Source organism: Astatotilapia calliptera, chromosome 5 (genome assembly GCF_964374335.1).
Source record: "Astatotilapia calliptera chromosome 5, fAstCal68.1, whole genome shotgun sequence".
NCBI lineage: Eukaryota > Metazoa > Chordata > Actinopteri > Cichliformes > Cichlidae > Astatotilapia > Astatotilapia calliptera.
The window spans coordinates 25,502,043-25,574,131 of NC_137426.1; the positions used below are offsets into that span (position 1 = coordinate 25,502,043).

Sequence of the window (72,089 nt, forward strand, 5' to 3'; positions counted from 1 at the left end):
ATGGCTTTATACTGGTAACAGAACGTCAGCCCTTTGCAAGCATCTGCACAGATGCATGCTAATACAAAGCTAGCCAAGCATTCAGAATGATGTTAATGTTGAGTGCATGTTAACCTCAGCCCACCAGGCAACAAAGGCTGTCCTTAGGCTGGTTTTCATCTTTGCATTGTTGGCACTGTGGTTATATGTAAATACTTAAAAACGATTGTGCGGTTTGTGGGACTGTAGCCTGCAGGTTTATATTTTTAACTGGTTATAGCCATCTGTAATTATAAGATGGTACATTTTAGGTCATTTTATGGAGAAATGTGAAAGTAATGTAAAGAGTAGCGTAAAAAATTACTTTCTATGGTGAGTAATTATGTTACATACTGCATTACTTTTAAGAAAAGTAACAAGCAATTTGTAATTTTATAATACAATACTTTTTAAAACAATGACCACGACACTGGTTATTATTGATGAAACCCTGCAGCAAAAGTGGATGGACTATGACAAGACAGTAAAGTAAATACTTTGATGAAACTTCTTACACGATATGACAGAGCTCCTTATGACATTTTCTCTCTCGTTGCTGAGACAGTGGGGTACTGATTACGGTTTAGTCCGTGAAATCATTCCCAGCTGGTTTCTCTCGTTAAGAGCCGAACTCTGACATTAGCAGCGATTACAATGTCTGTGGGTCAGTCTGTGACTGAAGTCTTTATGTGAGAGAATTCACTGGAGCACAGGCCACAAAATTAGCTGTTTGGTATGCAGACAGACAGACTGTATTCCAATTGAGGCGTCACACTCTGATCCTCAGCCTCTAATCCGTGTTGTTCATGGCCACAACTGTGCAGGAATGTGCTTCCCATTGCAACCGAGTGATTAGGGTTTTTGAAACATCTCAGAATTGTATTCTGTGTCACGCTCTCCATTTTAATCACACTCTCACACTACTTATACTTGAGAAAGTCTGGTATTTTACCCATACTTTGACACTTATACCACAGATGTGACTGTTTGCCTTTAGGCAATAGGTCACTTAAGCAAATGTTCCACATACTGGGATTGATAAACATACTTTTAGTGGTGCTACCTCTGCTTTATGTGATTCTGGGCTCATTTACTCTGTGCCAACCCACCGTTTTGCACCAAAACTGAAAGTTAAAAAAAAAAGTTGCATTTAATGTGAAAAATCTCTCAAGAACAAAAAATGTAATCACTATAAAATAGCTGGTTCCTGTGGATGTCTGTTGGCAGGCAACAAGCTTTTCAGGATCTCTTTAAGTAGCAACAAGGTTAATCTCCACAATGTGGGAAGAGAAATGTGAAACTGTGCAAATTTTGCAGTTATCCAAAGTAACTGCTTCCCCACCATTCTCTCCACATAAAACACCACTTTGCAAGTCCATTTTTTAAACCCAGTCTCACATAAAAATGGTGCATTAGCAAGCATGGCAAAAATGTCTACTTTAAGTTTCATTTAATTCAAATTGCGAGATGCCAGTAGTTTTGGCCTATTACTCTGCAATCATATCACAAGACTGTCAATTATCTTTCTTTTCTATCTAAAAATAGGTAATGAAATCATTTGGAGATTGGATTGATGGTGTAAATTCAGGTTTCACACAATCTTTGATTAGGTTCACACATTTCGCTGTTGGTTTTATGACAAAGAGGCAACAACTGTGCATTTTCAGAGTACTACAAGACTATGAGTTTCTTGCAAAGTCACTTAGTTCAACTACAAAATATTACAAATGACACTGGGCCAATGACGATTCTAGAAAATAAGTTAAATCATACACTAATTATATGCAGCTGATTTTGTTTCAAAATGAGTCACTCGCTGGATGAGGCAGATGCAGAAAGTTATCCACTCTAAATTTACAGCCTGCTCACAGAGATCTCCACCATCACTGCTTTTTTAAATGTTTTTTTATTTAAAAGCAGTAAAAATGTGCAGGCAGAAATCCTAGTGCACAGGGAGACACTTTCAAACTTTTTAAAAATCACAGTGGGTGAAGCCTAGAAATGCTCATCTCTAGAGAGTTGCTCCTTATAAGCCCCGTTGTTCATATGTCCAGGGCAGAGCTGAGCTTTGCCTTCTACACTCTGTATTGTGTTAAAGTTGCTAGTCCTCACAAAACTTTAGACTAACTATAGACATTTTTAAAAAAAACAAACAAACAACATCTACAAGATTCATATGCAATAAGACTATGATTAACATTACAGCAAATTCAAAAGTGTTAAATGTTTTGGTGTTAATAATCTTCTTGCAAAAGTAGAGTTAATTTTACTCTAAGCAGAGTCACATTCTTTTAATGTAACTCTGAGGTGTAAAATGATAGTAGTTAAAATCGAGTGTTAAAAATGAGTGTTTCTATGTCAAATCTGGAGGTGTTACAATGGAAACATTAACTCTTGACCTCTTAACTCTGAACTCCTACAGGGGCTATGACACCAATAGAGTGAATTCACAGACTCCGCCCCCAGCACGGCTCCAATCGAAGCTGAAGTGAAGCCGTTTCAGAACATTTTGCTCTACATATTTGAGTTGTTTGTGTGACGCCCACAAGTGTATGGTCACAATTGTAATTTTGTTGTGAATTGTTTTTGATGTAAAAGACCTGATTTTATGGTGGTATTGCACTTTTCATTTAGCGTTATGGACAATGTAATTGCGTGGCATTGCCACAAGGGGGAGATAGTGGTGAGTGCGATAGGCTGTTGCAACGCGTCTCGGCCTCAGACGAGGAAGAGCCTGCAGACCGAACGCAACTGATGTCTCCTGTCTCTGCTTTTCTGTTAAAAAAACAGGTCAGTAGTTCAAGTTTGCTCACCACAATGTACATATAAAGGCAAGAAACCTTTTTCTGTCTTAGTTTAAAGACCGCAAATGTTGTGAGAGAGTGTGTTTTCACTGATTGAGAGAAAGCTAACTATACCGCCATTTGTAATGGCAGCCGCCATTTCACTCGTAGTCTAAATAGGCAGCTGGTCTTATTACCTGTTTTATTTTGTGACAAATGGAGCTCTTAGACACTTCTTTTATCCTGGCATTATTGGAAGTTACAGTTGATTAGGACCTACCCAGTTCTTATGTGTCAAATGTAAATAGTCTGATGTATACTGTTTGTGGATGATTGTGAACTGTTTGTGAGCAATGGAAGAATATTTTTGTTTATTGGTTACAAATGTAATATATTGTTTGAATCTGTTAAAGTATAAGAAAAGTATAAAGGTGACATAAGCGGGTTAATTGCAGTGTTAGTGGTGCTGCACCGAAATGTTTTGATGCTGAAATGCAGTAAAATTGGTTACAGATTTATTGTAAATAAGGACGTTCATATACAATGATTATTTTGTAAGTTTATTCTTGTGAGAGTGCAAGGTAACCAAAAGGGTTTGAGCTATGGACCTAATTGAATGTTTGTGTTGTTAAAAGCGAAATGTGTGTGTCTAAATGAAAAGAAAAGGACGTTGTTAAACTCTGTTAATGACTCAGACGAGGAAGAGCCTGCAGACCGAACGCAACTGATGTCTCCTGTCTCTGCTTTTCTGTTAAAAAAACAGTTTAAAAACAGACCCCATCGAAGGCCCGTAACATAATTTTGGTGGCCCGTACGGGGATCAGCATGCTACGTGGGTGACTGCTGATCCTTTAATCAACGAACCAGAGACAGCCATCACAGGGCAGGCGTGTTGGAACAGCAGACGTGCAACTGAGGCAGCAGCGGGACCTGTGTCGAGGAGGGGAACCCCTGCTGGAGAGGTGACGGGCTGCGTGTTTGAGCTGACTGCACTGTGAGGAGTGCTAGCCAAAAGACACAGAATGGAGGACAGTGAAAGAAAAGAACTGGCTTGGCAGATCAGAAAGAGTCTTTATGCACTGACAGCAGAGGAACTCTTCCAGATTGCTACAAACATCACACCAGTACCTGATGTGGACCCCGCAAGTGTAAGACGTGGTGATGAGGAAAGTTGTTTTGATTATGTTTGTGCTTATCTACGCCGTAAGACATTGCTTGACTTAGAGGATCAGGGGTTTTCACACCTACTGCTGTTGAAAGATGCTATTATTCATCTCATTGATAGTCATGCCGCTGAAGTATCTCACCCTGTAGTCTCAGAGGAAAATGTTGTTACTCTCACAACACTTAAGCACCCGGAACAGAGTGATGTACTTACCTCAGCTATATTGCCTCTTGAGTCTGTTAATCCACAAATAACAGAGTATGAAATGCTAAAGGCTAACTACGAGGCACTTGGTAAAAAGTTAGCAGATTTACAAGTGACATCTGCAACACAAGACACACCCACCCCCACTATTACACAGTCACTCGAGCTGAGAGCGTGACAAACAGCCGCTCCACCACAGACATGCGACAATCTAAGCCTGATCACATGGTTTCCCTAAGAGACCTGCCATTTTTGCAACGCAGAGAGTTTAAAGTACATGGTGGTCAGGTTGGGGACATTGCATCTGACATTAGCTACCATGGACTGTGTAAGCAGATTGAGGAGGGGCTCAAGGTGAAGCACACAGAGGGAGAGATCATTCAAGGTGTGCTCCGTATTATCAAGCCTGGACAGTTTAAGGACATGTTGATCAGTAAAGATGACTTGACCCTCATTGAACTCAAAAGCTTACTACGTTCACACCTGAGTGAGAAGAGTGGGAGTGAGTTATTTCAGGAATTGTTGAGCACTAAGCAACATGACCATGAAACTCCACAACAGTTCCTCTACAGGATGATTGGACTGAAGCAGAAAGTCATGTTTGCATCCAGGCAGGATAACATGGACGTTGCGTATGAGACACGTACGATCCAAAATGTATTTCTACGCACCATTCATCAAGGTCTTCTACCAAAATATAGTGACATTCGTAATGAACTCAAGCCACTACTATCAGACTACAGTGTGTCAGATGAAGCCTTGATAAGGCAAGTGAACAAAGTGTCAAGCGAAGAGAGTGAGCGACAGCGAAGACTGGGATATTCCACTCGACAAAAGGTAACACATGCTCATACTGCTCAACTTGAACTTGCCAAAGACACTGAAATGACTGACTGTAAATCTAAGAGTAAGAATAAAGTCATAGAAGAGCTGGCTGCGAAGGTGGAAACCCTGACCAAAGTGGTTGAGTCTCTCACAGCCAGTCAGGCTCGTGAACCCACTTGTCAGTGTGCACACCCAAAGCAGAAGCCCAGACAAACTGCAAAACAGTATAGCTGTCCCAAGTGTATTGAAAGTGGGGCTACTTCATGCACTCATTGTTTTATCTGTGGGGAGACAGGTCACAGGGCAGTGGGATGTCTCAAACGAAGCCAACCCAGAAGCTCTAGTTGGCCTCCTGCTGATACACACACGCCCAGAACCAGTGGACAGCCAGACCCAAAATCACGAGGTATGTGCTCAGAAGAGTTTGCTCATGTCAGAAGTAGTTGGGCGACCCTTCCAACGAAAAATGCAGACACAGGGGCAAGTGAGAGAGTGGCACAGCTTGTTGGGAAAAAATTTAAAATCAAGTGTTACATTCATAGCTTTGCAGTGGACTGTTTATTGGACACAGGTGCACAAGTGAGTCTCATTGATCGCCAGTGGGCAAAAACCTACCTCTCTGACCACAAACTCCGGCCACTGACAGAACTTATTGGAGATAAGGCTCTTAGTGTGCTTGGTGTTAATGGCCAGCCATTACCCTACGACGGCTGGGTGGGCGTGATGGTGAGTCTCCCAGAGAATAGTGACCCAAACTTGACTGTACAAGTCCCCTTTTTAGTAAGCAGTGTGCCCATGGACTGCCCCCTGATTGGTTTCAATGTAATTGAACAGCTGATACTGGGGCCAAATGCTAGTACAAACCTCATACCCACCATTGTGAGCCTCCTGCGCAGCGCGATGAACCTCCAGGATGACACAGCGACGGCACTGGTCAACTTCATCCAGACCAAGCTTACCAGTGATAACGTGGTCAGCCAGAGTGTCCTAAAAGTGGGCCTGTATGATGTAGTAATCCCGGCTGGTCAAGTTAAGTATGTTAAGTGTAAAGTCTCCTCTACAGTTGACATGTCCAACCCCCTCGTGCTCTTTGAACCAACTGAGAGCAACCCACAACTGCAACAGCTTGATATTGGCAACAGCCTCCTCACAGTTTGTGATGCCAGAGTCCCATATGTCAAAGTACCTATTGGCAATCACACTAAGCATGATGTGACCCTCACCGGCAGAGCAGCCCTTGGAACTATTGAACCAATAGCAGGAGTCGTACAAACTGACTTACCAAACCTCGGTGAGCCCAAAGTGACTCAAGATGTCGACCCTGATGTATCTCAAATACCCCAGCAATGCGGTGAAGATCAAGCAACACAGGAATGGGATCCACCTGTTGATGTTAGTCACCTGACTGAAGGCCAACAGACTGTTGCCAAGAAAATGTTAAGGGAAGAGTCAGGGGCTTTTGCACGTGATGAGAATGACATGGGGTGCATTCCCAGCTTGGAAATGACAATAACACTCAAAGACACAACCCCAATTCAGAAATCGTACACCTCAATTCCAAAACCCCTCTATAAGGAGGTTAAAGAGTATATTGAGGACCTCTTGGCAAGAGGATGGATTGTAAAGTCTAGATCCCCTTACTCTGCGCCAATAGTTTGCGTGCGGAAAAAGGATGGCTCCCTAAGGCTCTGTATCGACTACCGTCTCCTGAACCAGCGCACAGTACCTGATCGCCACCCATTACCAAGAATCCAGGACCTCATTGACACCTTGGGAGGGTACAACTGGTTCTCCATTTTGGACCAGGGAAAAGCCTATCACCAGGGCTTTATAGCAGAAGGATCCCGCCATCTGACTGCATTCATCACCCCCTGGGGCCTTTATGAATGGGTGCGAATTCCCTTCGGTCTTACCAACGCACCTGCTGCATTCCAACGCAGTATGGAAGAAATGCTGGCTCCCCTTCGGGATGAGTGCTGCATTCCATACTTGGATGACATCTTGTGCTACGCCAAGACTTTTGAGGAACATGTGGAAGGGCTGAGGAAAGTCTTGAGAGCCCTGCAGAACTATGGAGTCAAACTCCGGCCGACAAAATGTGACCTATTTAAAAGAGAAGTGAGGTATGTTGGGCGCTTGGTGTCAGCTGAAGGAGTACGCATTGACCCAAAAGATCTCGAGGCAGTGTACGCCCTGAAAAAGGAGACACCTGCCACAGTGGGAGATGTGAGGAGGATTGCTGGGTTCCTGAGTTACTATCGCTCATATATCCATGATTTCTCGAGAATAGCAAAACCCATCTATGAGCTTTTGCAACCCAAGAAAACCAAAGAGGAGCATCTTCTGGGGAAGGTTACAGGACAGAAGGGGAAAGGCGCACAGTTACCATCCAAAACACCAGTTGAGTGGGCAGAGAAGCACCAGGGTGCCCTGTGTAAGTTGATTGATATGTTGGTAAACCCCCCTGTACTTGCCTACCCGGATTTTGAGCTTCCCTTCGTCCTTCATACAGACGCATCTGATAAAGGACTTGGGGCCGTTCTCTACCAACATCAGAGTGGGAAGCTAAGAGTGATTGGATACGGCTCCCGAACACTGACACCGGCTGAAAAGAATTACAGACTCCACTCGGGCAAGCTTGAGTTTCTCGCCCTCAAGTGGGCTGTCTGCGAGAAGTTCAGGGATTACTTGTTCTATGCCCCGTATTTTACCATCTACACAGACAACAATCCCTTAACTTATGTCATGAGTACCGCCAAGTTGAATGCGGTTGGGTTCAGATGGGTGGGAGAGCTATCAGATTTCAGGTTTGATATAAGGTACAGACCTGGCAAAGTAAATGTTGACGCAGACACCCTGTCGAGGAATCCCCTTGACATTGACAGATACGTCACTGAATGTACAAAAGAGCTCTCCAAAGAAGCTGTTGCCGCTACTTGGGAGGGATGTAGAGCAGGCAAGCATGGAGATGTCGCATGGATCGCTGCTCTGGTTTTAGCGCAAGGTGACCAGCTTGAACCAGTAATCCAAGAAATGGTCACGCCCATCAATTTGGATGAACTACAAAGGGCTCAAAGAGCAGATCCTGCGATAGGTGAGATCATGAAAATGAAAGACTCAGATCAAAAGCTGACAGATGACATGAGACGGAATGTGAGAGGTCCGGCAAGGAAAATGATGCATGAGTGGACAAAGCTGAGCTTAGAAGACGGAGTTCTGTATCGTAAGACTGCAGAAAAGCGCCAACTAGTCTTACCAGCTAGCTTCAAATCCCTGGTCCTGAAACATCTGCATGATGACATGGGGCATGTCGGGGTAGAAAGAGTTCTCAGCCTGGCGAGGCAACGGTTCTACTGGCCATACATGAGGCGAGACATCGAAGCCTATGTCACCCGGCAGTGTCCGTGCATCAAACAGAAGAAACCGGTGACACATGTCCGAGCTCCCATGTCCAGCATTACCACAAGCTCACCAATGGAATTGGTTTCAGTTGATTACCTCCACTTAGAGCCAAGCAGGGGCGGATATCAGTATATCCTAGTTGTGGTAGACCACTTTACTAGGTATGCCCAGGCCTATCCAACCCGCAACAAGAGTGGCAAAACTGCAGCTGAAAGGATTTTCAGTGATTATATCCCCAGGTTTGGCTACCCTTTAAGGCTGCACCATGATCAGGGGCGGGAGTTCGAGAACGAGCTTTTCCGGACTCTACAACAGTTGAGCAATGTGGGGCACTCTCGAACAACTCCGTACCACCCTCAGGGCAACCCAGCTGAACGCTTTAATCGTACCATCTTGCAGATGCTGAGGACCCTGAGTGAAGAAAAAAAAGAAAGATGGAGAGAATATCTCCCACAGATGGTTCATGCGTACAATTGCACTCGCCATGAAGCAACGGGTTACTCGCCATTCTTTCTGCTTTTTGGTCGACATCCACGAAGGCCAGTAGACCTCCTGTTCAAGTTGGTTACTGATGGAGAGCCACAAACTGCAAGAGGTTATGCTGAGAAATGGAAAGAACGAATGACTGAGGCTTACAGGATTGCATCTGGAAACAGCCAAAAGTCAAGTGATCGTGGAAAGAAACACTATGACCGGCATTTGAAAGGAGTGGTACTCCAACCTGGAGACAGAGTACTAGTGCGGAACCTGACTGAGAGGGGTGGTCCTGGCAAGTTAAGGTCCTACTGGGAGAACACCATTTATGTGGTGAAGGAACAGATCAATGACAGCCCAGTGTACAGAGTGACCTCAGAGGCAAAGGGGAAGAAAGTGCGTGTTCTGCATCGCAATCTATTGCATCTTGTCAATGAGCTTCCTGTGGACTTGCCTGCTGTAGATAAGGGGGACGGGCCATCCGCCGTCAAGAAAAAGAAACCAAAACCAGCTCAAGGAGAGACAGAGTTTCAACCCCACTCTGACGCAAGCTCCGATGAGGATGAGAGTTCCATGTATTATGAGTTGAGGTATGATTTGAGAAGTGGGAACAAAGAGGATGCACTACATACCTGTAACCATACTGTTGGACCCCCAAGAGGAACAACTGAGTTCAGCAGAGTGGTCAACTGTGGAGCACCTCAGCCAACAGAAGCAACAGATGAATTGAGGGAACAAGGAATGGAACAAGATGGTGGACACCAAAGCACTGAACTTGACAACGACATGGGAGAGGAGGAACATGAGAGGGTACAGGAATCAGGAGTCACTGAAGTGCCTTTCACAGTCGACGAAGGAGAAGTTGGACTGCCGCTTTCAGAAAGGGCACAGTATACACCTAACGTGGCCCCGCCGACTAATGAATCAGTTCTAAGAAGGTCTACTAGAGAACGACGGCCTGTTACACATTTCACATATGACACCCTTGGCCAGCCCTCTCTCCGGGTGCATCCATCAGTCAGTTGTGCTGAAGTGCACGAGTCACCAAACACAACACACTACACCATGCCACCATATCCCCTGTTACCTTACTTCCCCCTAGTGCCATATCGCATTCCAACATCTCACTGTGCACACCCAGGCACCTTCCCTGTATATTATAACTGCCCAATCTATACATGTTAGTACACAAGGAATGTGGGTATGTGGGAAGGGGATGTGATTTGAGTTGTTTGAGTAATGAGTATAATGAGTTTTAAAGGGTAAGAGGTTAAATGTCAGGAGCCATTTTCTTTTTGTTGGGGAGTGTGTGACGCCCACAAGTGTATGGTCACAATTGTAATTTTGTTGTGAATTGTTTTTGATGTAAAAGACCTGATTTTATGGTGGTATTGCACTTTTCATTTAGCGTTATGGACAATGTAATTGCGTGGCATTGCCACAAGGGGGAGATAGTGGTGAGTGTGATAGGCTGTTGCAACGCGTCTCGGCCTCAGACGAGGAAGAGCCTGCAGACCGAACGCAACTGATGTCTCCTGTCTCTGCTTTTCTGTTAAAAAAACAGGTCAGTAGTTCAAGTTTGCTCACCACAATGTACATATAAAGGCAAGAAACCTTTTTCTGTCTTAGTTTAAAGACCGCAAATGTTGTGAGAGAGTGTGTTTTCACTGATTGAGAGAAAGCTAACTATACCGCCATTTGTAATGGCAGCCGCCATTTCACTCGTAGTCTAAATAGGCAGCTGGTCTTATTACCTGTTTTATTTTGTGACAAATGGAGCTCTTAGACACTTCTTTTATCCTGGCATTATTGGAAGTTACAGTTGATTAGGACCTACCCAGTTCTTATGTGTCAAATGTAAATAGTCTGATGTATACTGTTTGTGGATGATTGTGAACTGTTTGTGAGCAATGGAAGAATATTTTTGTTTATTGGTTACAAATGTAATATATTGTTTGAATCTGTTAAAGTATAAGAAAAGTATAAAGGTGACATAAGCGGGTTAATTGCAGTGTTAGTGGTGCTGCACCGAAATGTTTTGATGCTGAAATGCAGTAAAATTGGTTACAGATTTATTGTAAATAAGGACGTTCATATACAATGATTATTTTGTAAGTTTATTCTTGTGAGAGTGCAAGGTAACCAAAAGGGTTTGAGCTATGGACCTAATTGAATGTTTGTGTTGTTAAAAGCGAAATGTGTGTGTCTAAATGAAAAGAAAAGGACGTTGTTAAACTCTGTTAATAAATCAGACGAGGAAGAGCCTGCAGACCGAACGCAACTGATGTCTCCTGTCTCTGCTTTTCTGTTAAAAAAACAGTTTTAAAAACAGACCCCATCGAAGGCCTGTAACATTTGCCATGCTTGGTAAGTCATTTTTTCAAAGATTGTTTCAATTATTATTATGAGCTTTTACTTCTGTGGCTCTTTGGAGTTGAGACAAAGCTGTGTGAAAGGCATTAGCCATGTTGCTCGCTGATAGCATAATATTCTGTTTTAGCTAGCTGAAAGGTATTGTTTGCGGGCAAATACCACAGCTTTGAAAAAAAGCTTGCATGTGAATTTTCAGTCAAACTTTTGGTCAAATACACCTAAAACAATGTGTAGAACGTGAAATGTTGGTATAATGGTGCTACTTGAAGCCTGAAAACGATCGGCTATAAAAACGAAAAAAAAAACCAAAAAAAAAACCGAGCAAACAGCAGTAGCTGACGTCCTGACTGGATTCTACGTTAGCATAGATCCCTCCAGAGTTTTGTGCACACGGTTTAGGTAAAAATGAAAAAGGTTGAAGTTTTACATTTAGTTCAGTATTACCTGTTGCCTGTGTCCTTGTCTTTTGGGAAAATACTTTACACAAGTAATGGCTCAAAGAGGATTCCTTTTTTTTTTTACTGTGCTGCAATTGTTTACTGGATTATTTGTGCCATTAATTAGTGTAAACTAATTTTTATTCAATCTCCACACAGGATATGCTTGTGAAGATGGAAAATGGGGGAGAGCAGAAGTGCGTTGAAGTTCCACAAAGGGATGAATGAAGGACATGCATATTGTATTGAAGAAATAAGTGATGAGATGCTGTTATTTGCATTTACCATGTCAGACCTTTTGATAAACAAAATTCTAATGAAAGTGAGAACATGTATACTGTTACATCTTTCAGAAAATGTTTTGAAATTGTGGTGCACAGTTCAGAATAAATGTTTTTCAAAAACCATTGCATCTTTTTAGTAAATGTTTATTTCCAGAAGAAATTTCTAGAAGTTCAGAACAGTAAAATTCCCGCTTTTTAGAATGAATTAGAAGATAACTCTTACGTAGTTAAACTAAAATACTCTTTGAGAGTTAATATATAAACTCTTAACACCAAGTGTTAAATTATCAACTCCAGACAGATTTGGTGTTTAACACTAAATCAGAGTTAACGTACCAACTCTCCAAAAAGAGTTAAATTAACACTCTCTGGTGTGGACCCATATAGACACTTTAATAGTGTTGAAATCAAATCCGACAGTGTTAATTTGGACATGCTGGATTTGCTGTGTATTTTTAAAGCCATTGACTGCTATCTAATTCAAGATAAAAAGGTCACAAAGGATTTTTATGTTTTCAAGTTTAGAAATCCCGTTAGATCAGGTAAAAAGAGGAACAAAAGGACATCCAGTGTAAAAATCTGCTGGTGACTTCCTGTTACAAGGGAGCAGTCAAAAGCAGTTAAATAGTTAAATGTTGTTGTTTTTCATTCAAGGAGTTTTATAATTATCTCATGTTAATTTTACATTAAATAGTTATGATATTAGTTATCATATTCCAAAAATCTCACAATATATTACTATATACTGTGCTATATTAACTGAAATGTCTTGATTGAAAGACAAAATCGAGGACGATGAACTGATTTTCCCTCCAAAATATTTTTCCAGGGGGCGGAGCTTCAGAAGAAAACATGACCACTTTCTTTTACTTCATCATAACTAACGTTGAAATGACTGAATTCTAATAGACTGAACATCCTTGAAGAATATGTGAAAAGTGCAAAACTAAATTATGTTTAGATGAGAAATATAAATTAGTCATGTTTGATATATGAAGTCCACATTTGCAAACAACCACCCAGTTGCAATTTTTTTCAACGTGGATCTATCCTGCTTGGTATGCATGTCATGTTACAAAGTTCAAATCATCTTAACCTGGTTTCTTGTGGGGGACATTTGTGTTCTTTGCACTCAAATGTCCCCCACAGTCAGCAGATCTTAATCCAATAGAGCACCTTAGTAAAGATGTAGTAAATTGGAAGATTTGCTCATTGATTATGGAAGTGCGTCTGACAAATCTGCAGTAATTGCGTGACAGTTTCACGTAACTATGGACCAGCACCTTGTTGAATGAAAGATTTAAGACAGTTCTGAAGGCAAAAAAGCCAACGTGTGTACTAGCAAGGTGTAACTAATTAAGTGACAGGTGAGTGTGTCTATGTTTAGTCCAAACATTCCTTCTGGGTTAATGGAGGATGCTGTGCAATGGATTACTGGCACTGGCAGGCCATTACATACCTGGAAGCGAAAGCTAATCAGAGTGCCGGCAGAGCAGCAGAACTTCTGAAATTATCACCTTTGTTTTACCTTTTAACACTCTACATCTGTGCTAATGGTGTTGTCACAGTGCTGACATTTTTATGGTTGCCTAGAGCACATTTCCAATGCAAACACTGCACGGAGGCGTCCATAACTCACAGGTTGTACGATTCACGCATAAAAAGGACATAAATTAAGCACAAGAGGACAGGAAAAGCAAGAGCAAATCTGTCAAGCAGAAAAGATTTTGCTTGAGCAAGAATCCTTCAGAGTTTTAATGCTGAGCTACACAGTCTCATTAAGGAGCACGTAAATGATTTAATGTTTTTAGTACCTTAAAGATATGTGCACAATCCACATGACATGACACGAGAGAGTTTATTATTATGATATTGACAAGTTTTTTTAAATTTTACTTTCAGTTAACTAAACTTTCATTCTCACTTGTTTTGTATTTTTTACTCAAATCTTTTCATATTTTTAAATGAATCCTATATTTATTATGAGTAATATAGTCAAAGAAAAACAAAGTACCGTAAATGTCGGGCTATAAGCCGCTACTTTTTGCACAAGCTTTGAACCCTGCGGCTTTTAGTCAGGTGCAGCTTTTCTATGGATTGTCCGTGATTTTTGTCATATCGTAAGACGATTTGTTTTGTGTGTTCCGCTGTTGTACGGCACTACGTTGCCTGGCGGAAGGATCGGGGTTCAAGAGTGGTATGTTAGTCACATGTCCGTCCGCCAGGCAACGTAGTGCCGTACGAAGTAGCGCGAAAAACAAACTTCAAAGTAGCGCTACGCGTTCAGCGGGAGTCGTGGATGATGAGCGGCGATAAACTTGCAAGTTATGCCCAAAAAGCAAGTTATGCCCAACTCCACCGGTGGATTCTGACAGCGTGGAAAAGTGTGAAAACATCCACGATCACCAACGGATTTTGAAGGGCTGGACTGCTGCATGATGGAGAGGAGGACACCGCCACGGCCCTTCTGAGGGTGTTCGACTCTGACACTGACAATGAGGATTTCTTTGGTTTTGAAAGTGACAACGAAGGAGAGAAGAAGAGTGGATGACGAAGCCATCATGAGCCTGTTTGTATCCGACACTGGAGAAGAGGACTTTGGTGGTTTTAGTGCGTAGGAAGAAGAGAAAGATGGTGGTGAATGACTGACTTTTCTTCTTGTTAAAGCTGTGTCACTGCACCTGAGCCTAAAAGGTAGGCCGAATCTATTGTTCTGGTGTGCTGTAGGTTATTGTTATGTACTACATGTGCAAATATGTACCCATAACTTGTTTTTCAAAATATTAATAAAAGTGATGTCTCCAAACAGCCATCTCTTTCCTGACAATTCCCTTTGTGCATATTCTCTTACATATGATAAGTCAACATTGAAACACCTGCGGCTTTTGGTCAGGTGCGGCTAATGTATGTACAAAACAGGATTTTCCCCTGATTTTAGCTTGTGCGGCTAATATTTAGGTGCGCTTTGTAGTCCGGGAAATACGGTACTCATAAGTAAATGTAAGTATGCACTTTTTCTGTCTTGAGGGATTTTTCCAGTCCTCTATTACAAATTACATTAATTAAATTTAAAAAAATTACATGGTACAAAGTATTACTATGGTTAAAAAAAGCAGTTTTTGAGCTGATAAACCATGTAACACAAGTGAGAAAGCTCAGTAAAAAGACCTTTATGAATTTCAGTTTATTAATGCATAACTTTGATTATTCATGATACTCATTACTTTTTATACAGCAAATAGCTGAATGTCAGAGAAATGACCAAGATTTTGGTCAGTATCCATTAGTGTGAAGAACGATGATAAAAGCAGGGTCAGAAATATTTTAGTTATATGGCTAATAAGTTCCCCTGGGCACAGTTTAGTTGACATCTAGATAGACAGAGCCTTATGAAAGTTCGCTTAAGAAATGTTAGAGTTTAGATTAAAGACCCATATGCAGGACTAGGGCAAAAAGGGAGAACTTTAATTAAAGTTAGAAAGAACAAAGACTTGTAAGGGAGAAAGCCGAACACAAGATCACTATAAAGTCTGTGCAGGTAAATCCATACCAAAGCCCAACAATGATCCAATATAAGAAGGGAACAAGCTCTGCGGGGAAAGGAAAGAAAAGTAAAACAGGCGAGTAAAATGGCATTTTTCTACTCTGAGTGCTCTTTACTGCGAGCCAGCATTCACACAGTGCTTTGTTCTACGTGGCTTTCTAAGTATCATGCCTACTCATTTCATCAACATGCAGCTTGGAGGAGCCAAGGGAATTTAACCACTAACCTGATTAAGAGACAACATGCTCTACCTCGTGAGCCACAATCACAGGGGTTGAAAAAAACTAAACAAAAAAAAGGCCAAAAAAACAAGAAGAACAAGCCAAGACAGAAAGAAAGTGATTAACATGATTAAAATTCTACTGTGGTAAATAAAATAAAAATAATTCCCCCGACATGAACCTTGGACAGGTTTACCTGCTCCAGACCTGGGGAGGGAGGTCGAGCGAGACCACCTCAAGGGCCTTAGTCCATGGAAGAGACAGCTGAAGTGTAACAGTCAAGGGTGGAGGCCCCAGATGGTCCAATTAAGAGCCTGATCTGCCTAATCTGACCCCGAGCATTGTTGTTATTTAACTTCTGTGCCAATCAAGACTTCAGAGCTCATCACAGCACAGAAACAGCTTTAGTGAAGGTTACACTAAAGCTGTAACCTGACCGTGGCTACAGCTGTAACCTGACCAACCCCCTGACCGTGGCTCAGGGGGTTGGGAATCGCATCTGTAACCGGAAGGTCGCCGGTTCGATCCCTGGGCTCTCTGTCCTAGTCGTTGTGTCCCTGAGCAAGACACTTTACCCTACTTGCCTACTGGTGTTGGCCAGAGGGGCCGATGGCGCGATATGGCAGCCTCGCTTCTGTCAGTCTGCCCCAGGGCAGCTGTGGCTACAACTGTAGCTTGCCTCCACCAGTGTATGAATGTGAGAGTGAATGAATAGTGGTATTGTAAAGCGCTTTGGGTGCCTTGAAAAGCGCTATATAAATCCAATCCATTATTATTATTACAAATGATCTTCTTATGGCCTCTGACAGTGGACTCATCTCTGTGCTTGTCCTGCTAGACCTTAGTGCAGTGTTCGATACTGTTGACCATAATATCCTATTAGAGCGATTAGAACATGCTGTAGGTATTACAGGTACTGCACTGCAGTGGTTTGTATCATATCTATCTAATAGACTCCAATTTGTACATGTAAATGGAGAGTCCTCTTCACACACTGAGGTTAATTATGGAGTTCCACAGGGTTCAGTGCTAGGACCAATTCTGTTTACATTATACATGCTTCCCTTAGGCAGTATCATTAGAAGACATAGCATAAATTTTCACTGCTATGCAGATGACACCCAGCTCTATCTGTCCATGAAGCCAGATAACATACACCAATTAGTTAAACTGCAGGAATGTCTTAAAGACATAAAGACCTGGATGGCCGCTAACTTCATGCTTCTTAATTCAGATAAAACTGAGGTTATTGTACTCGGCCCTGAAAAGCCTAGAAATATGGTATCTAACCGGATTCTTACTCTGGATGGCATTACCTTGGCCTCCAGTAACGCTGTGAGGAACCTTGGAGTCATTTTTGACCAGGACATGTCCTTCAATGCACATATTAAACAAATATGTAAGAATGCGTTCTTCCATTTGCACAACATCTCTAAAGTTAGAAATATCTTGTCTCAGAGTGACGCTGAAAAACTAGTTCATGCATTTATTACTTCCAGGCTGGACTACTGTAATTCATTATTATCAGGATGTCCAAAAAACTCGCTGAAAAGCCTTCAGCTAATCCAAAATGCTGCAGCAAGAGTCCTGACAGGGACTAGAAAGAGAGAGCATATTTCTCCTGTTTTGGCTTCCTTTCATTGGCTTCCTGTTAAATCCAGAATTGAATTCAAAATCCTGCTCCTCACATACAAGGTCTTAAATAATCAGGCCCCATCTTATCTCAATGACCTTGTAGTACCATATCACCCTATTAGAGCACTTCGCTCTCGCACTGCAGGCCTACTTGTTGTTCCTAGAGTATTTAAAAGTAGAATGGGAGGGAGAGCCTTCAGTTTTCAGGCCCCTCTTCTGTGGAACCAGCTTCCAGTTTGGATTCGGGAGACAGACACTATCTCTACTTTTAAGATTAGGCTTAAAACTTTCCTTTTTGCTAAAGCATATAGTTAGGGCTGGACCAGGTGACCCTGAATCCTTCCTTAGTTATGCTGCAATAGATGTAGGCTGCCGGGGGATTCCCATGATGCATTGAGTTTTTCCTTTCCAGTCACCTTTCTCACGCACTATGTATTAACAGACCTCTCTGCATTGAATCATATCTGTTATTAACCTCTGTCTCTCTTCCACAGCATGTCTTTTATCCTGTCTTCCTTCTCTCACCCCAACCGGTCGCAGCAGATGGCCGCCCCTCCCTGAGCCTGGTTCTGCCGGAGGTTTCTTCCTGTTAAAAGGGAGTTTTTCCTTCCCACTGTTGCCAAAGTGCTTGCTCATAGGGGGTCATATGATTGTTGGGTTTTTTTCTCTGTATCTATGAAGCGCCTTGAGGCGACTTATGTTGTGATTTGGCGCTATATAAATAAAATTGAATTGAAATTGAATTGAATTGTCCATAACAACCACAGTGTTCAAGCATAACGGTGCTCATAAGTGTACGTGGGATCACAATACGCTAAATGGCAGGTCGATGATTGATTTTGTTATTGTTTTATCAGATCTGTGGTCACATGTCTTGGATGCTCAGGTAAAGGGAGGTGCTGAGCAGTCACTACATGGTGATGACTTGCATCACCAATCACTAATTCAGGCATCATCATAAATTTCTACATAAAACCAAATCAATGGCCTCTACTTTGGTGGTATCAGGGTCTTGTCTCTGCTTTTTGCAGATGATGTAGTTCTGTTAGCCTCATTCAGTGGCGGCCTGGGTAGTGACAGGAAGAATACTATCGCGGATATGAACAGGTAAAATGAATTTCTTTGAATGGTGACTGGGCTCTCCCTCAGTGATGGGGTGAGGAGTTCAGTAATTTGGGAGGGACTCAGAGTAGAGCTGGTACTCCACACCAAAGTATGAGGGGGCTGAATTTCCCAGCTGGCTTGGGAATGCCTCAGTGCATAAAGAGATGAGTTGGATGAAGTGGCTGGGGACAGGGAGGTCTGGGCATCTCTGCTTAGGCTGCTGCCCCCATAACCTGGCCCTGGATAAGGAGCTGTTGATGGATGGGATGAAAAATAATAAATGAACTATTATACACAATAAGTAACTATGTTTTTTCACTCTAGTTTGAATTTAGAAAATCCAACTTAGATATTAACAAATCCCACTTTGTGTATATATTAAAACAAATTTGTGCTCCCCCTCTGTATAGTTCCAGTGGTTCCACTTAGCACAGTTGTACCATTTATTGTAATTGTACTCAGACACTGCGACTACCTCTTAAAACAAGCATTGCTTCTCTCTTTTCCTTTTTTCTCATTTTTATTTCAACAATCAATGCATGCTTGAAATGAGCTGAGTGTGTAACAAGTCGCACATCTTACAGTAAATAATATTTTCCCCAATGCACAATGTTGAATGTATACAGTTTCTTGCTATATATGAACAAAGCCCAAACCTTTCTGTAAATGCAATCAGTAATCTGCCGCTTTCATCCCAAAGAGCAAAGGCAAATCCAACTGAAAAGAAGCAGTAATGCCAACTGTCAGGCTCCTGTAAGGGGACGGTCACCAGATGTGGCAGAAACATGAAACAGTGAGTAGTAAAGCAGCAGGACTGGATTCACTGCTCTCGCACAAAGAGAAGAACACTAACACAACAAACATCTATATATCTATCTATCTGTTGTGAAGGTGTGATATCACTGTCTCTGAATGTACAATGAATATAAATATTAAAAAAAAACATCCACATCAATAAAACAGGACACACCTTTTTCTGGTGACTATGTGGTAAAATTGGGGGTTATTTGCATTTCAGACACTTCTAACAGAAAGTACAAAACTGTCATCTTTCATTCTTGGAAAGAACAACTGCTGCCTCTTCTGCCTTTTATCCTCACAATAAAGTTGGAGCCATACTGATGCCTTTCCAGTGCTGCTGTTAAGCTGATTTTTTACAGCCCTGGCACACTACACCAGAACCCTTGTTGTTCGTAAGACGCATGAATTCGCTAGAGGGGTGCTTTGGAGCACATGCCAGTTTATTGGGTGAGCATGGTCCCTCGGCACATGAAACTGTAATAAAAATCCATCTGTTAGAAGACTGATGGTAAGCCAGTCCACTGGAACAGAAGCTTGTCCTCTGGATGTTTGTGTCAGGCTTTTGCTTGTGATTTTTTAGACACTTGTGGAAAAATCAAAAGTATGCTCTTTGTTTTTATGCTTGATTCTCATAAAAATAAAAGGGAATGTGTTCAAGCCAAAGAAGACAACCTATTAAACACACTGTGATCTACAATGTTCTCACATGCTCTTAAGCTACATAGCTCTTGCATTTCAGAGACTGTGAATGCTTAATGATGAACCTCTCATCTCCTTTTGAAGGCGATGACAATGTATAATAATGTTGTCATGACAACAGGGCAGAGAGTAGGAATTAAGTAGGTATGCGCACACAAGAAAATGCAAAATTGATTGACTCTGCATAATGTACCCTGAATGTGCGCTCTGTCTTTGGGAATGCTGATGAACACGGGGTGAGTCTCGTCAGAAAACAACATTCTGCAACACCTCAGGAATTATTAAGCGCATCTTTCATCTCTTTCTTCATGTGCCGTACACTTGTAAGTTCACTTTTTCACGAGCAGGTAGATGTATTAACATTACTCAAACATTTACCCATCTCGATAACGTATGACAGCAAACAGAGTTATCACGGTGTCTGGTTTCATGTCTGTGAACGTCCTTACGGTCAGGTCGGCTGGGGATTAATCTAAGCGAGGGAAACAGGATCTCTGTGATCTGAGGGAGCATATGTTCACATGATTTAAACAGAATGATTGAATCTGATGTACAATGGGCTGTAAGGGACTCTATATGTGCCAAATGCTCAGGCTATTCAACATGTCAACGTGATAAAATGTTATCAAAATTCTCCCCCTTGCAGTGCTGTAGTAATGTTTGCCAGCTGAGCAGGACAAGAAGCATGACTCCCTGGGGAAATTTCCAAGTACAAGCTTTGTTTCGGAAATGTATTATTTCATTTTTTTCTTGAAATATGAAGGCGCATAATAAATACAAGCGACAACAGGGCTCCCTGTTGGTTTCAAATAGTGACACGCTCCTTAAAAGATGTACAGCGGCTGCCAAAACAAATCACTGCCTTCTAGATAACTGTCTTTATTATGTTGTCTCTTCAGAAGGGGTACCCTGCAGGAACTTGTTGAAAGTGAAAGTGAAATTGAAACTTAGAGCTAAGCTGATGAGTTAATGAATTCATAAGACGACGCTAGGGGCCTAAAATGTCTCAGATATGTGGTCACATGTCTAGTTCGTGTTGCTTTTGCTTGCCTGTCAAAACACGGGTCACTTAGCTGGCAGGTGGCAGGCTATTGTGAACTCTGGAAAACCAGACCCTGCAGTACTGATGAAAATTGGTAGAAGATTAAAAAGCAGTTGACTACAATCTCTGCCCACTGTGCTGAAATGCCAAGTGCTGCTGAGAGCAGGAGCGCAGACTATTGCATCACCTCCTGTGCAAAAACCTTGCTTTAATGAGGGTGTATTAACACTGCATGGTTTAATAGGGAGAATAGATCTTGCTTGTCCAACTCCCCATAGACTGCCAGTCATTGTGAGTCCACAGAAGTGGCATTTATATCCAGTGATTACAAAGCTGTTGGCTGAAGAGTCATTTGCTTATAAAGGGCATTTATTACGCAGGAAATAATTTTCGATTATTGATTCTTTTTATGTCATGAAACATTAATGTTTTTAGTCTAATTACAACTGATGCTCATCCTCATATACTGTAACGTATATTATGCACAACATTCATCACTACCAAACCTATAGCTTTGCCTATGCCTATTTCTGTCAAGCCACATTAGCCTCAGGAGGAAGGCGGTAAAGACAGAGGTGGTTAATGTTCTGCACCTGCACCTGCCGGGATACTAGCTGAGGCTTCTCTTCGACAGCCAGTTAAAATTGTACCAGAAATGAACAGTAAAGATTTACTGGAGCGCAAAGCCATATCCAGTGAACCAGGAAATGGTGCCGGGGTTCTTGCCATCATATAATTTTTCCTGAACATTCAGTGAGATGACAGGTAGAGACAGAGGAAAAGAGGCTGTGCAACAGTGTGCTTGACTGGTGATGAATTCTGTAGAGTGTGAAAACACTTTCCGTCTATTGAAAACTAGTGTCATGCTGTAATGTTTGTGAAGGGTCTTGTCGAGACAAATGAGAAAGGTTGGTGCTACAAAGGATGGGTTCGACAGTTTCCAGTCTGATAGCTCGGCAGCTGTGAAACGTGATTATTCAACCACAAAACAAATTCAGCGTTCCATTTAATTTTTAAATTCTTGAACAAATATTTTTCACTGAATCCACTGAACCAGGGAAGGGATTAGTAAAGGAATGTTATATTTAAGAGCGATCGAAATGAACCTGTAATGTGTACTTTGAATGTCCAGTAATTACTGAGGGTTGAGAGATTTAACTTTTTTTGCTCACATCAGTTTTCTCCTCCATTCGACCCCCAAGAGGTAGAGTTTTCTCTCTGTGTAAGCCCTGCACGTCTTCACAAGGGTACGGCAACATTTGACTCACAAAATTGTCTCGCTTTTAAAAGCAATACCTTCACCATCCACATGCTGAAAAGCTCAGACACTCAAAAACTGTGAGAGAGAGCAAGAGATGCCTCAGGATTTAAATATACATGCCGCAGCGTTAAATCCCCGGGGATAGTGTAAAGAATCCAAAAGTGCTCGGATAAACAAAAATGATTGAGCGTGTCTGCAAATGCACCCACATTTTAAATCCTCATCGTATTAAAGATGATGTTACGTAGCTCCCAAAGCTTTGTTTAATATTCATGAAGTGCTCAACACCTTGGGAGCTCCGCACAATCTAGAGTAAAAAGAAATATTGTTATGAAGCCTGGTAAACAGAGCATTGAAGAAAGAGTGGAAAACCCCCATTTATCACACACCCACTGTCATTTCCTCATCCTTTTTAAACTAGCAGCATGAGCTGCAATAGAGTTCAAGAAGCCAGGGGATAATGGACTAAGGTGGTTTCCATGGACAAGAAAGTCAAAATGGCAATGACCACCAAGGATGGTCAGACACATGGACTGTCATTCTAATATGTAAAATAAAGGCACGTTTTTCATCCAGTGAAAAACTAAACACAGTCCTTTGATTGTGATGTTATTACATTGACAAAATCAGTCAACCTAGAGATTTAAACACCTGACAAAAGCTTCAAAGCCACATTTACCAGGATTTTTTATTTTTGCCTTGATGACGCACACGCAGACACAACTTGAAAACAATAATGCTATTCTTTTATGGCTGGCAAAGATAAAGACCTAAAGACCTAAACACCACACAGCAGAAGCAAGATAAGAACTAAGAGGGCAAACAGCTGTCTTGAATCCGTTTGATCTGATTGACACGGCTGGGAGGAACCTGTGGAAAAGGCAGCGCTGAGGAGCACGCTAACAAAGCCACTTTGCTTAAATGTATCACTGGCTGATTACCTTTAGAGATTATATATACTGGTAGTGATTCAGGGGTTATCTAAAAGTGATGTAACACCATATTTGAATGTTGGTAAAGTGCTTGGCACTGATGCGTTATATTTCTGTAACAGAAAACGAGTAGGAAAGCTGGGGAACTTACATTTAGGAATTTCCTGTTCCTGTACAACAGCTGATGCACACTGCACAATATTCAGTTTTATTGATTGTTTCAGCTTTACTGGCACAGTATCAATGAGTAGGTGGAACTAGAATATGAGATGGAGTCAGGACAAATCAGTCAAAGTGAGATGGAACTACTGTCTTTTTGTGCTTATTATTTTAAAAATGAAAATGTGAAAGCAATTTACCTGGCAGTTGTGCAAATTGCTGTACTTTTTCCTTCATAAATATCTATCCACATAAGAAAGGCGTAAAGGTAATTTTCTTTTGAAGGTAACTACAAAAAAGCAAGCATTTAAATATAATTAATGGTCTGAACATAATTAAATTTATCCCATTGAGAGCAAGTATTGTGCATTACAATCTCTGTTGATTATGATAGTTTGCTCATAAGGAGAAACAGGCTCCCTTTCTAAAAGCAGCAGGTAAAAAAGAAGGAACTGAATGTGTCAAAGTGAAGTGAATAAATAATGGATGTCATGACGCTTCTGTGGAAGCTGTTGGCTTTGAAATCCACTCCCTGGTTGAGTCACACTCCCAGTTCGCTCCCTTCATTTTACATTTAACGGGCCCATCATCTCAAACGCGCGCACAGGCACAAGCACACACAGGCATTTTCTCCTCATCTCTAGCTGGGGCTGTCTGAGGCAGTTAGTGCTAGAGAGGTGGTGATCTCACAGCTACCAGGCAGGTGTTGTGTCCATCTTAGAGGCTAACGTCTGCATACATCAGCTTCAATTTCACCCTCGGTTCTCGGGGCTTGTGAGCCAAGCTTACAGCCACAGGAGGAGACCAGAAGGCACCATCAGCCAAGAGCAAGAATAAATAGCTATATGAGCCTCTTTCGACCAGCTGGTGCATTGTGAAAATGGCAGGGTTTCTCAAAGACCTCTAAGGTTAACTGGTTTTCTTTTGTAGCGGCAAAATTATATCTAAGCTCCTTAAATGGTGCTGTCTGCTCATGCTCATATTTCGAGGGAAAAGGGCTTTAAGCTGTGGATGTCCCAAATGTCTTAACAGCAAATAAATCATTTTCCAGTATTACTGACACCAGGAGATGACAGAAGGTGCCTTGGTATTAAATACCTCATTAAAGTTGAAGCAGACGAAATTGATTTTACGTCCCCACATGACTCTATTACAACTCATACAATAAGGAGTGATCAAAAATAACAGTTTAAATGTGCTCAAACTTTAATTTAAAGAAAAATATTCCACCCTCTGCAGAAAATTTAAAATGCATGCTGTGAGCTCCACGTGTCAGGCTCTCGCGCAGATGGATCAAAGTAAGAGGGATAAAGGGCTCCCTTGCCTTTGATAATAATTAATTACACACTCGAGCAAAAACAAATGCATATGCATGTGTGAAGCTAAATGTGAAGGGATTATACCTCTCAGAGTAATGCAGTGGCCTCTTAGCACCATATCGTAATTTTCTTACTTTGCATTGTGCGCTTGTTTGTTGCTGAATCAAGTAAAATAAGAGCAGAATTGACTTTTTGGAGCAGATGGAAGATGTCCTCTTAATATGAAAAGCCCTGTGAAATATTAAAAGCGTTCGTGTCTTCAGCATGAAGGGGTGCATTTCTTGCTATTTCTGTTATTGTTAAAAAAAAATATGGTAGCCTATATCATTGAAAACAGAACAGAATGTTCTTGTCTCTATGTCTCCAATATCAGAGCGTCGTCCTTCAGCTCTAATGTGACTCATCTGGCTGTCAAACTGGGAAGGAAAGAAGACTGGCTAAAGGCCACTTGTCTCTTCACTGAGCCCAGACTGCGTTTGTTCTGTCAGCCCTGGACAGCTCAACACAGGCTCACATGCCACCTCTGTGTCATGTGTAGGTCAATCTAAAAGCACAGTCAGAAACACTGACATGATCACTAATGCAGACCATACGAACACAAAAATATTACAGAAAAATATTACAAAAACGTAGTTTCTTTGCAGTTTTCTGAGACAGTTAATAGCATGCTAGCTGGCATCACCCAGCTAGTAACAAAGCCTGTATACAAGCTTGTATGCAGAGTGTTTTATCAGTGTAAACAATGATCAAACATTACTCTTAGTGCATAAAGGAAACACTTATAGCATTTTTTTAAAGCACCATTAATGTTAACGCCCTCCTAACTTGGACGTTTCTCAAAGTGGAACTACTTTTATTCCTTTAACTTCAAGGGTTAGCAAGGATACCCAGTTTAAAAACACACCAAACACCCTCAGCATACATAAAACACTTAGCATGAAACAATTAAATCCCACCTTTTCAACCGCCACGTTAAATATACATTAATATGTTTACTGAGGGCAATTATCTAACCTGTGTAGATGAAATGAGTGAGGAGGGTGTCCAAAAATGGGGGTGTGGGATAAACTTAAAACGACAGTAAGGGCTCTGTCAGATCCCTCCGCCTAATTGACTGTCCCGGTGTGAGCCGCCTCACCTGTTTACACGCTGCTTCTCCCTCCGCCCGCGCTGGCCGCATCATCTCCTCCCTCTCACAGCCGAGCGGGTCTCCGAGTCTCTGTCCTCCAGCTCCAGCTGTATGTCTGCAAGGGCTGCTCTGCGCCGGTGGGGATATATCGTTACCGATGCTTTCCATCTAACGTGAAAATTTCATACAACTGTTTTAAATACCGGCCGAAGCAATGGGAGCTTTCGGAGTGATAATGGGGCTTTTACAGTACGCGGGACTTTACATTCAACTTAACGCAGCTCTCAACGACGGACACGGAGAGGTGGATAATCACATCTCTGGGAACGGTAAGTTGTGTTAATGAGTGTGTTTGTTGGAGTGGGAGAGTGAAGCTCTCATTGCATTGACTCTTAAGTGTTTGGGTGGGGTTTAGTGAACAACAACGTTTGATGTCAGTGATTAGTTCATATACATTACGGATGGGGTGTGTGGGGCTAAATTAAACAATGAGTTGTGCACTTTCATCATGTTTTATTGTGTTTACACCAACGTGCTCGACCATGTTTGAGCATTTTAATATCCCTGTATATGAAACTTGTTTTTCATTACTCATTAAAAGCGCAAACACACACACACACACACACACACACACACACACACACACACACACACGCACACACACGCACACTTAGGTTAACAACAAGCAGGGGCAGGACAAAGGCTTTTGAAGCCAGGCAGGTGTTTCATCATAATGTCTTCTTACTAAAGTGTCTTCAAAATGTTTGTGTGTATAATTATTGTAGCACACACAAACACACACTCACAAAATAGATGCTGCAACTTTGGTAAATGTTTACATATCCTTAAATGTCAGCGGAAAATAAACATTTTTAATGTTTTTTTTTAATATCAGAGAAAATGTAAGACTAGTATAAACTGTAATAAAGTCAGTCATCTTTCATTTCTTCATTTCTTAACCATGCATTGCTCTTTGGTCTGACAAGTACATTTTTTTTGTTAAATTTTACTTTACACATAACTGACTCAGGTCTTTCCCCAAGGCACAACACCCCCAACCAAACGTCTTGTTTTTAGTAATTTCATACAGTATTCCTAATTATTTTAGGTAATGTCTTTTTTCCCAAGTCAATAGGTGATGGTAGAGACAGAGGGACAGAAAATGTGAGGAGAGATTGGATGGGATGGTGTGCAGTGTAGGGCACCCTTCGAAAATCAGTTTTGCAGTGAGATGGTAGCCTGCCCATTACTGGGACCACTACAGTGGTGTATTAATGTTTCATTTTAAGACAGTTTAGAAAATCTGTGTCTCTGAAAACTTTATTTTGAGTTGTATTTCATCAAAAAGTATAAAATAATAATGCTAATTAATATTGCTAAACAAGAACTGTAGAGTTATGAAAAAGTAGATATGAATTACAAATCCAACAGCACACTGTGTGAGCTGTTCAAATTGACAAGGCTTACCAGAGTAGTTCAACATACGGAAAATTAAACCCAGGGTGGACTGAAGATTTAGTCTGATGTACAACAAAATAAAATCTAACACTATAAAGTAAAACACAAGTGCAAAAGGATGTGCACATTATGTGTTTTAAAGGACAAAATACAGCTTTAGTATTCACCCAGAGGAGAATGAAGTTCTTGTACTGTGCTGTGTGCATTTTATGGATGTGGGTAGAGGCTTGAGATGCCCTGTTACTCAAGTAACTTGCCATATTTCATACTTAGAACTGGCTAAAAAATTGTAAGTTTGCAGTCGTCCGGTTGTCCTTCTAGGTTGGTATTTCACAGAATAACACATGACTTATTGTAGTTTCACTGGGATTGCTGTACTGTACCTGTGCTAACATAAAAATGGTATGTAAAAGCCTACATTAAAATTCCCTTCCCTTTAGATAAGTGTCTACCCTTGCACCGTCAACAGCAGGATCTGTTGGGCAACGATAAAACCTACTTCAGACTGAAACATTTAATGTTTACCTGCACGTTTGAATGCATATTTTCAGGTCATAGTCACTGAAACCACTGTTTCATTATTTGTTATATTTTATTTTACCAGCTCTAATAATTTATTTCAATGTGAAAAACAACTGATTTCGTTTTCTGTGGTTCATACATTGTGAAATTTTGAACAGAATTATCATTTATAGCTAATAGCAATCTCACCTTTCTCCTGCACCTCCTAACCTTACTGTTACATAATTAAATTGCGTGGTTTGCCTTCAGCTTGCTGTGTTTAGCATTTTAGCTTTGACTTGACAAACTATAAATTCTGCAGCGGCGTCACAAGGATGGACTGTACTGGACAGGTTAGAAAATCAGCAGCATTTTTCCCAAAGGAAGCAAATTAAAATCGACTGTAGTGTTGCCATTAATACTGTTTCCCAGGCAAAAAAAAGAAGGAACGCCTCCGTGTGTTTAACAAGAATGAAAAACTATGTTGAGAAAACAACCTAGAAGCTTTCTACTGTCATATTTGTACAACATCAGCTTCACCACCAGAAAACAGAGTTGTACTATCCTTTGTGGTTAGATAAGATTTTTTTTCTTTTCTTTGTAATCAGACTCTTTGATAAATGGCTCAAGCAGAGGGAAGCCGAGCCTTCATGCAGAGCAGAGAGGCTGGATGCACAGTTCTGGAGAGTGCTTGTTAGATTTAGCCCTGACTCATTTGTTTCAGATAAGTGCATCTGGCCCTTGCACCCCAGTTTCCACTTGAGCTGAAGTGTAGATTGAATCACCTGCAACGCAAAATTATATGTTCTGTCTGAAGACAAACACGTTCAATGGATCAGTAGCTTCACCCCATTGTATGCCACATGCATCAGAATAAGACTCTTACCTGCCATAAGTACTTGAAGGTCAAGTGTCAGCAGTAAGGAAAGCGACAGAAGCTGTAATAAGTGATGTTATGCATGGGGGAGGTCTCGGGGGTAACTTATAACAGGAAGTGATGATAATGATGATGGGAGACATGTTGGAAGCCTTTCAATTTTAGCATAAGATGTTGCAGTGTTAGTGTTCTTTGGCAATGCTCATCCTGCTCTGTGAGTGCACTACCTTCACAGTGTGGGGGCGTGTACCAATTCATTAGGCTTCCAAAGTGGCTAGGATCCTCACCCAGTCCTCTGCTTGGTGTCCTCTTAATGAGGACAGCCAGCTCAGTCAGTTTGCATTGGCTTTTAATTTGATGGAGCTCTGACAGTGCAGGAGGTGGGGGGCAACAGATTGCACAGTCATGCTGTCACAGCAGAGGGTGCTGGTGGAGGCTTGGTAGGAAACAGAAGGGCAGTGAAACAAGAGTGTGTGTAACACAACGTGACTTGAAGTGATGACTGGTGATACAGAAATCTCCTCTGATCTGTAAGAAAAAAAATATCAATCAGTTGTCTTGATATTTCTGTGAAACCTACCTGACTTTACGGACATTCAAGTCAAACAAAAATTAAGCTTTGAACAATCGACTTTCAGTACTTGTAGCTACATTAAAATATCATATTTTATTTAATAAATTAAGACTATTAATAAAAATTTAAATATAACAAAGAATTTCTCATGGGAAAAAAAAGCAGTTGGGATTGTTTTAATTATAGATTCATCTGCTGCTAATTTTCCTCCAATAACCGACTGTGATTTGCCCAATTAAATGCTAACAACAGTGAAAAGGTTCATTACGATGACAAGAGATTGATCATTTTACCTGATGCCTTTGGCATATGAAAAATTGTCTGTGAAGTAGGTGATGTTCGTAACACTGAACAACACTTGAGGAGGAATTACAAGAGTTCAGAAAAGCTCCGTTTTCAACAACATTAAGCAGTGAACAGTTGTCATTATCTTAACTGGTGTGTATATTAACATGAGCTGCTTCACTATTAGCAATTACTCGACAGCCACAAATCCAGCCACAGGGGGTCACCAGCTAGTGCATTCCCAGAGCTGGTCCCAAGCCTTGATTATTGGGAGTGTTGGAAGTGCATCCAGTGCAAATGAAACATGCATCCACAGTGGCGACACCTGTGGAAACATTTTTTTGGTACTATTTTAGGTCATCTTAAAATATTTGACGTGTATATTTTAAGAACCAAAATGAACAAAATACTTCTATTTTATATTTAAATACTTCTCTTCATTGGCTAACTATTATGTCTTGAATTGGTTTTATAATGTTATTGTTGACTGGCACCAGTGTATATTTCCGATCTCCTGAAATTGTACACTCCTGGTCTAACCTGAGGTCCTCAGCGAAGGCTAGTTACCCCACAATTTCCCTGAGAAGACCTGAATGGCTCACTTTTGTCTTTTAAATCTCTTAAAGACGCATTTTCATAAGTAGGCTTTCTCTGATCCTCCATTCTGAGTTATTTCTATGTTGTCCTTTGTAATTGCTTTATCACCTTCTGCTAGGGATTTTTAATTTATTTTATATTTGCTTTTAATTTACTTGTTTTTTAATTTTAATTGTCTTCATTCATCGCTTTTAATCTCCCTGTGCTGCCTGTATTGTTATACCTAATGTTTCATCTTTATCTCCTCTTAAATGTTTTATATGCTGTTTATTTCCTGTCTTGTCTCGTGAAGTACTTCCTAATGTTGTTTTTTAAAGGTGCTATATTAATAAAGTTTTATTATTATTATTATTACCAGCAAAAATCTGTGCTGCAGACAGTTATTCTTTGCTTTGCTCATGCATTACAACACAGACATGAATGTAAATTTGTCATGTTATTCTTTTTTATGTTCGTTATATCACTGTATCTAGTCAGATGGCCAAAACAGCTTTTCATAAACACCAAACAAAAAATACATGTATTTCTTCTTCTTTGCAAGCTATATATTAAGACAACTGAATCACATTATTAGCTTGATCATTTTAATGAACACTTATTTACAGTTGTGCATGAGAAAAGTTACCCCAATATGCACCTGCAAAATGTATTTGCATCCAGCCACGTACACGTAATGTTGGCATTGATTTTGAGAACAGCTACTACACATAATATATCATTTGTAAGGATTTGAGTGCTATAAAAATCATTTGTGTGTAGGAGCAGTTTGGGAACAGGAATGCATCGTTATAGTAAGATGATGATGATGATAATTATTTACTATTTTTATTATTAATAATACATTTAAAGCTTGCAATTATCAGTCAACTTAAACTAGTATTATCACTGATGTTATTCTTTCCATCGTTCTAATCCTTACTTTTTTTAAAAAGGGCTCTTAATTTTTTGGGATTTTTTTTTTGTCCCTGTTCTATCAAGTATTTTCCTGGGTTGCTTTAAATATTAGTATTGTGACAATCCCAGTGTACCAAAGTGCACATTCAAGTTTGTTGTTGTTTTTTTTTGATAAAGAGGGTTCAGAAAATATAGTACAATAGTGAATATTCTACTTTAACAAGCTCTGTGTGTTATGATTCAGATATTAAACAGATTATTATATGTCTACTTTCAATTCAAGAAAAGTAACGTGAAAATGTAGCAGCTTAATTCAATGTCCTGTTTAGTTCATTGAAACTGTGTAGACAGGACATGCCAAGCAAGGGCTCCTGCACTCTACTCAAGGAAAACACAGACACCGTTACTTAAAGGCTCTCAAGGGCGACATAGAAGAAAGGAACATAATGTTGTCTTTCATTACTGTGGACTCCAGATGGAGTACGGTGAGCAATCTCGAAAATGCCTCAGAGCCCTGGTATGTGTTGTCAACAATACGTGATACTTCATGTAGCCACATACTGGGAGGAAACGCAGAAATAGCCTCCGTGTCTCGCGTCCCAAGGGCTATGAAAAATTCAGTCCGTAAGCCCGGTGTATCAGTGGCAAAAGGTGGACAGCTGCTTGCTTGAATCCCGGCTCCATCCTTATTTCATTATTTTTAACTTCCACCTTGAATTCAGGCTGAAGGTCTCGCAGTAAATGATAATTTCCCAAAGGACATACCTTTCTGTTTGCCCCAGAGCTGATTCTGGACCAAATACAGCTTTATTGACTTTCTGGCAATTTTTTTGTTTATCAGTATAATTATTTCCCACACCTGGTTATTTGCTGTCACTTGTACTGTAACTGTTGTACAGAAATCTCTTGACGTAATATCCTAGGTGATCCTAATATTTATTTTATATATGTATACAGGTTTAAGAAAAGTAGCTATTGACTACTTAAAAGATGTTTTGAAAGTGCGATAATCTCTAAAGGTTGTCTTGTATTCATCGATCTAACAGAACTCTCAGTAGGCGTTTTTTGTATGCAGGATTAAAGCTTTCTAAGATCAAGATAAATATCTGTATCTGCAGCAGGTCTCTTTATTGCTGCAGCTTCTTGTTGTTTCACCCACGATTCCCTCGGGGCTTCCCTGATTATTAAACCCATTCATCAAATTAGTGAAATCCCTTCTCTCAGGGGGTTTCTGTTCACGGGCTATTTACATTCACCTTGGTCGAAGTTATGTTGTTTATCTGGGTTTTTGTGTCTTGGTATTTACAGCTTTTTCTTCTTCTTAATGATTCGTTTCTTCTCTACAGTGCCCTATAGATGTGACTCAAATGGCACCATTGAGTTAATGAACCCGATTTTACTAGCTGTCCCTGTAAGGCAGCACCTTTTCAGGTGAAAAATGTTTGCACTTAACTTAGAAAAGGATTTCTACAATTCCTCCAGCTACCAGGCATCATTTCTCATATCTCTCTGTAGGACTGGACTGACACATGAAAGCAGCCCTGGAGATGGGCTCAGACGAGCCACATAACCACTGTGGTCCTTGGCCGAGTTTTCTCAACAGTCAAGTATAGCCTGCTGTCAATCATTATACTTTATCTCTCTAAATTCAGCCACACCAGTAAGGCCTCTTTAGATTGCATCATAATCTTATTTTTGTGCTTACTTCCTGAAATACATATTTTACACTGATATTATTCTAAGATTTGCATTTAGGGTGATACAATTAGGAATTAGTACGGTATGTAAAGTCCCAGTTTAGGCACAGAGTAGGAAAGGTGAGATTGACTTGGTTTGGATATGGGAGAAATAAAGAGAGACTAAATTGATTGGGAGAAAGAAGCTGAAGAAGAAACAAGTCAAGATCAAAAGAGAAAGGCCAAAGAGGAGACTTAATCGGTGTGCTGTCAAAATGACATGCAGGTGCTTGCCGGGTTGGGAGAAATGGAAAACAGATGATCTGCTGTGGTGACCCCTAACGGGAGCAGCTGAAAAAGGACAAGACTGACATGATACACAGTGACACTGTTTTTTCAGCAGCCTGAATTGTTGATACATGGCAGGATGGATCTAAGCTTTCATATTGTTTGTGTCACTTTGTGACCCCAACATCTCAATGTTGCAGCAGAAATGCAGATTCATTGCAGCAGGCAGCATTTTTTAGTCCTCTATTGTCCAACTTTTGGCCCATCTGCTTCAAAATTCATGTCCCATGTCCAGAAATGCTCTGGTGAATACCTTGGTTGTACCAAGTGGTTATTTTAGTTATTGGCTTCCAATTACTTCGAAGCAGCTAGCCATTCTTTAATCTCAGTCATCTACAAGGCATTTTCACCCAAGAACTGTAGCTCAATGGATATTTTCTCCTTTTTGTGTGGCGAGTGTATGGGGCAATCCCACCAGATCTGCAGTTTTTAAAATACCATGCCAGAGCCTGGTACAGACAACGACACAGTCACTTAAATCACCTCTAGTTTAAACTTCATCTTGACCAGGTCTACATCCCTAAATACAAGAAAAGGAAAAAACAACTGATTGCTGGTTTTTGTCTCTTCAAGTAACTGGCAGTGAGAGGAATATAGAATAACATACACCCTATCCTTTAATGGTTTCACAAAGTAAAAACAGAAGCTTTCAGGGGTGCTGACAAGCTTACACTGCAAGCCTCCTCGCTCTCTCTCTCTCTCTTGCTCACACAAGTACACAAGCATGGACAAGGAAAGATACGGCTGTCACACTTGCTTCTCATCCATGCTAATGAGGCGCCTGTAATTTAGTCATCCTCATACGGCTCAAGCTGCTCCACAACAGGGAGGGAGAGAAAGAGAGGATCGATGCATTGACCTTACACTGCCACTCATACTGGATTTATCCCTCTTGTTTTGCCTTGGACCTGAAGATGAAAAATATTTACCATTACTGGAAAAGTATGGTCTCTGTAGGGCATGAACAAAGTATTTGCCTTTGTTTATATATTTATGTCCTCCACTGGATTGTTTTCTTTCATTATTTCCCCCCTTTTTCATTTTTAATGAGTCTTTGGTGGCTAGAGAGCAGCTGCTCCAGTGTTCTCATGGTCTCACTTCTATCATTGCTCTCTAAGCAATAAAGTAAAAAATGGCAAGGAGGGCCACTTTAAAAATGCATGTACTGTACTTTGCATCTTCAGACAAGCGTCCCCCTGCCTCTGCTTAAAAGATGGTTCTGACAGTACTGCCTTTATGAAAATCCATACTAAGACAAGGCCAGGCCAGACAAGCTCACTCCTTGCCAGCTATATAGCGTTATAAATGAGACAACCCAGTGTGCTTAAGATTTCCCTGGGAGTCAATATCCACTTCAGAAGTACACGCTCTCATTGTACTCTCAGCCAGTTCAGGGCCGTGAAAGTCCACGAACGGAGTCAGCTTTTGTGTTGATTTAGCATTCTACCAAGGTTATTCGATTGATTTCTGGTGATGTTTGTGTGATTAAAGTCAGGAAACAGTTGGACGTCTGCTGAGCAGGCTTGTTACGGCCTGACACTGGCACTGCGCACACCAGCAGACAGTTTGTTTGTCAACAAGTCATGTTTCACAGGCAGGGCTGAGAAGGGCTCCTGCATAGCTAACAGGAATGCAGTTTGACAACTGTCAGATGGACAGTCAAACCCTGACAAAGGGCCTGAGTTTATCGAATAGCAAACACTGGATATTGCTTATACTTTTGTCAACAATCATTTAAGTGAGAATGAAGGAAATGTACACGTAATACAGGTGAAATATTCTCATTTATTGTGGTCAATTCCCTCTGTCCGCAAAGTTCATGATCTCTGTGACTCGTGTCTTTCTTGATGTGAAATTTTCCCCTCATACATTTGATCATCAGGCCTGCAGTCACAACAATTAAGGTTCATCATAAATTTTGAACATAAAGCAGAATGCGCACAATTGAGTTGCTGAGTCGGTTGAACTATAGTGTGAAATCTAATTTTCACCCAGATGCTCTTTTTGTCCTTTGATTTAATTTTTTTCTTGAGATTGGTGTGTAAAGTCAAATCTGTAAAAGCTGAATTCTGTGTTTCCAGTCCTTGCATTAAAAAAAATGAAATTTCACTTACAAAAGTATAGAAAAATGTCTTTATTCTCTGTAATTTATGGACTTAAAAAAAATGGTGATGTGGAAAAAGACTGACTGCACATACTCAGAAAGTGTCAGTATGTCAAAATCAAGTAAAAAAGCTCTTTGTTAGAAAATGAAGAAACACTATCCATTAGTTCGTTGTGAAATTGGAGGAAGCATAATTATAACTCAGTAGTTAATGTAGATTTAATGTAGCAGCATAGAGGATTATATGCAAATAGACTGCACTCTCTCTTGTTTGAAACATTGTTGCTATGATACACCACCACAGCTGTACAGGTGTAATGTGTTTAAGTACACTGACAATGTGTGGACATGCATTGTTGAGTTGTGGCTCCTGTGTAAGCAGGGCACAGAGATAGTTTACATATATCATTAAACTATAGCAGACTACATGGTCAAATATTAGAATGAACAGATCATAAAATCATCAGTATAACATCTGCCATTCTGTCTTCCTCTTTAGAAAAAGGTACGACGGTCAGCCTCACTTATGCGTCTTTGTCTCTCCTTCACGTAATCTCTGGTGCGGTGTAATAAGCAGTTGTCAAGGATTAATGCCACATTCATAGATAATCTTGAATACCATATGTCTTCAATAATCCTCATTAGGAATTGACAGTTTGTCCAGTGAAAATCTAGAGGACTCTTAAATTGAAATGGATAAAGAAATGTTGAGTGTGTATAAAAATGTAATGCAGTAACAGAGTGGATGATGAGATTCATCCATCTAACCATTCTGTTTATCCAGTTTAATGTGACGTGAGGGCTGGAGTCTATCCCAGCTGTCATAGGATGAGAAGCGTGGTATGCCCTGCACAAGAATTTATAGATATTTATATACACCTTTTGTGTGAAACACATTTAGCTATGTTTGAAATTCACCTGGATTAAATGCCAGTTATGCGATTTCCTCACTTAGAGAACACAAAAGCACTATACCTGCATGGACCACATATATAAAAATGGTATACAAGTAAATGTATTTGATTTATATGTACACTGTAATATTTATACATATTGTAGCACCAAACCAAAGTGTATTGTATTTAAAATCAATACTGCATATTGAGTTTATATTGGTGATAACGCCTGAATCTATGACCAATAGTTGTAAATCTTAGGCTGTTTGCTCAACAAACCCTCGAGAAAAGCTACCTTGAAACATCTCATACATTATAGTGTAGGATCACTGATTAGAAGCCAGAATTACTCTCACCTTTCTCACGAGGTTCGAGTGGTAACTGAAGGATACTACTTAATTCAGAAATTATCTTTCTCGAAAGAGTGCCTGGGCTCATCCTTAGAGGTTATGTGAGGACCTTGATCGTTTGAGAGGGGCTTTGCGGACAGCTGCTACTCCTCTGCTCTGAAAAGAGCCAGGTGAGGTAGCTTGAGGATCTCACCCGGATGCCTGCTGGATGTCTCCTAAATGAGGTGTTCCAGGCATAGGAGGAAGTCCTGGGCTAGACAAGATATTACATCTGTTGGTTGGTTGGTTTGGCCAGGGCAGAGTGAGGTCTGGACATATATGCATATATGAGACGGCTACCCTTGCAACCTGAACCTGGATAAGTAGCAGAAAATGGATGGATGAAAGGATGATATTTTTCTGTTATTTTTCCAGGAGATAATGTGAGAAATTACTGATTTTTGTTTGTTTTTTTTATTTCCATTTGTCATTTTCCTCTCGTCTATCTAGTAAAGGATTTCTTACTTTATCCTTTCATCTTTTTTGAATTGTTGTGATTCTCTGGGCAGTGTGTGTGTGTGTGTGTGTGTGTGTGTGTGTGTGTGTGTGTGTTAAATAAAGACAACGCTTATGGATGTTAAATGCTGCAGGATGATTTAGAAGCCTTGTTATTCTCTGCCTTTACCTCAGCTGGGATTTTGTTGTATTGGGAACACGTGTGCATTAAAACATGCAGCAGAAACACATGGCTGAACGTGGTCAACTTGTGGCAAAGAAATAATGCGTTGCACCTTTTTAACATGTGTTTCAATTCTACATAGCTACATTCAGACAGAGACACACACACACACACAGTATGCTGAATTGAAGCCACACAGCGAGTTACACACAGGGTAATTCTCCCAGGATGCTGAACACCTGCCAAAGCCAGTGGGCAAGGCTCCAGGAGATGTAGTGAGCTACTCTTGAGACTGTTGGAAGAATCTCTTTATGCCAGACACCAGAACGCCAGCAGACACATATTGCCCACTCAGCGAGCGGAAAGTGCAAAGGGGAACCGAATAAAAGGAGGAATGAAAGTGAGAAAGGATACTTAATAGGTAGAAAGTAAAAATGAAAGGGTAATAGGAACAGGGAGATAGGAGAGTAAAGATGCTATTGTTTTCAACAATTGGGGGTAGACTTTTAAGAAAGATGTCGGTGGGCTAGTGAGAGAGACAAGCAGAGAGAAGGCAAAGGATTTAAAAGAAAAGAAAGAGGTTAAAAATTGAAGGAAAAAATCTTACCTTTACAGATTCAGGGTCTTATTGGCTGGCAGGGGAAGTGGAAAAGTGCAGGAATTACCTTGCAGGTATAAGCCTGTGCTGGTACTGTAGCTCTGGACGCGAGGACTACCCATGCAGCTTTCTCCTTGACTTGACTTTGACATCGGATGCTGTGGCTTCAAATGGCTGTGGACACTCAGAACTGGTCATTTTTCAAGAGTTCTCCTTTATTCTCTATTTTGATTTTAATTTTAAAGAACTGTTTCAATAAAAGGTTTTTTCCAATGTAACCAGTTAGACTGTTAAAGCCAACACCAGTTCAGCATGAGTCTGATTGAAAGCTGACCTAAATATGTGTGCTACTGTTTTGATACTCTGACTGGCTAATCATTAACTATTATTTAGATAAAAAGAAAAAAAGTATTATTTTTAGCATTTTTATGTAATCCTTTCACAACCAGTAGATGAGCAAACCAAGATACATCATTAAAAACCACGTGAGAATTTCCAGTCCACTTGTTGGCCACATGTGGCTGAAGCACGAGCAACAAAGGAAAATTCAGGAAGAAGGTGACGTGTTACAGACCTCTGGACACCATGGAGAATCCATGTCCATTTCATAGCTAATTGCTAGCCTGTACTGACCTTTGGACATCTATGGTCAGTGTTGGGGAGTAACTGAATACATGTCCCGCTGTTTCGTATTTAAATTACAAAATATGAGTAACTGTACTCTGTTACAGTTACCGTTTAAAAAGGTGGTATTCAGAAAACAGTTACTTTGTTGAAATAAATGGATTACATGGCGGTCTTTTCCTGTTTCATATCTTAGGCTATGCTCTCTCTATTTTTGGTAATTCAACGCCTGTGGAAACCCAAACAAAACACGCATTAAGAGGCTCAAATGCCTGTGTCTCAATCTCGTGTCTCATAATGACGTGAGGAAATATTTTTAAAAATTACTGTTCAAAAAATGATTTAATATGAAGACAGAGTGTTAGAGGCATAGCCCTAAAGAATGTAGCCTCATGGGCAGTGTAGTCCGTGTTGCAGGGAGAATGGACTGCCATACCCGTTATGTGTCTGTGAGCCTTTCAACGCCTCTCTCTCTCTCTCTCTCGTTAGCTAAGTAAGTAAAATTTTATTTATATAGCACATTTCTAGATAAAAGATCACAAAGTGCTTCAAAAGGTATAAAACAAAAACAGTCAAAAGTTAACAAAATGCAATTTTAAAAAGATATGTTTGACCCAGACAACAAAGTAAAGCTAGTTTTCTGCTACAAGCCTGACACGGAACCTGACGTATTAGCAAGAGGTCCCTTTACTACGGCTTGGAGCCGCGGACCTGTTTTATATACACACGGAATAGCTTTCTATACGAGATCGCTGCAAAAAGTGCAGCCTTACCTAATGTCAAGTAATCCAAAGTATTCAGAATACGTCACTCTCACTGAGTAACGTATTGGAATACGTTACAAAATACATTTTGGGGCATGTATTCTGTAATCTGTAGTGGAATACATTTTAAAAGTAACCTTCCCAACACTGTCTGTGGGGCCCTGCTGTATCCCAGAATGCTAAGCATACATGGCTACAGGAAGGTGTTTTGGGCAAACTTCCCTGGTAGTTGGGTCAGATTGTGGTTGAATCATGTTCACTCTGTAAATGACCTGCGAGTGTTGTGTTGTGGTTGTGTGTCCACACCAAAGGGGAAAACTAACCAGAGTTCAATTAAAACAGACTAAACACCACAAAATACACAAAATACAATGGTGTGTCTAGGATGTTACAAAGTTATTTACTTCAGCTAATATGTTACTCATGCTCATTCAGTAATGTTATCATGCCGTGTCATGTAATAGAAGCGTTCCAAATTTCACAGCTTATGCTCTTCAGCAAAGACTTAAAATCTTGAAGATGTAAAAGTGTTTACGTGTTAATTAGACATAAAACACGGGCGACCGTGGTTCAGGGGGTTGGGAAGCTCATCTTGTAACCGGAAGGTTGCTGGTTCGATCCCCAGCTCTGTCTTTCTTGGTCGTTGTGTCCTTGGGCAAGACAGTTCACCTACAGCTGACTACTGGTGTTGGCCAGAGGGGCCGATGGTGCAATATGGCAGCCTCGCTTCTGTCAGTCTACCCCAGGGCAGCTGTGGCTACAGCTGTAGCTTGCCTCCACCAGAGAGTGAATGAATAGTGGAACTGTAAACTGTTATTATTAATTACTTGGGACACTTACCTTTTTATTACATTTTGGTTCCATTGGCCTTTGCAGTGTTCTCTGTTGGATCATCTCCCCAAGTGCTTTTAACAGAAGGGTTTTGATACTCCTGTATTGGTCAATTAATAATTTATTATGTTGAAACATTTTATTTTTTAAAGATATTTCATACCTTCCTTTTTGTGCTTACTTGCTTTGTGTTTCTTACTTTCTACAGTATGTCGCACACAAACAGCCTTTTTTCCCCCGCAGTAGTGCAGTCTGTTCCAAGTGACAGATGCTGCAGTGCTGTGCCGCTGGCTGTTGATACTGTGTCTGGAGGACAGAAAAGTGTGAGAACCTGCATTGAGTAAGAAAACCCAGATGATTGAAATGCCACCCTTGGTTGTTTTGCTCTTATATTTTGTGCGTGACGTACTTCTCTGCCTTCCCCGGCTTCAGTTGTAGCACCATATGTTGAAAGCGCAATATAACAAGACATTGTTATTAGTTTTGCCTGACATCTGTGCTCTTCGTCAGAGATCTGAGAGGCAAGATTGCCACTGCTGAATAATGAGACGTATACTCTTACAGAGTGCTTTTCATTGCAGAGCATCATATTGTAGTATTATGAAAAGTAGCTGCGTTGGCATAAAACCATAAAGAAAATGTCTTTTCTCAGAAATGTCAATCTTTGCACCACCTTCTAGAGTGACAGTAAATAGGTTAGCTGCTCCTTTTCTCTTATTATTTGTTTAGTCTTATTAAAGCTGAATGAATAGAATATGTAGATGTAGATGTCTCTAATTTCTGTAACTACTCTAACTTCATGCCTTGGCTGTAATATTTATTTATTTATTTTGCCAGACGTTATCGGCCTTGTCATGTTACAATTTTCTGGAATGTTTCACTTTATAACAGTCGTCACAAGTTCTCCCAGGTGCTATTTCTGAATGTCTTGATCTGTTCAAAATGAACAATTATTGTGGTTTCCTAGCAAGAAAGCCACGCACCATCAGGTTACAGTTAATCTTTGTACCTGCTGTGATTACAGTCTGCACTGGCAGTGTAGGGGTAGTTAGCGCAACGGGAAATTGTCTCAGCAGATGCAGCTTACTGTGCAGAAAAATCTGAAGAAAATGTGCACATTTACAGTTTTTGTTTCCTTTTGCTTATCATAGATCTGCACTTCCTATTGTTTTTCTGTTTAGCTGTCTGTGCACATCTGATCTGCCCCGAAACGTTCTATAAAGGCTGGCAGTTTAAAATAAAAGACATTTATGTCTGTAAAATGTTTCTTTTCTTATGGGGGCATTTTACTTTTGCATTACAATGAAAGTGTCCGATTGAAAATGTCAGGAGATAGAATTTGCTGTTGTCTAGTGAATCTTTTGTTAAGACTGTTATTTCTGCAATCCACAGTGACATTTCAACCTGAGCTAGGAACTTATGGTTTATTCATAGTTTGTCTTTCATCATGTCATCATGTTTTGTATTGTTGTACTGTTTGTATTTTTAAACCTTGAACCTTTTGCATGTTCTCTGTTTTAACACGAAATATTGCCCAACACATACATTAGAAAGTGCGGTTTCTGCCCTTTTATCTGCCGGCATCTTAACTGTTAGATTGTTAGGCTGTGATGAAACGTAGACAGTAGAGAAATATTTGGTTGTTTGGTGACTGAAGTGTTATTTTTTTTTTAGCATAAATAAAGTGTATTGTAGTGTAACTTATTAAGTACTTTAATGTTAAAGTGATTTCTTTCAGGAGATCTCTCAAAAGCTTAAAGGAAATGTGTCTATATGTATGATTTTGGTCTGCCAATGTAAAAGCAGTTTTTATCTGAGCAAATACTGACAGCAGGATGTTAGGACCTTTTGGAAACGTCTCTATTGAATGTGTTGCATTCACGGCAGTGGTTGAAGGGCAGGGCAGTATAGAGAAAATCACTTGGGGCCATGCAACACAATATTATCTGTGGCCGTGTGAGACACAATACAAGCTATTTTACCAATATGTTTGGTGTTGAGATAAGACATCCAAGGCTACGAAGCTACCCATACACTAATACATTAGTCCTGCAAGAAACCAGTCTTTGTAAGGATTGCAATGCATTTTTTTCAGTCCAGACTTCTTTAAATCAAACTGAAAAGTCTCCAAAACTATTGAATTGCTATGGCATTTAAAGTATTAATTCTGGTAAAGCAAAAGTGAGGTGCTGAATGCCAGTAAAACTGTTGAACATTAGCATAAAGTCTTTGTTATTGTAATTTTTTCGATTGTCATTTTTGAATATGAGCGTTGAAGTCGGAACTGCTCTGTGCCAAAGAACAGCCTCTCGACACAGCTTCATTAGAAGTAAACTCCCTTAGGTGACCAAAACTGTTGTGCGTTGTTGCTACACAGGGCTCTGCTGGCTGTTGTCTGCAAGTTGCCGCTGCGGATTGTCACCAGGGGGCAGTGTTAAAATATTTGGAAAAACTAGTAATGTTTGTGGCTCTTGTTTGTGTTTGTGCTGGTCCTTTAGCTTCGCCCCTGTTGCAGAGAAGACAGAACTCCTAACACATAAAAAGCTTTTTTTGTAGTAAAATGAGCATTAATGAAAATTCTCCGTTTCTCACGTGTGCACTGTAAGTCTTTGCTTTTCTTGCTTCTCTCTGCAGTGAGCTCTTTCCTCTTTAAGTGACCATTTAAACCTCAGGTTTCCACTTACTCATAGCATCATTACTGGCAGAACACATGCTTTTCATTTATTTGTTATTTATGTAGCTATTTTTCTAGAGTGTTTTTAAAGTGTATCAGATATCGAGATATTGTGTCCCTATGAAAAAATGTTACAATTGTATGTAAATTGAATGCATAGTTGGGGAAAATGGATAAAAAAAAGTGTTCAAACAAGATTACACTGTTGCACATTTGCATGCAGACCAGATAACTTAGTCACAAAGTGTCCGGTGTCTATCCTACTTTTCTGCCTTTTTCTCTTTTGGCCCCGGAGAGTCTCAAAACTACAGCAGGTCTCCTCCTGACAAATGAGGCCACTGCCTGGCTGCACCGCAGCAGTGCAAGGGCACAGAGGCTTTAGGAGTCTGTCCAGTGGCACTAAAGCCTCTCTCTGCTTGCCTATTCTCAGCTTTTTTCCCCCATCAAGCCTACTTTTCATCTTTGCAGAAAGCAGAGTGAATATCAGTTTCAAATAATAAAAACTCCTCTCTTACTCACTTTTCTGAAAGATTGTTATTTTCTCGATAAGACTTAAAATATTACCTGGTAGTCTATATGGCTTTTGTCCTTATTGCTCTTCAAAGAGCGATGGGTTTTTCAGTACCTTTCCTTTTGTTTTACAGTTTTGCCAGGTGATGGCAGAAACCAAAACAGAGCTACAGGAAGAGTGAATGTTGAACTGTACATTTACATTTGATCAATACACATCACCTGTGATGCTTTATGTGCATTATACTTTTACTCTGGAGCATATTAATTATATTCTAATTTTAATGGCCAATGCGCTGCCAGCACAACATTGAGCTGACTGAAATTAGATTACATTTCATGGTTGTAACCTCAAAATTGCATTGGTATTGATTTAATTTCTAAAGCTGCATAAATCTAATTTTGTGTTACACTGATTGGGTTCAGTATGTTTTTGTCTGCTCAGACCTTATACACATTACTGTGTATAAGGTCTGAGTAATGTAGTAACTTCTAATAAGTCAAAGTTTTCAAATTTAATGAATTTTATTTAATTGAAATTATCAGTCATTGACAATGAGTTCTTAAAATCCATCACTGCTGCAGTCGGGCTTCATTTGTCACATCTCAGACGTGTGTGGGCTTGTGATGCAAAAGGTATTCCCTAATTATTGTCTCCACAGCCTTTTGGTAGGTCAGCTTTACCTATAATATAATCAGTTTTATTAATGCACTCAAAACAACTGAAAAGCACACTGATATCTAAAGAAAAGCTAATTGAATTGTCAGTTTGCTGCATTGATTGCTTTTACTTTAGCCCAAACATAAGAGAGCATGATCCCTCTTCTGTATTTTTTCCTTGTCAGTTTAGAGCAGCTATAACCAGCTGAAAATATTTCACTTCTACACTCTTTTTTTTTTTTTAGTATTCCTTGGTTAACTAACTGGTTTAATTTATTTAGTATTCAACTTTTTGCTGTGTATGTGTTTTATTTTGTTTCATTTTTAGATTTCTATTTGTGCCTCACGTTTGTTTCTATGAGCATCCCAAGCAAACTGAGACAAATTCAGGAACTGATTGATTACCACCAACCTGATCATGACTGTTATCATCCTGCAGTGCAAACAGACCTACGGTATAAAATCATTGCTTGGTTGGTTGAATACACCACTCTTTCCTGAATCCTTATTTTTATTTTTATTTAAGTTCCAACACTGTGTCCTTGGCTTACAGTTTTTCTCATGTATGAGTGTGATGCAGTAATGCCACATTGTCACAAGGCTCTTTGACAAATAATGTTTCTGTCCTTTTAAGCCCATCTCTCTCTGTCTCTGTCTCTCTGTTGCAGCACTGTTTACAGAGGTCCCACACGACATCACGACACACAGTGGTGAGGATGTAGAGATGGCCTGTTCCTTCCGTGGGGCGGGCTCTCCGTCCTACTCCCTGGAGATCCAGTGGTGGTATATCAAGGACTATAGAGAGTGGCAAGAGAAGCCTCCCTATATCACTAATAATGTAAGCAACTGTAATGGAAGTTCCTTTATTGTATATGTACAGTGATTTCTTGATGGAGTCACCTGTAGCCCAGTGAAGGTGAAAAACTCCTGTAATACCTCAGCAAACTTAAACTCAACCATCCTATATTTAACTTTAAACAAGAAAATATTTGTTAAAAATATATATCTTAATTCCAATTACAGATGAAACAGGGCTGCTTTAGCTTAAAAGTAGTGAATTAACAGCTGAAATAGCTAGAAATTATTTCATGGCTCCAAAAAATACTAGATGGATCAAAATAGTACATATATAACTGATATTGCAACACATCCAGAACAAAGCAAAGATTATATAAATCATTTCTTGCAACCTTAATCACTGTACACTTTTTTTTATTGCTGAACATCCATTTTAACATTCACTTTTTCAGATTTTACACAGTTTCTTATGGCACGTCCACTTGGACTAAACCCAAAGCTTACTGAATATCAGTCAAAGGGAAATGCAGTGGCACAAACCCTCTTGCATGGAAACCAAGGTATAATTGCTGATTAGCATTTGCCAGCACTGGGGGAACAGGTTGACTCTCTCCCATCATGGGGGGACTCAAGCTCCCCTGTTGTGCCTCTAGACACTATAATTGGTGCTGAGAAAGAAATAGATTTTCAAAATCTCTTTCTGCTCCATGCATAATTCATACCTATGCCCAAAAGAATACCTCTGTGCCTCTGCATACCCAATCACGCAAACTCTCCTGCTCACAGGCTTACATGCTTGGCACTGTGGAGTGTGTTCTTGTGCATGCACATTTGAACACACACACACATATAAACCTCAGCTAGACGAGAACAAGGAGAACAAGGTAAACACATCAGAAAAGCAATCCAAACAAGTAATCCTTTGCTTTAAAAGAAAAAATACTGATACATCAGTCGTGTTTGTTCCTGTTCCTCCAGTGAGATGCTGCTAAGAATGAGATCTATTTATTTTTTTTGAAAAACCTGCCTCAGTCGCTTTCTGCTGTTAACTTTTCATCCGTATTTCCGTGCAGGTCGTACCTTTGGAGGAGACTGTCAGAGGTGCCACTAAAATTAGTGTAAGTTTGATGTGGTATCAATCAGCTGTCACCTAGAAAAGTCATGTTTGATTAAAGGCATTATCAATCACGATTATGGACATGTAAGAAATCACACTCTTGTAACACTCATTTCCATTTCTTGATAGATGCTCTTTTGACATTTCACCAAACTAAACATAAACAAGAAAACTTGATCTTTTCTGCTCATTAGGTGGTGAAAGTGGCCGGTAGTAACATCTCCCACAAACTCCGTCTCTCCAGCGTCAAACCAACAGACGAGGGCACGTACGAGTGCCGCGTGATCGACTACAGCGGTGCTGTGGCGCAGCACCACCGCGTCCGGGCCTACCTCCAGGTGAAGCCCGAGAGAAGTCAGGGATCAGAGGGTGTCCAGTATAAGTCGCAGGGCAGTCACCCACACTTGCCCCATCAATCTGACTGTGACGAGACCTGTGTGCTTTAAAACGAGCCATGTGCCCGGCACTTTGCATGACTTCACTCTGTAAAGAGGGACACTCATCAGCACACTTAATTTATCACACGGCTGAGACCCTTTGTGTTTCATGGTTTGATTGTTCATGGTTTTACTGACAGTACATCTGATTGACTTCATCTCTGTGCATTAAGTTTACCATAATGTGACAGTAAGGCTGTAATGACAAAGTTTTATGTTATTATTGTAGGCCCAAGATACAGACAGACGATGCAGTGTGCCACTTCTATTGTCTTTTACCAAAACGTGTGCTGAAAGCTGCAGTATTTCAGTACGAATGCTTTGTAAGAAAAAACTGAATAATTTTACACTTTTTTCATTATCTGAAAACTTTTCCGTGCATTGGTTTTAAATCGTGTAGTCCTTGTTTTTTGGCGCCTTAAGGGCAAAGTGTATATTTAGCTTTCTAACCATAACTAGTACGTCTGTAACAATGCAAGTGTACGCCCTCGTCACATCGAGATGAGATATCTGTTCTTGTGTATTCACTTATTTGCACTGTATACTTTTATTGTTTCACAAAGTTAGTCAGTGCCAATCAAATATTACAAACCTCAGCTAGTACGTAAATCACACTAAAATTTTGTCCTAGTTTTCTGAACAAAGATACCCTTTGTTTTGTTTTTTCCCCAAATCACTCCTCGACTGTGTTTGCCCCGTTGCTACTGTTGTGTTAAATGCTTTCATTTTAAATTATAAATTTGATTCTGTGATTCTGGTCTTCCGTCTTGTGTTTGATCAAATAAAGTTTTACGGTAATTTAAATACATTTCAAGGTGTGCAGACTGACTACTCATGAGATCCAGTGATGCTTTAAATTCTTTATATCAGTTATATGGTATGTTTACTGCACACTAATCACTCTGCATGTTTGTAAGATTATAGGTAAGTCGTGTTCTTGAGTGGTGAATTGTGTTATGTGCTTTTGGAGCATACAGTCACGTTTTACGGTGTGTAAGCTGACACATTTGTAGACGGGATAAACAAAGGATTTTCCCCGTGCATTGTATTATATTCCGAGCTGCCACAAACGGCTGACAGATTGTGTTGTGCTGCCAGCTACTGTGCAACACAAACAGTGCATTCTTCAAAAGCTTTGCAGGCTTTCTTTTTCTTAACAGTTTATCTCCCTGACCAGCAGAGAGCACTGCTTCCTCCAAGCTTTGAAATGCAGTAAGTCACAAACATGCAGAGACACTTCCATGCACTCGTGCCTTTAGAGGGAAGAAAAAAACAGGAATACTGATGCTTTCTTTAAATGCACGGCACAAATTAAAGAGTTCAGCCTGCTCGTGATATGAGCTTGTAGCATATTTGAGATATATCTGTGGTATCTTGCACTGTTAAATGGTGAATAAGCTTTACAGGTCTGTGGCTGTGTTCCAGTTCAGCACTGTGATCTGCAGCTGTCTAATACAATGATAACTGATAATTGTGTCATAAAGCTAGAGCCCTCTCTGCTCATTTAGAAGTATTTGGAGGACAAACACTGGAGCCGTGAGAGGCAGATGAAAGGGAACAGGTGCCAGAGAGCTCAGCTACAGGAGCCTAAGTAGACATGGAAAAAGAGGTGCATGAGAAATGGGGCTGAAAAAGCAGATATGCATTTTTTTTTAAGTTAATCAACTGTCTTTTTTTGTCTCTCTGACTACAGAGGAATTGAGAAAAGAATATAAAGGAAACTGGCATGTAGTAACTTGCAGAATATTCCACAGCTCAGTCTGAGTATAATCAGTGATGAAGGATTTATAAGTGAGAGGAGATTATGATGATCCTTGTTTTAAGTAAAGCTTTCATTGCAGTAATAACAGAGGGTCATTAAATGATGTAATGTGTTAGGAGACAAAAGTGTGTTTGAAGTATTCATTTGTAATCTCAGTACATACGGGGAACTAATGCCAGCATGTTTACTAGGGACAGAGATGCTACCATAAAAGGAATATTTGCAGAGTCACAGTGTGCATGTGGAAATGGATCCCATGAGTAAAATAAAATATTCAGGATTGGCTGTGATTAGCCAGGGAAATATTTACTGTATATAAACAACAAGAGAAAAAGCATCATAAACACAGCTCCTCCATATTGCCTTTGCTGTAGTTAGTCCAAATGTGTTGACTGTCATATAATACGCAAACAAAAACCTACACATTGCATTCTCAGTCACGTGGAAACAAAGGCTGTTACTGACTGGCAAACAAGATTTTTAATTTTGTCAAATAACACATAATACCTAAAATCATCAGACTGTGGCTGGCATCGGTGAGTACAAAGCATTCATAAATCACAGTAAAAAAAAAAATTGGGCTCAGACTAAAGTATATATCCACATAGTAATCCCTAATAAACAAGAGAGGAGACAGTAAGAAAGCACTGGAGCAGAAAGGCACTAAACTCGATTCATTGTCTAATCTTTAAATGCCTGGTCTGAAAAAAAGAGTAAGAATAATTCCATTTAATGGATTACGGACATTGAAAGGCTTTATTTCCCAATAATCACGTTTCTGTAGCCCTTGACATGACACAGCTTGTTACTGTCGAAGTCAACCACCAGCTTTCTCAGTCCAGAATGGGTGGGTGTGAAGTAGATTTTCACCTTGGCATCTTCACCAGGTCCCACTGGTCCCAGCCTGCAGGAAAAAAGTTTAAATATTACTTTTGAGGCAACACCAGAAGGTTTATATCACAGTCCTGTGATTGCATAGACATTTCAATAATTCCTGCTGTCAAACAAACCATGATACTTGTGACTATTTATGGCAATGGTGCAGTTGGAGTTGAAGTGTTTGAATTGCTCTGAAGAGTTTGGCTAAACATAGTCGTGGTAAAAAAAAATAGCAGGCACATAGCTCATCAGTCATGGAGTCAGAAACACAAAGCTGGATTTATGTAAAGTAAATTATTGGACACTGTTCAAACACTCAATGAGGAGATACTCCTCCTATCTTCTTCTGTTGAGCAATCATAAGGAATCCATTTGGTAATTTATTTTCTCTCCTGCCTGCTCCAGTGACCTCCTGTCCTGACTAAACAGCAGCACATTCAGCCAGACATTCGGGTGCTGAACAGAGACTTGGCAGCAAAACGTGAAACAATATGACACAAATCTCATAATTCAAATTGGGAAGTAACATTTCCATTACAGACAGTAATAATTTTTAAAAGGTTGTCTTGAAAAAAGACAAATATCTTAATGGCTTAATGACCTCTCAGTAATGATGCCTCCCCCTGTCAGGTTGGCCCCTTCGATGCTGAAGCAGCAGTTCTCCAGTCTCTCTGGCAGAGGGTTTTGAAGGGTGATCTCTGCAGCCAGCTTCCGATTCTCCTTTGGTTCTCCCAGGATCTGTTCAGAAACAGGCCAAAAATTATGATCACTCTCAGATGAAGCTCATAATGCTGCTTATCTCATAACAATCATGCATGACATTGGTTATATTTGTTCAGGTCACTTCTGGGTTTTAAAGACCCCAAAAGTTTGTATTTTGTCACATATCTTGCTACTCACCCTGACTTTGATTTCAGGGTTGTCCAGTACAACATTTCTCACTGCCAGTGTTGTATCTCCAGTGGTATAGTCCAGCAGCAGAGCTGCCAGACGGATTAGGTTGTCCTCAGTGATCTGACCACCGTATTTGGAGTAGTTCAGCCTTAGTGGAACTTTCCTCTCTGGAAGGACGTAGACATTATATTTTAAACTTACAGTGAAAAGAAAAGTCTGTACTAACCTTCTCTATCAGCGGTGAGCTTACTTACCTCCTCCAGGGGAAAGCTCAACATTGAGTAGATCTTTGAAGCCGCAGTTCCCTCCCATAAACCCATTATAGGACAGCGCGCAGGATCCAAACAACAGGCGGCACTTCTTCTCACTTTGTGTGTTGTTAGTAACCACAGCAAACACATCAAAGTCACAGCCCTTCCTCATATCTGATGTCACCTTGATATTGAGGTGCAGGCCTTGATTCTGTTGCTGCTGGAGCAGCTTGTTTTGATGGTCAGCTTTCTTAAAAGCCTCCCGCTCTTCAGCAGATCCTGTGAGTATTGAAGCGACATCATGGCTTAAATAACAGAAGCCTCGGCCCATATGCCTTGCCATGCTGTATAATCAATTTCTACAGTATATTTGAACCAAAGTGATAAAGTGTGTGTAGGAGTAAATGAGCCTAAGGGTGTTCTGAGTTGACTTTATGTACAATAGGGGGAATGCAAACACTGATAAGCAATTCAGGAATGTAGCTAGAAAGTGACCCTGGTTTTACCTACAGGTATGAGGGAATGATTTCCACGCACACTTACGGTGTGTGAAAAACTGGGCAAAAGTGCAATGAATGCAAACATGTGAGACCATGTTGGATGAGGCGTGCATGGTAAATCCCTCTTTGCATTGCAAACAAGTGTTTAAATAGTACATCTTGGGTAAATATCTATTTTTTTCAAAAGAGAAAGAACTTATTTGATTCAGCTGGAGTGCTAAAAGTTTGATCTACCTTCAGGGTATTTGTAGAGATGAGTGATGTCCTCTCTGGCATCACTGCCCACACTCTTGGTGCTGATCTTTTGGCCAACGAGTGCATTGGAAGAAACTTTCGATGTGCTGCCATCCTTCTTCTTCATGAATGTGATCACATCAGCATTGACCTCAGCAAAGACAAAGGGGGCATCGTACTTGAACGTGAGCTCACCTTCCTTAATGGCTCTGACAGGGGTGGGGCCACAGCAGTACACCCCTGAGGGAAACGGGGGGAAAGACACAGTGAGCACGTTACTTGATAAAACAACATGCTTTAGATGGACAGTCTTTCTTACCTTCACTCTTCTCCTGAGGCGTGGGGTCATAGGCCTGCCAACCATTAAAGTCAGGTTTAAGGTCAGGTCTAGTCATCCAGTTCTCTACCCAGCAGTGATAGTTCCTGTAGATACAATGCATACCATAAAATGGATAGCATAATAGAAACATACTGCATGGTCATATGTATTACAACCATGCATCACATGCAAAAACATTATGGCCACCCTTGCCACACCTCTTCATTACTCCAGACCCAGCTGCCCTAACCAAAGTAACTCAGGTCTTCACACTTGCCCCATGACACAACAGATTCACGCTGAGTATAGCCTGTGGATTCTCTCATTTCAAGATAGTCAGTGATTTAAATTGAATCTGTGAGCTGTCCCACCATTTGTGAGTCAACTTAAAAGAGTTCTCACCAGATCATTTCTTTGGATTGAACGAGTTCTCCATTTTCATTGACATAGTGTTCAATCACCAGGTTGCTGTTGGTGTCATGTGCAGACAGATAGTTGGTTACAAGTCGGCAGGGGATGCCCAGGGCCCTGGAAACTGACAAGGTTTAACAATAACTTAAGTATTATCATATTTAAAAGATGAACAAAATGCATATCATAAATATGTGCTTATATGTAGGATATAATGTTTTGTCTGCTTGAGTCTAAGCAAGCGGTTTTTAGAGATAGGCTACCAAGCCTGGCTCTGTGCTATCTTACCTGAGCAGGCCACTGCAGCAAACACCCAGCACTGTCCATAGCGAACAGGCTGACAGGCTTGTGTGTCCCAGTTGCGCAGGATTTCCACACTTCCCCTCCATAACATGGGGCTGACGCCTCCTTCATAGTCACCTGTCCATTTTCCCAGCAACACCCCTTTGTCATCATTGCAATTCACCTGCCAGGCAAAAGAAACGTGTCTATGAAAATTAACAAAGAGAAACAATACTCTCTCAAAATGAAAGAATATCGAGAAGTCAAAAGGACAAACCATAGCACTCAGCACTCTGGACACGTAAATGGGATTTCTTCTCCCTGAGCAGTCCTTGCCAGGATTTTTCAGATATTTAGGATTCATATCGAGAATCCTCAGACAGACATCCAGGATTCCACTTTCAAACTGTACCGCAACATAAGACACATAACTGCAGATTAAGTGTGAGCGGAAAAATAACAAAACTAGGCATGTCATGGCAGGCACATGCTTTATAAAAATAAATAAATACAACAAATCTGAAATACAATGCAAGTCAAAACTTTGAGCATACCCAATCATTCATATACAATACTGTTTTCATTCAGAATGACGGGCATTAAGGCTTCCACATTTTATAACAAGGGAGGTTATCCTTTATTTTTGCAGATATTGTGCTTCTGCTGCTAAAAATCACATTTACAGTGATTTAAAGTATACTTTGTAGTGGACAGCAGGGCTTACTGCCTTCAAATTCAACCTATGTCCATACTTCAGGAAGCAGAGGACTAAAGGGACTTCACTCAGAATTTTAAAGGGGAAACAGACTGATTTCTGGCAGGGCATGATGTGGAGGATATTCAGGCATTAAAGCAGGAAGGTAAAAATTCAGAGGAAGAGATACCAGCTTTTGAAGAGTCACGCCATGGAAAAACTGATGGAACGCACCATCCATTAACCTCCTAACACTCAACAATTCATTCTTGCCCTATGTGAGGGATGCAAGTTTGAGACCTATACATCAACCAAAGTATATGTGTTGTATCTCAGGCCTACTGCAGTGTAAAGAGGACATCCTGGGCTTTCTATTGATGCTGCATTTTATTGCCACAAGGGAGGTTAAGTGATCTGATATTATTATTCTTTTGTTAAAAATTGGTTCTTCATTATTACATTCTTGTCTTTATTTTACCAAGAGCTCAGAAATTTACAGTAATTTTAGCACTTTCAAAACAAAACTTTTATTCAGTGTCTTTGTAGTGCACAGCAGGACTTCCAGCTCTCATTTGTAGAAGGGGAGTCAGACGTATAGCTGTCTGGGGATGAGTTGCCAGGTGAAAGAGGCTGATATTATAACAGTAAAGTGAAAGCTCAAAGGAGTTGGCCGAGCAAGTACAAACTCATTACCAGGTAGCAAGAGTTGAGGCTTGGGTGTGAAATTCATGATTTTCAGGGTTTTTATTGGGTTGTTTTTTTTTTTATCAGTTTTATTGTTAACTCAGTTTCCCTGGGTCTTTTCCCCTGTGTTATGAATAAATCTTCTTCTTTTTGGTACCTCCACTGGTTTTATTTTGTTGTAACACAACAATATATATTGTCGGACACAAACCGGTCCGAGGCGCAAAAAAGCTTGTTAGGGCTCTGAAGTTTTTCATTACAATATCTAGTCGGGGAAATAGGAGTATTTTCACTAGAAATCAACTCTATTGAAACTGGGCTGAAATATCTGTGTTCATGGCATGATCCGAATACCCTAGCATCTGAATGTACCAGGTCCCAGTTACAGCCAGTTCAATAGGTTAGGAGAGACTCTTTAAGATTAGACAGTCCATCAAAGTAACAAATGATCCTAATTTCTCTAATAAGGGAAGAAGGGAAACTGTCCTCTGGAAACTGAATTGTAGAAAGGGAGTGCTTAAAAAATCAGAATAGGAAAACATTATCTTCTGGCTCTCAGGATCCTACTAAAGAAAATACTACTTTATCATGCTGTCCACCCTCTTTATGTATCCAGATCTAGATGTATTTTTCTGTTATCAGAATGAGTGCGGTTCACTCCCTCACCGCTCTGGCACTGTGTGAACTTATATAACTGATTATGTGGATAATGTAGGCAGGCTGATTGTGTCAGTGTTGTTGCTGGCACCTGTCCAAAATTCCAGGGAGTAGGTATGGGATGTTTGTAGGCTCCTCGAAAGATGATCCCATCCTGAGCTAAGACATACTCTGCCAAATTCTCCTTGTTGTCCATGTATACTGCATCACCTGTTGCCAAGAGACATTACAAACATTAATACATGCCTTAATACATGTCCTAACTAGGGTGTAAATGATGTACTGCTGGTCTTTAACTATTGGAAACTGCCTATTGAAAACACAAGAGTGTAAAATACTATTATGTACCAAAGGAAAGACTACAGGCTGCTGCTGGAAAGGTTAGTGCTAGCTCAGCTCAAAAGTAAACACAAGTGAAGTAGCTGACATGTTACAGCTGTCTTCTGTCTATAATCCTCTTTTTCAATCTTTCTCTTTCATTCACTTTCAATCCAGTGCTTCAAAACTATTCCAACAAAGGAATATTCAGCTCAAGGCTGAACTATTGCTTAAAAATCACAACATAGTTGTTTGACTATGCAACCGTTCCCTTAAATGGTCTCTTCACTCGTGCAACTGAAAAGTTCCTGCAATAAACAGGATCATCAAAGTGAGTCTTAACAAGAGCCCCTTGTGCGACAGCTTCTGTTTACCCACCTGGACACCAGGGATTAAAGAGCAGGATGAACTCGATCCTCACAGAGTGCCCCAGGGTCAGGGTGTAGCGGCCTATAGGCGCATCTGGTGCAGAGCAGATTGACAGGGCCACCATGTCTCCGGGTGGACTGGTGACAGCAGCACTCCAGCAGGAAGTGTCAATGCTGGCAGACAGACCAAAAGAGGCCCTGGTGCCATACTGTTCAGAGGGTTGAGGACCTGCATGAAACCCCAAATATAGTTAGAAGTCTGAGTCTGAAAGAAGAGGCAGAGATCCTAGTGAAACAGTCGTAGCTAGGGAATGTAAACTTGCAGTATGTCTTCTGATTTGTGGATATCATAATAGATTAGTAATTCATTCCTAAATTCTGCTGTGTTAAACGAATTTAAAATCATTTGTGTTCACTTTAATCCACAGAGCCAACTCTTTGACATCTCCCACTCAGCCAGCTAAAGCAAGGGCAAGCTTTGGGCTCACACACTGGGGGGGTGAACGGTGCCGCTCTTATCCATTAAAGCACATTCGACTTTCAAAGGCTGACATCATTATCTGTGATTATACACACACTTTCCTCTTGGCGAGCAACATTTCCTGTTTAAAGAGTTTCATTCGATGGTCTGCAACAAGTTGACTTATCGTGCTCTTCATAAGAGACTTATCCAAATATTAGAAGAGGACAAGAGACAGAGAGCTTTCACTGTTTGTACTGCAAAAAATTTAAGATATAGTTTCTAGGGCTGCAAAGAATAACAACTAAGGTCATAGAGGATAGAAATGGAAACATCTTTCAGCTACTGTAACTGAGCCCAGTGTGAAAAGGGTGTTGCACTATTGCTGATCGCTGAAGACGGGAACATGACTTCCCTTTCCATAAACTTTGTTTCTTTCCCTTCTCATTCTTGAATAGGCAACAATGAAAATAGTGACAGCATAAACACATGGTAATAAATGGTTTCAAGTTGCTGCTAACTTCCTGAATGAGAGGACACAATGCTTTTCCTATTCCTATTGTGTAGGGAAAGTTTTATTCATTCAATTTTCCAATTGTTTTGATACAGACCATATAAACTTCATAAAAGAACACATGTATATGATATAAATATTATAATACAAGAATCAGGAGCAGTACCTGTTTCTGCAACAAAATCAAGTGAGCTGACTCCTGGCTGGTAGCTTCCAGAGCGAAGGTACAGGCTGATTGAGAAAGGCTGGCCTCTCCTCACAATGAGACGATCAATGCCATTGAGATCGGTGCGATGGTCAGTGTTGTTGAACTCGCACTCCAAGTTCCAGCGATCGATGTCCAGAGCTAAAATGGAGAGAGGGAGGGAAAAAAACGTGAATAAAAAAAGAAAGTATTTAAGTAGTATTTAAAATATGCAGTATAGTCTATAAAGAACCATTTGGTAAGGAGAGTTTCTATTATTCTTTATAAAAATGCAGATCAAGAAAAAAAACACAAAGAGTAAAAGAGTATCTGCATATAATATATTTACAATAATCAAACACTGTCTGCAGCACATTTAGCTGAGTACACACACAGCTACTACACAACTACTGACAGAAATTATACAGTGTAAATGCTATTTATATTAAACAATACTGACATATCCATACTTACAATTTTTACTTCTAAAAACATCTCTTACCTAGTAATTTCTCTCAATGCTGACCTAAAAAGTTGGATTTTTAGTCCAGAATAATCATTTAGATTTGTGAAGTTCATTAGTCATGGCCTTGTTTCTTATAATGATAGGAAAAAATATACCTCTATGCATATGGAGCACATGATGCAATGTCGCAAAAAAGTGGAAGCTTTATGAAACCTATTTGCTGTGTAGGACATCGGGAACTCTAATAAAATCAAAAGTGTCCAACAAATACTTTTTAAAAAATGATCAGTTAACTGAAAAAGTGCAGTTAACAAGGTCTGGATTTCCTGTGTCGCAGCTGTGGATGTGGCACATAATCTAAAAAACATAAAACAACTGCTTTGTTTGTTCCTTCTGCTTGTGATGACTTCACTTTGAAATTAAACTGCAGACTGTAGGATGCTCTGTCTTTTCCAACATTCAAGGATGATATTATCTGACAGATCTTCCTGTATTAATTTACCAGAAGCTAAACCCAGACAGTCACTCCCTTCACGCTCCAGTGTCCTTTGTAACTTAAAGAATCCCACCCTTTGATTAAAGGCCCACCTATATGATGACTCAGAGATTCTCTTGCTGCTGTGTAACCACTGGTCATCTGCACTGTGACATGTCATGTTAGCCTCTCCCTATGTATTATTCCTTGCAAACTTAATGCTTGAAACAGACATGAGGTGGTAGTCACAAGGCTAGGAGAGACTTAAGTAAACAAAGGCTCGACTAGAAAAAGTTCCTGCGGTTTTACATGAAATCCATAGGGGCTCATTCCTCAGTATTTGGCATGGCTCTGATGTTTTACTGATCTTGAACTTAGTCCGGTCTTAACTGAAGACACGTTAGTGCAGTGTATTCTGACACAGCTGGAGAGTGTAGTCAGAGCATAATGAGGGCTTTTCTGTTTAGTCTGTTCATGATCCCAAACCAATCAACACATATTTGAAAAAAAAATGTAAGCATTGCACTGAAGCACAATTATTATGTCAAGTTATATAGGAGCCATCTGAAGACAAGGAAGTCCAATAAAACATGCCCTCAGCTTACACAATGTGAAAACAATTACTTAGATTAATAACACATGGATGTCTGTCACCTTAAACCTTTAGAGACAACAGGCTAATGGTGCAGTGGGGAACTGACATCATCCTCTCTGCAGGGCTCTGGAGGCTTGTTGCGGCTACATTGATAGTACAAAAGGCAAGTATTTTGATTTGCTCCCGTAATTGAACATAATGTTTCATTTAAAGCGGAGCAGCTTTGGTATGTCATATGGTATGCATGTGTGGTGTGAAGACAAACTGAATGCATATCACTGGGTTGCAGTTTATCCTGCAGGGTTGCGTAAATTATAAGGACAGCACTCCATTTTAAACTGAACGGGCCAAAATTCCTAAGCTTCGACCCTCCCTCTTTTTCTAACGTTTACATACTGAACACACCCACTCTCCACTTCCAGTCTACCAACCATGAGCCACACGCCACAGTCCCCCCCCCCCCCCCCCCCCCCCCCGTGATGTGTGGATCATGGTTAGCATCACTGAGGCCACTATGAGCCTCATAAGGAAAATTACACAAAGTCTAGCTGGGGACAAGTGTGCATGAGCTGGTACAGTCGACACTGTTTAAAATCCTGGAGAAATAAACAGGGAAGAACACTCTGAACTTTTCAGTCTTCAAGGAGACACCCATGTTGACTGAGGTTCTCCTTCAAAAGTTCATTCAGATTTAAATAAATGCTCTGTGCACATTCAGCATATGGAAAACAAATGTTGCTTATTTATAAGAAGTTAGTGTAAGCATGACCAACTACAATTTGTTCGGAGGTGCGCTGGCAGACGGTTAGGCTGCTATTAAAGTGTCCAGCTGCCCTCCACAGATATTTTTGGTATGTTGCGGTGTTTGACTTCACACACAGGTGGGCAACTTTTTATGTTTTTGAATTATTGGGGATTCCTATTAAACAGAAATGACGTGCTGTTTGTGGAGTTATGAATTTCTTAGCAGCACCATCCGAATTCTTTCTTGGTCCTCTGTGAGCCTATAAAGATAACACTGGTTAAGTAATGGAAGCACCAGCTGCTCTCAGCTGCTATTATTAAGTGTTAGGGACCTTAGAAGGCAATCATCTTCTCAAATATAAAGGTGAAACATTTTTTTAGATCTTCAGATCCTTGATGAAAATGTGACATCGCTATATACAGCAGTACGGTGCTGAAGTGAATAGTGATGACTTCAGACAGCAGTGGAAATCTTTGGCACCGTGCCTGCAGGTTAAGAGTGAAAGTTTCACCTCCTAAACATGCACTTCTCTACAAAACTCTGTAACTAAACATCACAGTCACATTAACATAGACATAGTGGGATAATAATGAACACCCATGCTGACCCGAATGAATGACTCAAAACAACACATGTAACAATATTGATTTTTTTTTTATACTGAGTAAGGTCTTAACTATTTCTATCAAATTCTACGTATTAAAGACCTCTTCGTGCAAAAGATAACATCACCATAAAATTAGTAAGGAGGCACCATACAACTTACCTTGAGCCATGACTATTTCTGTGCTTGTTGACCAAACTGTGTATTCAGGCAGTCTTCAGCTGAGAGAGGAATTTTATGTGTGTCTCTGTTGCTCTCTGCCCTATTTGTAGTCCTCGTTGTGTTTGACAGTCTGGTAGTGGGTGTGACGTGACCCTCCCCTGGAGAGGGAGAGGGAGAGAGGGAGAGAGGGAGAGAGAGAGCTTAGCTAAGACCAATAGTGAGCGCCTGCTACAAAAACACACACGCGCACGCACACACATACACACAAACAGAGGAACTACTATACTTCTTCAGTGATTCATTACACACCCTATGTCAAGTAGGCTGAACGAATAGTAAAGTGCTGTAGTGATTTTGCAATGATCAGCATAGTTTACTGGAAAACAACAGCAGGTTACCGAGTGCACTACGAGCTATCGTATTTAAAAAGTTTCAAAAACATTTAAAAAAGAGAGAAAAATTAATACAGCTTCAGGCAGCATATATATAACAAAGAAGTTGAGCAGGTAACAGAGACCATGGCAGCTTCATCTAATCATCTTTTAAACAGGGTTGTAAGCCAATTGGCTGAGAAAAACATGTTCCAGCAGATAAAACGTTTGGGGAAATATGTTGTCATCATCTGATAATGTTTGTGAGATTTCCTCAGAAGATAACCTTTGCCAATCTAAACAAAGATTGTAGGTTGAAAAAAATACATAACAGCAGGTCAGTCAGCACGGTGAGACAAATTTTCATTTTTTCCCCTTCAAGTCTTCTCAGAATTCTCTGGAATTTCCACAGAGAAGAGTTATTAAGTCATGGCAATGTATCATTTATTTTCTCCAGAATGCATTTTAGCACAATACACACTCTGGGGTTGTTTTTTTTGTTTTTCAAAATTGCCAGCTTTTGTCCAGCTTTTGTTTTTATACATCAAACCCCTTCTCCCTTTCCGTTTGTGCAGATTTTGTTTAACCGAGGTTGACTCGCACATATTGAAAAATAAGTCCATTGCTGTCCACAGTTGTAAACTAATTTGACCTGTGAACATTTTTCAGTGTTTTTCATAAAACTCTGATTGCTTGAAATTGATATTTTGAATATTACCAATCCCCCTACACCCTCCCAGTTAAGCAACAGCCTCCGAAACCAGCTGAAAAATAAAGGTATTGAGGAAATGCCAGAAAACTGCAATTCCTATAAAGACCACCTGAAGCTAACAGCAAAACCGAATCAGTGCCTATAGACTCCTATGTTAAAATGTCTACATTTATAGCTTTAAAAGGCATATTTTACACACTTCTATGAAAACAGTTTAAGTCTAATTTCTCCCATCATAGGCTGGCTGGCTTTTCTAACCCTCCACATGGATGATATTGTTAGGGACATGGCTGTTTTGATTGGCAGGTGTCTAGACACAGCAGTAAGTGTCACAGCTACAATTTGGGGTGACAGATTTAGACTTTTCTGCCATGTTTGTAGTTTTCATGTCCTCTGGAGCATTTGGGGCATGAATGTTCAGACTAAGAATATTGTGGTGAGGTTAGGAGTTACTAAGGTAAGAACTCACAGAAACACCCGAGCTTCAGGTGTCACGATAACCCCTGCATTTAAGGTGGCATTAAGCAGTTCATGTGTTAATGCTAATTTATACCATAGAACCCTACTCTAAAAAAATCATCATAGAGTTAACACTGAAGCTAGATTTAAGCTGCATTCTTTTTTAGAGTTGCTCCGTGTTGTAAATTAGCCTTAATACATAAAGTGTTTCATGTGCACTTTAACACTGCAGTTCCAAGGTGGTCATTAACCCTGCAAAAGCTTCACCGATGGTGCAACATCTCTTTTCAACAACACTTGCAAACCATAAAAGAGCACTGTAGTGTTGGCAGTAACACAACTATAACAGCTGCATAACTATAACAGGCACAGTAAACACAATTCCCTTAAACTCAACAACAAACTGTGTTCCAAGGCAGGAGATTACAACAAACTGTTCCCACATGCCACAATATGGCTGGTTGTGTGGTTAACTGTTCTAACACAACCTCCAAGAAGTTTATGCTTTAGCTGTGATGAATGAAATTCAGGTATTTTTGATAATCTAGAACTCCACCTTTTTATCCAGTAAATAAAGCATTCATTTATTTATTTGCTTGTTTGTTTACTGTGTTTCCTACATCATCCAGGTGTTTTACATTTTGATTGTAGGGGCTGCCTTAAACTTCATTAGCAGAAGAAAATAAGAGATGTTGGAAACACTTTCTTACACAGCTGGGAGTTCTGTGTTCCAGCCTTTAAAAATTCACATGTGGCCTTGACATGTGTATCAATTTGGGAAAATTAATCACAGAATCACAAGTACAGCAGGGCTGGAGGGAACACAAAAAGTAAGGGGATTACAGTCAGTATACACTCTGACAGATCCAAGATACACATCTCAGAATCAAATATTTCAACTGAAACATATTGAAAAGGAAAAAAAAAGTCAAAAACATGTCATATCAGCTGCCAGTATAGGTGAGGAATGCAAGAGAGCTTTGACATTTTCAAAAACCTTAACTTTTGAACTCAAGAGGTCATTGAGGGTCAATGCGATTTGCAACTGCTGCAGAGAAGCTTTTAAAAAGCTTCTGCAATACCCCATCATGCTAAGTTCTGTCTTTGAGGACGTTTGCTACCACTAGACAAACAACTTATCCCAGACCGGTAACTGTAGCAATAGAAAACTCACATTTGGCCAAATTCACAGTCAATACACGTGCTGCCTGCAGATGTTTTTCCGTTAATCATATGACCATATCAAGTTACGCAGTACAATCAGAGAGAATAGTCACCACATGGTTCATAAGCCACTGGAATGTTGCTGGGATATTACGCGCAAACCAAAAGGCATCACCTTGTAGGAAGTGAGACTGGTTAATGTTATTAGAGCGGCTCGGCTCTAGGAAACAGAGGGACCTGCCAGCATCCTTAAATTTACTCACAAATTTGGCTAAACCAACGTGGTCAATGCAATTGTCCATGAATGGCAACGGAAACACATCTGCTTTTGTAACAGTGTTTAGCTTTCTGAAATCTGTCTAAATGTGGATTTTTTTTTTAAACTAGTAAACTGAGAGATATCCAGATGGATTTGGAGTTTTCTGTTCTGTTGTCTAGCATGTGTTGTATCGCTTTCTCCAGCTGTTCTCTCTTATCAGGGAAAACACAGTAAAAGCGTTGCTTGATGTGTTGAGCATCTCTAACATCTATATAGTGCTCAATGAGGTGTGATAAGGTATTAGAAAAAAAACTGTGATCAATGAAACCTGTTGTTGGCGCTTACCCTCATCTGAGCGGCAAAGAAACAACTGTTTGATGGAAGCGCTCTAGAGCACCTTAGGTTTGTGGATGGTAATGTTTTTACCACTGATTTGGTTGCAATGAAATGCAAAGATTAAGTTGCTTGACAGTGATAGCCTGGCACAAGTTACCAGACTTTGAGGGAGACAGCAAGCCAATGTAGTCCATAACTAAATACCCAAATGGCAGATCTATTATGTAATGCGACACATCAGGATTAGATCTTATGGACTGGTTTCACTTACCTGTCAACTGCCCAAGGTCGTATATATATATTTATTTTTTCATAGTTTATTTGATCTTTATTAGTTATTTTTATTCTAAGTTATTGTAATCAGGCCAGACTGGACTCAGGAACGGGAAAGAAAAACAAGAAGAAAAGTTCAGAAGAAAGTTAACAGAAGGAGAGGGGGAAAAAGGAGAAAAGAGATAGAAAGAAAAGACAATGAAAATCTGCTTCATCACCTTTGTCTTTGTGTCCTTTTTTTTTCTCTCTTTTTCTTTTCCTGGATCACCTGTTGAGAAAGAAAAAAGAAAACAAACAGAAGAAGACTAGAGCAATAGAATAAACAACATCATGATGATCTATGTGAATATAACAGTAAATACTAAATATTAAACATTGTTGTGCAGCACGTAAGATCGACAGTGCACAGTGTGCTTTGAGGTAGGAGCCAAAAAGGGTGTAGTTTGTGTGTGTGAGCACCCGTGTGTACGCCTGTGAGCATGAACACGCTTGTTTTTAAAAGGCTCCTACATGTAATGATCTGCTAGAGGGTGTGGGGAGCCACAGCCCCGTCCTCCAGGGCATGAAGCAGGTATGGAGGAGATCAAAACTCCAGACATCCAGAGGTCCCCAGAACACAAGAGACCAAGGAAGACCAACAGAGGGGCAGCCGCGCCACTGTCCCAGAAAGAGCTGAGGAGAGTCCCAGATGAGGGCAGCCGCGGAGCAGAAGCCGGGGGGGTGTTGCAGTGACGCGCCCGTGAGCTCCGCCGGCAGCCAGCTGTGCCAGAGTGACCGAGCCCCAGGCCGAGAGGCCGAGGGCACCCCACCCCCGAAGTGGCCCGAGCGAGCCCCAGGCTCCAGGCCCCGATAAGCAGCCACCAAGGAGTAAACCGGTGTGTACCTGGACGCCCATCCCCAGACACAACGACTCACCAACGCACCGATGTCTGAGGGAGTCCACCACTGGCAGGGGAAGTGGTGGGGGGAGATAGGCCTCCAAACCTTGGAGGGCCTGAGATGTGGCAGAGAGGTGGCGTCTGATACCCAACCTGAGATATGGACGCAGACAAACAGGCACACACATATACCAACATCCATTCCCACCCTCATGCTCTCATATGCAAATACTCAACACTCACCCAAAGTGGAGACAGACATAAAGAGACGCTGTATACACGATCACACTCCCCAAGCGTACTCTACGAACCGGGTCTAGGTACCCTTGCCCCTGGAGGGGGAAACTGCACCCAGACCCAGGTGGTGTTACCCTTTTCCTTGCGGTGGGGAGATGCAGACTGCCCCGACTCAGCAGCAGCAGGGAGGCCCCACATTCCAGACCCCAGTCAGACGGCCAACTCCTCAGAGAACAGGGGTGAGAGAAGACTCCAAACCTCCCTCCGCCTGCTCATATATAGTGTTGATGCATGTGTGTTCTAAGGTGCATTTAAAACCCAGGAGGGCATGGAGCTACCTGCCAGAGAGCAGCAGGTAAGCGCATCGCTCCCCTGCTAGCCCTCAATGTCTACGTGTATTTAAAATTGAGAGGTGGGCAACGACGCCAGGGGTGAGGTGTACACCCTGATGGTAATTTGGAGTCCGTGTAGCGTGCCCACCCCCAAGATCCTATATGTATGTGTTATGAGAGTGTGAGTAATGTGAATGTCTAAGTTGTGAGATAAAATTGAGGCACAGGCAGCCAGAAGGGGACGGGGGGGACGGGGGGGGGGGGGGGGGGGGGGGGATGCCTCCCCTGCACCCTGGTGACACACCTTTACCTTTGGCTCAATGCACTGGCGCCACCCTGTGCCAGGGCTGGGCCCCCATACACCCACCCGTCCACAACCCCGGCAACACACCAACCAGGACCCAAGCCCCCGAGGCCCAGCCAGGGCCCCAGCCTGGAGACGGAGCACCCCCACAGCCCCACGCCCATCCCAGACCCACCCCGGGGCAGCCAGGCTACCAGGTCAGTAACCCACGTCCGTCAGCACAGACCCTCCCCTAGCCCCGCTGCATGCAGCCAAGGTCTTATAGAGACAAATCTCTCAAAATGAGACCAAAAGAAATAATGGTAGATCCATCTGCATGTCTGTCAGACACTTAAATGTAATGCTACACCCTCATAGGATACTTTCAAGAAACTTTCTCTGAATTTAACTGGGACCACAACTTAAATGACCAATATTCTCCTAATATCTAATATCTCCTTGCACAAATCATCTGCGCACCAGGACATTGGACTGCACAAAGTACCCTTGAGCTATACTTTTAAAAAACTTTTGCAGGGGCAGGAGTCCAAAACAAACCTTAAGAGGGGGATCAGACTTCTGCTTCTGAACCAACTCACTACAAAAAAGATAGATAAGAGACAGATAACTACACTGTAATAACTACAGTTTATATGTCCTATTATCACTTTGTTTTTTTCAACACATCGCTCTAGTTACTGTACAAAGAGGAAACCTCTCAATCTCATGTTCAGACAGTACACACCTTCTCCAGCATGGTTGTTTCCCAGAATTATGCCGACTCCCTCCACAGGTAGTGCTGGACACATCCCAAAGTCATCATTTATATTTTAATAGAACAGGAGAACGGATTCAAAGACAAAAGTAAGCAGTTCTCCAGTGCCTCTCAAGACCTTTACCACCACTTTCTTTTTACCAGGAAGGGACACAGCCATTGGAAATGAAAATATAGTCACCTTTGTGTCCAGATTCAACCACAGTAGGACTCAGAGAAACAGGAAAAACTGGAGGACATGTTTTTTTGAACACAATATGACCTTATAATAGGGTAGTAAGTTTTACTTGCAATTTACTAGAAACCTTATTTTTTTCCTTTAAGAGCAGTACATTCATTCCTTTACATTGGCAACTATTGCATGTACTAGAATTTCTTTTGATTTGAGAAAAACAAAACCTAGCACAGGCTTCACTGAAATTATTCTTATGAGTTTCAGCTTTACATTTATTTAAGTAATTTGCATTATATATATATATATATATATATATATATATATATATATATATATATGTATATCCATCCATCCATTCACTTCCGCTTATCCTTTTCAGGGTCGCGGGGGGCGCTGGAGCCTATCCCAGCTGTCATAGGGCGAGAGGTGGGGTACACCCTGGACAGGTCGCCAGTCTGTCGCAGGGCTAACACACAGGGACAGACAACCATTCACACTCACATTCATTCACACCTAGTGACAATTTGGATTATCCAATTAACCTGTCCCCACAAGCTGCATGTCTTTGGACGGTGGGAGGGGGCCAGAGTACCCGGATGGAACCCACGCAAACACGGGGAGAACATGCAAACTCCACACAGAAAGACCCCGGCCTGATGTTGGAATTGAACTCAGGACCTTCTTGCTGTGCGGCAAAAGTGCTAACCACCGTGTATGTATATATATATATATATATATATATATATATATATATATATATATATATATATATATACACATACATACATACATATATATATATATATATATATATATATATATATATATATATATGTATGTATGTATGTGTATATATATATATATATATATATATATATATATATATATATATATATATATATATATATATATATATACATATACATATATATATATATATATACATATATATATATATATATACATATATATATATATATATATACATATATATATACATATATATATATATATATACATATATATATATATATATACATACATACATACATATATATATATATATATATATATATATATATATATACACATACATACATACATATACATATATATATATATATATATACATACATACATACATATATATATATATACATACATACATACATACATATATATATATATATATATATATATATATATATATATATATATATATATATATATATATATATATATATATATATATATATATATACACACACACACACACACACACACACAGATTTTATTTGAAAATAGTGCCTTTCAGAACACCCAAGGATAACATGTCATATATATATGAAGCATAAGCCTCCTGAACTTTGTCAGTCAGCACACTGAAGAAAAAGAGTGCACTTATCATTGCACCATCCTCTGGACTCCTAGACCTCCCATTTTCTCATATTGCACTGTTAGTGACTCACTAGTTGCAGCAGTTGGCTCATGTTCCCCAACATTTTCTATGGAAGTGATCTGTTTTACCACCAATTTGCTCAATCCAGAGTTGAGACCAAGAAGCAGAGTTTCAGTCTTACACACCTCTTTGCAGCTTCTCTCCACCTGTTATCCCCCCAAAACCCCCTAAGAGACTGCGTCTGCTCCAAAACAACAAAAAAACTAACTGAAGATCAGCAAAATGACTTAAACATAAAAAAAAATCACAAAGAAAGAATAATACAGTTTCCACAATTGCACCAAAGAGTAAAACAGTTGAATGTGGATAACTAAACATTAGGTCTCTCTCTTCCAAGTCCCTGTTTGTACATGAATTAATAACTGATTGTGTTTACACCTCTCTGAAGCATTACTTATTATTAATCTCAGCGCTCTTCCACAGCATGTCTTTTGTCCTGTCTTTCTTCTCTCACTCCAACTGACCTTGGCAGATGGCCGCCCGTCCCTGACCCTGGTTCTGCTGCAGGTTTCTTCCTGTTAAAAGGGAGTTTTTTCCCTTCCCACTTTTGCCAAAGCGTTTGCTCGTAGGGGATCATATGATTGCTGCCTTTCTGTTTTATTCGTATCATTGTAGGGTTTTTACCAAACAATGTATAGCGCCTTGAAACAACTGTTGTTGTAATTTGACACAGTATAAACAAAACTGAATTAAATTGAAAAAGCAAAACAAGCTCTTTCACAAAAGAAATAACCAACTCAAGCCTAGCATTCAGATAGTTACTTGTATGGCATTCTTACACACTCTAAATCGGTGGCTTAAAAAAGCAACTGGAAACAATGAGTTGTTCACACGTTCCCCACTACACTACACTAACACAGTGGATTCCTACAGGTTACCTATGAAACCCATTATATAAACACCTAGCAAACGAATCTTATTCTAACACCAAACCATTCACAAAGAACCAACTGCTGTGCAAGAAAATAAACCAGATGAGCAAAAACACTGACCAAACTAGTGCGTTCTTCACCAACCCACAAATTGATATGGATCTCCCAGACTTGCTCTAGTGACAACAAATAAGCCTTTCTAATAGTCACCCAAAACAGGCTGGAAACCCAGTTTTTGCCCATTTTAAAATGGACAAGCCCTCAGTGTCACAAACCAGGTCCAAGTTTAGACAAAAAAAACAGGGAGACCACACAGATAATGAAGTGCAACAGTAATAAATAAATAAATCATGGATTTTATCTGAAAAGAAAGATACAGTGGTTAAAGCCTTGAAATAAACCCAAATCAAACCTAAAAAACAAAACAAAAAATGAGCTTATCTGACGGGGAGAAGAGAGCAAATGTTATTCATCAGGCCATCCTTAAACAATTAGCTGAATGACAACAGCTGTGATTTCTCCCAGGACACAAACCAGAGAGTGGGAGAAATCATCACACTAGTTTACAGTGTTTTATCTTTTGATTGTTGGAGTTGCCATAGACTTAAACACCAGCTAAAGTAGACAGATGTTAGAAACACTTTAGGTTTTTCACACAGCTGGGAGCTTTTCATAAGTGGTGTTGACATGAGCATCAGCTTGGGTAAATTTTTCTATGAGTCACAGGTACAGAGAGACCGATTAGTTCAACAGTAAATTTCAAAAGAATTTTTATGTGTCAATACACACGAGCAACAGGGTGGTAGAAACACGGGAGAAAGGTAAATGTAATTTTTATTGAGCACTGAAAAAAAAATCGTTGAATGAACATTAAAAAAAATTATGGAAAATTTTTCCACGCGATTAAATTGCTTTATTTTCATATTATGCAAATCTGTTATTCTAACTTAATATACTTGAGTTGTACTAACTTAATTAATAAAGAGTCAATTTATTTGCTGTAGTTGAGCCCAACTAAATTTGACATAGTGGATCGAACCCATGCAAATTACGTTAGTCTGACAAAATACTCGAGTGTTCAACAAAGTCTAGAATCAGGTTAACATAACATTTTAAAGGATTTATAAGAAATTCTACTCCATCTATCTCTCAACTTTATCAGGGTTGATACAGTGCGGGTTACAAGGCTTGATTACAAGGCTTGATACAGAGTTCTCTTTACATTTTTGTCCTTGACAGGTTAAACCCCAGTGGTTTTCCTGTGGTTTGAAATCTCATGGGATCTTCTGCATTTCGAGAGTCAAGGTAACTAACAACTCTTACTAGAAACATGAAAGTATTTTGTTCAAATTACAAGTTAGACTTTTGTAAATTTAACAACCACTCAATTTCTGTTTTTTGAGGGAGGTACTCAAAACATGGTGGTGATGATGATGATGATGATGCCCTGATGGCTCATTTACTTTGTCCAGCTAGTGTAAGTCTGACCTGGCAGTTAAGCTCCTAATGTCGCCACTTTGGTCACCAAATGTTTTCATATTGAGGTGTGAAAAAGGCCATGCAAAAGCAAACAGGCAACATCACTGTTTATATTGTGTATTTCAGTATGAAAGTCATGTAACAATATCTTCAGACCGGTAATATGTGAAATTATAAAAAAAATTGTTAAAAGAAAAAGCAAAGGATTTGTTTCCAGAGGAAATTAGTTGTGCTTTGAGTACTGCTGAGGCTTCCATCATTCATACAACATTTGGCAATAGATTTGAAAAAGACGGCATTATGTTGTGTTTTTATTTAACAATGATAAAATCCACATTTCAGAGTACACAGTAATCTCACAATGTATTATGAATAGCAAATACACATAGACACAGAGACTGCAGCTTAAGATATAAAACTAACCTAATATATAGTGCAAAAAAAGCCACGTCAGGTATTTCAAACTGACATTTATCACCATTTATAGTGAGAATACAACACACAGATGATTTCTTGACCTACGGTTTTAGTGGTGACATCAAAAGAAGCTTTATTTACAGAGTTGTATAACATTACAGTAACAGCTGGAATAAAGTGATGTCTCCTTTGGTTGTGGGCACAGACTCGCAGGCTGCTTAGACATCTGCAGAAAAATGAAGAAATGAAGAAGAAATGTAAAAATAACTGCTTCTCACAATAGAACAGTGGATTATTCACGTGCCTCCCTTTCATTAGTGTTTTATGCAACATTAAAAGATATAGGTGATGTAAAACTGCATTACTTTTACTATACCTTATATATATCTTAGCTCTCAAACATCAGTGGACTTTCCAAAAGCGGTGCTTTGTACCTGAGAGATAATAATTAAAAAGGAATATTTAAGACTGGTCACAATAGAAGATTCATTACTGACATTCAAAACCACACATGTAAGCTACAAAGCAGCTTACAAGCAGAAATGAGAGTGACTTCACTCAGTGGTGAATACATCTGTGAGTGATTTATGACCAGGTTGGTTTTAACCAAATGACCTTTTACTCAGATCCGTACTGCACCTTGCTGCAGGGCAGATTCTTGCTGTGATCTTTTGGTTTGTGCTTGGGTTTGGGTGGAACTGGTGGTTGGGTTTTTTTTGTGGTTCCTGCAAGAATGCTGGAAGCCTCAGTTGGCTGAGCAATCACTGACTCCTTAACAGTGATTACGTCCTCCACCTCTCCTCCGATAGCAGAGTGGTAGCTGTGACTGGAACTGCTGAAGCCGCTTACGCTCTCGCCTGACGACTCTGAGCTGTCCACTGAAACAAAGAAAAGTTTCTTTGTTAAAATTGTACGTGCATGATTGGTTGAACTGAGGAATGATCAAAGTCTGCCATCAATTATGTCACGGGACAAACTTCTCCCGCTACTACATAGTGGTGAGAGAAAGTTCCTAAATATAGCCGACAGCTGAGGGCCAAACAGCTTTTTAGGAATTAGCTTTGCTATTGAAATACCTTTGGCTCTCTTGAAAAGAAATCTGCCCTGATCTCTGACCGTTGGCCCCATAGCTTGTAGAGGAAATTCTCTGAGGCTTGAAACACAATACCCTGATACTGTAAACCTGTTCAGGGGTCATCAGAAACACTCTCATAACAATAGGAAGTTTTGGGGTACATCAAAGTATATACTTTCCTTCTGGTTCATTGAGAAATACCCTCTTCATTTGACTGGTCATTTGACTTTGTGTAATAAAAATGTATCACATACTTTTTACTCTGATCAAGGTTTCACTCACACAATAAATGCTGACTTCCACTCTCTTGGTCAAGATCGTCCTCCTCCAGGGCTCCTGGGGGTGATGCATATCGTCCAAGGACCCCTGCAATCACCTTCTGCTTTGGTCCACACAAGTACCCCACGGGGGAGAGGGAGCCCCGTCCAGAGGACGAGGAGGAAGAAGAGCTGCTCCTTGAACCAGCAGACTTTGGCCGCCCTCCTGGAAGCTCGTCCCGTGATGCACATGATCCCACAGAGAACAGGCCTCTGTTTTCTGACAACAAGAAACCGTGTAAGGGTCTGAGAAGTCACAAATTTATTTAAAAACATCAAATACTCACCTCTCCCCATCAGTACATAGTCAATGGCTCGATCATTGATGGCTGCCTCACTGGGCTGAATGTCCATAAAAGGCTTGTTTCCAATACCCAGAAACACTCTCTCCTGCAAACGAACCTCTAAAAAGATAACATGTGAAACCATTTGTGTAATTTTCAAATGGTACATTCATTGACTAATTGTGCAGCTAGATATGCTGCGCTGGGTTTTGTTTTTTGTTTTTCTTTTATGAAATGAATCCTCCAAATGTAGTAATTGGTGTGTGTTTATATGTAGGTGCCGTACCTCTGTTGTGTATAGCCTGTTCCCAGAGTATCCGTTCCAGGTCCCTGGCCCAAGCCTCCTTCACTTCACGGCTGGCTGCTTGCAGAGTGTATGTGTCCTGACTTTTCCTCTTTCTGAACCAGATCTCAAAACACAAACCGGTGTCACCGGTGTTTTGTGTCATTCCTATGTCAGAGGTCTGAATACAGAGAAAGATAATGTGTTTGTGTTAGATTATAGGTTTTTGTAAATACAGCAAGCACTTTGGTACATTTGTAAAACCACAGGCAAATATCCAAGTCCTCTTGAGGAGTATCAGTGTGCCAGACAGGACTTAAAATAAAGAGCTGAGCTGTGTTAAAATAGTGAGTTGCAGTAAAATAAGTTGCAGCTCAAGGTTTATGGGTATATTAACACATATTATTGAATTATTCAGAAAAACTTCGTCAAAATATTGTGACTGGTAATTGTTTTTGATATACACTACTGAGTATAGTTCTATATTATGTGTCACATTGGATAAAGGTTCCGGTAAAGGCCAAGCTGGTTTGTGTGCGTTGTGAGTCTTCCCCTTCATGTATGCAAAGAGGAAATTGTCCTAAGTTATGACACCAAATGGAAAATCTGTCACTATAACAGTCATTTGCACTTTGCAACAAGTAATTTTATAGTGACTTGTTATAAAGGGGAAGTTTCTTGAATGAACTTTCATTTGCTGTGATGAATCACAAAAAAATTCTGTTTTGCGCAGTACGTGTACCTTGAATGACTGTTTGTAGATGTATGTGTCATTTCCAATGTCAGTCTTCCTTGTCTTGCTAAAGAGGATGAGTTCTTGAAAAAGGAAAATGTGACGGAAACATTTCTTCTTCCTAAAAGTTACCAAAAACTCATCCTGACGAATCAGCTGCCCTTGCTCCTTTAGATTAACCTGTAGTACACAAAAGAGTTATTAAGTGTGGCTCAGTAGGGTCATTTGCAGTGCTGTACCCATCAAAAATGCAAAAAACTACATTTTAAATGTACGATCCTTTGAATAATTATCAACCTTCTAAATTCAGTTAAAGAAAAAATCAAATAAATTTAAGCAGCAAAGCAAGATACTGAACCTTTTAACTACTTTTGACAGGAGAGAGGTCATCAAGTTAACAAAATAACCCACAAAAT

The 72,089-nt window shown here is 40.3% G+C and overlaps 3 protein-coding genes across 5 annotated transcripts in view; 1 reads left to right on the plus strand and 2 right to left on the minus strand.

The window, feature by feature from the left end:
* The first annotated feature begins 25,825 nt into the window (after positions 1-25,825).
* vstm2lb (V-set and transmembrane domain containing 2 like b) lies at positions 25,826-46,850 on the plus strand. Its single transcript, XM_026168442.2, has 4 exons — positions 25,826-26,140; positions 44,359-44,528; positions 45,562-45,606; positions 45,800-46,850. The coding sequence occupies exons 1-4, from the start codon at positions 26,026-26,028 to the stop codon at positions 46,049-46,051; spliced, it is 582 nt and encodes a 193-aa protein (XP_026024227.1). The 5' UTR covers positions 25,826-26,025; the 3' UTR covers positions 46,052-46,850.
* Positions 46,851-48,094: 1,244 nt separating this feature from the next.
* Positions 48,095-58,640, minus strand: tgm2b (transglutaminase 2b). The gene is made up of 13 exons (XM_026168443.2): positions 58,501-58,640; positions 55,436-55,615; positions 54,306-54,524; positions 53,701-53,819; positions 51,852-51,980; positions 51,581-51,758; positions 51,284-51,416; positions 50,882-50,985; positions 50,563-50,802; positions 49,832-50,107; positions 49,584-49,744; positions 49,285-49,421; positions 48,095-48,708 (listed from the first exon to the last, which is right to left on the minus strand). Exons 1-13 carry the CDS (start codon positions 58,508-58,510, stop codon positions 48,561-48,563), a joined length of 2,034 nt encoding a protein of 677 aa, XP_026024228.2. The 5' UTR covers positions 58,511-58,640; the 3' UTR covers positions 48,095-48,560.
* Positions 58,641-68,862: 10,222 nt separating this feature from the next.
* Positions 68,863-72,089, minus strand: part of quob (quattro b) — a 28,805-nt gene continuing 25,578 nt past the window's right edge. For 2 of the 3 annotated variants that reach the window (XM_080301372.1, XM_026168444.2), the window contains 7 exons: positions 71,683-71,853; positions 70,944-71,121; positions 70,661-70,777; positions 70,339-70,593; positions 69,621-69,859; positions 69,358-69,415; positions 68,863-69,207 (listed from right to left, as the gene is read on the minus strand). In XM_080301372.1, the coding sequence (XP_080157498.1) occupies positions 69,377-69,415; positions 69,621-69,859; positions 70,339-70,593; positions 70,661-70,777; positions 70,944-71,121; positions 71,683-71,853 (999 nt within the window). In that variant the 3' untranslated portion in view covers positions 68,863-69,207; positions 69,358-69,376. Of the gene's footprint in view, positions 69,208-69,357; positions 69,416-69,596; positions 69,860-70,338; positions 70,594-70,660; positions 70,778-70,943; positions 71,122-71,682; positions 71,854-72,089 lie in introns of all 3 variants that reach the window. The other variant, XR_013909052.1, reaches the window with a different exon arrangement.

Bases quoted from the DNA above. Each gene is read 5' to 3' on its own strand.
- tgm2b (XM_026168443.2), bottom strand. The intron at 50,803-50,881 runs GTAAGAAAGACT...CGTTTCCCTCAG, and splicing joins GCCTCAGGAGAAGAGTGAAG to GGGTGTACTGCTGTGGCCCC. The intron at 50,108-50,562 runs GTAGATCAAACT...CAATACTCACAG, and splicing joins TCTCTACAAATACCCTGAAG to GATCTGCTGAAGAGCGGGAG.
- vstm2lb (XM_026168442.2), top strand. From the start codon at position 26,026: ATGGGAGCTTTCGGAGTGATAATGGGGCTTTTACAGTACGCGGGACTT. The intron at 44,529-45,561 runs GTAAGCAACTGT...ATTTCCGTGCAG, and splicing joins CTCCCTATATCACTAATAAT to GTCGTACCTTTGGAGGAGAC. The intron at 45,607-45,799 runs GTAAGTTTGATG...TCTGCTCATTAG, and splicing joins GAGGTGCCACTAAAATTAGT to GTGGTGAAAGTGGCCGGTAG.